Source organism: Apium graveolens, chromosome 9 (genome assembly GCF_009905375.1).
Source record: "Apium graveolens cultivar Ventura chromosome 9, ASM990537v1, whole genome shotgun sequence".
In the NCBI taxonomy this organism is placed as follows: Eukaryota; Viridiplantae; Streptophyta; class Magnoliopsida; order Apiales; family Apiaceae; genus Apium; species Apium graveolens.
This window is the reverse complement of record NC_133655.1, coordinates 240,206,570-240,278,658: the sequence shown is the minus strand read 5'-3', so window position 1 is coordinate 240,278,658 and position 72,089 is coordinate 240,206,570. Positions and strand designations below refer to the sequence as shown.

General features: G+C 36.3%; 2 protein-coding genes and 1 long non-coding RNA gene across 4 annotated transcripts; 2 read left to right on the top strand and 1 right to left on the bottom strand.

Annotated features, from left to right (window-relative positions):
- Window positions 1-12,268: 12,268 nt before the first annotated feature.
- On the top strand, window positions 12,269-26,301 carry LOC141684210 (putative inactive DNA (cytosine-5)-methyltransferase DRM3). Of its 2 annotated transcripts, none has more exons than XM_074489069.1 (11): window positions 12,269-12,426; window positions 12,914-12,998; window positions 13,699-13,795; window positions 14,064-14,110; window positions 14,709-14,804; window positions 15,053-15,163; window positions 16,754-16,853; window positions 22,104-22,216; window positions 23,351-23,453; window positions 24,233-24,291; window positions 24,671-26,300. In XM_074489069.1, exons 2-11 carry the CDS (start codon window positions 12,930-12,932, stop codon window positions 26,042-26,044), a joined length of 2,169 nt encoding a protein of 722 aa, XP_074345170.1. In that variant the 5' UTR covers window positions 12,269-12,426; window positions 12,914-12,929; the 3' UTR covers window positions 26,045-26,300. The 2 variants fall into 2 exon arrangements, with proteins under 2 accessions (XP_074345170.1, XP_074345172.1); XM_074489071.1 differs by having other exon boundaries at window positions 12,315-12,426; window positions 12,893-12,998; window positions 24,671-26,301.
- Window positions 26,302-41,307: 15,006 nt separating this feature from the next.
- LOC141683326 (uncharacterized) lies at window positions 41,308-42,467 on the top strand. The gene is made up of 3 exons (XR_012560234.1): window positions 41,308-41,571; window positions 41,674-41,830; window positions 42,293-42,467. It is a non-coding gene; the product is annotated as an uncharacterized LOC141683326 (long non-coding RNA).
- A 336-nt stretch (window positions 42,468-42,803) lies between these two features.
- On the bottom strand, window positions 42,804-43,952 carry LOC141686089 (F-box protein At2g26160-like). Its single transcript, XM_074491146.1, has one exon. The coding sequence runs from the start codon at window positions 43,950-43,952 to the stop codon at window positions 42,804-42,806; it is 1,149 nt and encodes a 382-aa protein (XP_074347247.1).
- Between the last annotated feature and the right edge of the window lie 28,137 nt (window positions 43,953-72,089).

Genomic DNA, 72,089 nt, shown 5'->3' with positions numbered 1-72,089 from the left:
TAGTCTGGGATCCGCTAACCTAACGCTCGCTAAATGGATGTCATTGCATAAGTATTTTGTGGACCTCACTCATTGCACGATCAAATAAGCATTTGTTTATTGTGTTGAATAAAAGCATGATTCCGTAATAAGTTCCAGTGATCTTGAAGTGTTATAAGTCATTTTGTGTCTAGAATATATTCTTCGTATAATCTTGTGATTGCCTTGAGGATAATTGAGTTATGATAATTGATCTAGTTTCGAAGCATATATGTTAAGCATTCGCACACACCACATTTCTAGTTGTATGTTAGCTTGCGTGATTTGATTGATCTTTAGTCGCCTAATTGCATTTGTTGAGATGTCATGTGTTGGTTGGTTTAGTCATTATGATGGGGATCGCTGCATTTTATGTAGTTTGCATTCATGCATGTTTTTATTTTATTTTTGAGTCTGTGACGCTTGAGGACAAACGTCAATTTAAGTTTGGGGGTGTGATAAGTGGAATTTTATACCACTTAGAACGTCTTATAATGGCTTGAATTGATGACTTGAAATCAAGTATTTTGTGTATTTGATGCGTTTTTCTAGTGTCTTTGCATTTCAGGGTATAACTTGTGTAATTAGGGAGATTTCATCATAATAAGCCTAGGGAAGTACTTGGAACCAGTTGCGGGGAGTTGTGCGAAGAAATCAGCAAAATCAGGAGCAAAAAGATGATTTTTCCAGAAATTGTGCAGGCGCCCACCTGGGATGTGCAGGCGACCACCTGGAGATGCAGGCGCCCGTGTGGGAACTGAGGTGGCCGCATGGGGTCGTAATTTTAGAATCTGGATTTTCTAATTTGAGTTCTACTGGGCTTCTAACGGTGTTGTTTCTTGTGGACTTCTATATAAGTAATCTTGGGAGACGTTTCACAATACAAGTATCAACAAGTAACAAGCAAGGAGCAAGGAGAGAAGATTAAGAAGGCCGTTTTAGCACACCACAACGAAGAAGAGGAAGCATATGTTATCTTTTGATTCTTTTATTCGTTGTAACAGTGGATGCTAGTTTTCTTTACTTTGAACCTTAATAATCTTGTGACGTACTCTGGTTTTATTAAGTATTTTTATTAGTTATATCGTTGTGTTATTATCATATTTTCATATGAACCCATGGTGACGATGAGTTCTATTATGGGCTAATCATGATCATGGGGTCGTAGCGAATTTACTATGGATTTCTTTAGTTAATTGTTTAATACTTTGGTATGTGATGATTGTATGATATCTAGCATAGGTTGTGCTTATTCATCTTATGTGCGTCGTGAACATATAAGATACCTTGTTAATCTCTTGTGAAGTGATAGTGAATCTTGAGATTTAGAACTTGCCATGCTAGCATAGGTTCATGTATTGTATGTATGATTAATGGGTAACTCTAACCGTTTTACTTGCCCTATGTAATCATAATGAATAACTTGCGCTTAAATCATTATGTTGTCAAATTCTGTAGACATATAGGGTCTCAACATAATTGATGCCTATTCAACTTCTATCTTAATCGTAGATGCTTGGTAGAATGATACTTGTGCAACGAAAGTTGGCTTTTATCAGTTTCGTGTTGTTCGATTAATATCATCACCGTTGCATGCTAAGGGTAATAACAATAACTATTGAATGAAGTAGTAATGAAGTTATGATCTCATGTGTGTTTAATATTGTTAATTCAAGTGTTAATTTAAGTGTTTAATTCTCGTAGTTAATAGTAGTTATTAATTAGTTAATCAACCTTAAGTGTTATTGTCTTGATATTGAGAAGTAATCATACATTGGTGAGTAAGTGTTAATTGAACATAATTAGTCAGAGTCTCTGTGGGAATGAACTAGAAATCATTCTATATTATTTGCGAACGCGTATACTTGCGTGAATTATTAGCGCATGCTTTGTGCCTAACAGAGGCAACCCAAGCTTGTTGTATATTAGTAGGTAGAAAAGAAGATAGAAGGAAGAAAACACAAAAAAATAATAAAAAAATCAGAAAATATGGGATTTTTCCAGGAGCACTGCGCGCCCGTGCTGGGAAGCGGGGCGGCCGCACTGAAATAACAAGAGATGTGCGCGCCCGCGCTGGAAAGCGGGGCGGCCGCGCTGAAACAATAGGAGATGCACGCTCCCACGCTGAGTAGCGGGGCGGCTGCGCTGAATTAGCAGAAACACGGCGCGCCCGCGCTCCTAGGCGGGGCGGCCGCGCTGAGGCCCTGGACTCGAAAAAAAGAAGAAGAAGAAAACAGAAAATCTAAAATACAAAAAGAGTTCGACAGAAGTTACCCTCCTTGTACCCGAATATATAACCCTCAAAATATCCCATTACCACCACTAAACCCATAATCATATCCCACTTCTATTCTAAACCTAATTCTAATTCTCTATATATACATACAATTACATACATCCATCTCCACCTTACTCTTATTCTCTCAAACCCTAAATCTCTCTACACACTTTTCTTATATCACTTTATCAATTCCAATGGCACCAAAGAGAGCCCGCACTCAAGTAAGCAGCAACACTAACCCTGCCACTACCAATTCTTCGAGTGTTGGGGGTACGCGGCCTCGATTTGTTACTCCGGAGGCTGAAGCAGAGTACGCAAGGTTGTTGACTAAGCATATAGCAAAGGATAGGGGTTTTCTACCTTCGAGTAAGGATGACAATCTTCTCGAGATGATCTTGGAGATGGGATGGGTTTCATTTTGTGAGGCACCCGCGGCTGTGCCTATGAGTATTGTTCACAAGTTCAATGCGAACGCAAAAACTGATAAGAATGGGTATTCAGTGGTGCGTAGTTTGATGGTGGACTACAGCACGGAGGCTATTCGCAGGATGATCAACCAGTCGGAGAGACAACCTACTGAGGAGGAGTGAGCTAATAAGATTAGGGAGGACTTTGATTTGGATTTGATTGTGGCTACGTTGTGTATCCCGAATACATATTGGAAGTTCAAGAGGGGATCGAACGAGTATCTCAATTTCCCTGCCTCATGCATGAACAGGTTTGCCCGTGCTTGGAATGCTTTTATTTATGCGAATATCATGCCTTCTTCTCATGTGCATGATGTGATTGTGGATCGTGCAAAGTTGTTATGGGGGATTTTGCAGGGAGATTATGTGGAACTTGGTTCTGTTATTTATCAGGGTATTTTACGATTTTTGCATGGAAGCACTACGGGATCTATCCCTTATGCCTCGATTGTGACCAAGGTTTGTGTTGCAGTGGGAGTTCATTGGCCCGCACACAAGCAGCTTCAGTTAACGAGTGCCCCCATCGATAGTTCTACGATCTTGAGCATACATGAGTGGTATGGTGGGAAGGCTGGCGAGAAAGGACTGGGTTACAACTTTGATCATTTTTCGGGTGGCTAGCCAGCCGATCAGACGTATGCTGGTGGTTCGACTCAGGCACACACAGCAGCGTGGAGACATCAGATGGGTGAAGGTAGTTCTTCGCAGCAGCAGGAGGCAGAGGACAGTGCTGGTTTAGGCGCGACGCAGTATAGGCGTTTAACGAGGTGGATGGATGCAATGTATGACATACAGAGCAGGTTTGTACAGGATCTTACTCAGGCATTGGGTACAGCTTTTAGAGCCACAGGGGTTGACATACAGTGACCAGTTTTTGGAGAGGATTCTGTGTACGCGCCTCTGGACACTCCACCCGTGAAAGGTGATGATCATTCTTCTTCTGAGTAGGTATGTCTTGATTCCTTGCTAATACCTTCACCGAGGACAGTGAAATTTTTAAGTTTAGGGGTGGTAGTTAAGGAATATTTGTGTGAGAGTCCATATAGATGCATATTCATGATAGTTTAGTTCATATGGTTTGCATATTTTCCATGTAGTTATTCAGTTTTGTCTTTGTTTTGCGTATTTATTATCATGTTAGTATGTTGCATGTAGTCGCATTGGCATTATATCATGATCCCTTAGGTTGCTTTTCCGATTAGTTTGTGATGTTGATGCGAGTGTAGTGATGTCGTATAGAGGAATGTTAAGTCCTAACGAATTGATTTGCATGCTGGATTTTTTTTACTAAGTCTTATAGGTTGCTTGAGTGCTAGATCATGATCATGACTTGTTTGTTTGTCGAGGTTTAATCATTTGTTTATGTCTAGAATTTATGATATTCTATTAGTGACGAAATAACATGAATTTTTAAAATTGGAGAAAAATATTGGATATCAATGCTAGTCGTCAAATGGCTAGTAGCCGGCTCATATTTATATGAGTAGTCTAGGGTTGAGCGAGATGGAGCGAAACGCACTTGTTCAGAAACTGTTGAAAAAAACAAGAAAAAAATAAAAAAAAAGAAGAAAATATGTGTTACGTATAATTGATCATGAGTGGGCTCTTTAATACTCGAGTTATTAAGTTCTAGGGGACTTTGTGCCTAGTGACCTAAGGATTTTATAGTCTGGGATCCGCTAACCTAACGCTCGCTACATGGGTATTATTGCATAAGTCTTTTGTGGACCTCACTCATTGCACAATCAAATAAGCATGTTTGTGTTTTTTATGTATTATCAATAAAAGTATGAATCCTTGTATAACTCTGATAAAAAATTGAAGTGTTGTCAATCATTTTGAGTTTATCGTTTATTTTGTTCATAACCTTGTGATTATCTTGATGAGTGGTGAGTTATTTTCATTGATCTAGTTTTGAGAGTATATCTGTTAAGCAATTGCACACACGCACGTCTCTAGCTTGCGAGTTGATTTGTGGGATTTGATTGAACTTTGTGTGAATAATTACATTCATTGAGATGTTTCTTATTAATTGGTTTAGTTATTCTGAGGGGATTATTGCATTCATGTTAGTTGCATTCATGCATTTTTGTTTTGTTCTTTGAGTCTGCTTATGCTTGGGGACAAGCATCGACTCAAGTTTGGGGGTGTGATAAGTGGCATTTATATCAACTTAGAACACTTTGTAAATGCTCGAATTGGTGTTTTGTATTCAATTTGTTTGTGTTTTTTGATGTGTTTTTGTAGTATTTTGCATTTCAGGGCATATTGGAAAGGAGGATTGGGTTTTACATGTTTTATGCGTAGAAGAGTGTTAGGATGGAGTCTCTGTCGAATGCGCGAAAGAAACCAACAATTGAAGCCAAGAAAAATAGAAATTCTGGTTTTTCCAGAAGGCTAGGGCGGCCACGCTACACTTGGGAGCGGCAGCGCTGGTTTGGCAGAACTTCAGGGCGGCCGCGCGGGATTTCAGAGCGGCCGCGCTAGGTCAATTTTTCAGCATCCTGATTCTAATAGAAGACTGTTTTGCTGGACTCCTGACCTGTTGGGCTGGTATTTAAAGACCTTTTAAAGACGTTTTTCATATAAGAGAGCAAGGAGAGAGCAGTAAAAAGACCTAATAGCATAACACAACGAAGGAGAAGAAGATCTAGTTTTTACTTGTGATTTTTTGCTTAAGTTGTAATTTTGGATGCTTGTTTTCTTTGTTGTTTGAATCTAATACTCTTGTTAACGTACTTTATTATATTTATTCAGTTATTTCAAACCTAGTTTATCTGAGTTTATTTACCAGGCTTTCATTTGAACCCATGGTGGCGATGAGTTCGGTTATGAACTAATCGTTATCGTGGGGTTCTAACGGATTTATTTATGGAATTCTATAGTTAATTGTTTCGATACCTTAGTGTGTGGTGATTGTATGATATCCTAGTATTGGTTGTGCTTATTCGTCTTATGTGCGTCGCGAACATATAATATACCGTGTTAATCTCTATTGAAGCGAAAATGTATATAAAGGTTTAGAACTTGCCATACTAGCATAGGTTCATGTATTTGTTATGCATGATTCGTATGTAATTTTAACCATCTTACTTGCCCTGTGTAATCATGATAGATAACTTGCGCATTAAACCTTTATTTTTTCAAATTCTATAGACATATAGGGTCTCTACATAATTGGTGTCTATTTAGCTTCTATCTCTTTTGTGGATGTCTGGTAGTAGGGTATTCGTACAACGAAAGTTGGCGTTTACTAGTTTCGTGTTATAAAATTAGTTGTCATCACCATTGCATGCTAAGGTTAAGAACAATGACTTTGAATGAAGTATTTAATGAAGTTAGAATCTCATGTTTGTCTCATATAGTTAAATCAATCACTTTAATCTCTTAGTTGATTGCTTGTTAGTTTAATCTTAGTTATAAATATCTCAACTTGTTATTGTCTTAGCATTGAACGATAAGTCGATAACCATACATTGTTGCATAAGTGCATAATCTGAACTTAACCTAAACCAGTCTATGTGGGAACGAATCTGATTTATATCTTATACTACTTGCGAACGCGTATACTTACATATAATTTTAGCGCGTGTTTTCGCCTTAACAACAACATCACAAAAACTATACTTTATTCATATAAATACATCACGAAAATCCCAGTCGCTACACTTTGAGCCCAAAATTGCTGATTTTGGATTCAGTATACTTCTTCTTGAGAGTCAATGTCATGTTAATACCAGATTTATCGGGACATTGTAAGTCTTATTTAGTCAATATCACTTATGTTAATTTTAGTTTTGAATGGTGAATACCGAAAATATATTGCACATCATTTATTTTTTCAAGTGATATGTTATGCACATTTGTTATTGTACTACGCTTGGAGAATGTACGAGAACTATATATATACATTTGATATACAAGACCTTAGACCCTAATAAATATAGTATTGAAGATGTTAAGAAATGCATGGAGATAGGTTTATTCAGCGCTCAATCTCTGGTTGTTGCTGTAACGCTCCCAAATCCGGGGTCAGAGGATTTGGTCGTCACTATGAAACCTCAATCTAAATTAACCTGTTAAATTAATAAATAAATGCCAGCGGAAGATATTTAGCATTTATGACCCCGAACTAATCCAAGATCTTTTAAGGTTATAGTTCTAGAAACAAGATATCCAAATTCCACAAATAAATTTTTCACTTTCTTTTCAAACTCTTTTCATTAATTTCCAAACTCAACTTAACCCACTAGTATAAATTCGAAAAGAAGTATACTAGACCAAAGATTCAATACACAACTATAATATAATATAATATAAACAACTTTACATAACAGAACTTACACTAGTTAGCAAACCCTGGACCAATCACCTTCCAAAAGCTTCTTCTTTGCTTCCTCGAATTACGCGGCTAAACATCGCAAGCTAATCCTCACTGGAGGTTAAATTTGAAAACAGGCAAGTATGAGCGAAAGAAATGCTCAACAAGATCATTGTAATATGTATATGGTTGTTTTGATATAAAATCGACATCTACGTTAGAGTAGAACATTTGAAATCATAATTGCTGAATCATAAAATTTAGATAAGGAATCGCAGAATTGATTCCTCCTCAGTATTCAAAATCCTTTTGATATTTTGGAGCGAAATGCTTCAGTAATACTTTGAATCTTGACGAGAATAAAACTCGTAAAATAGTGTTTACGGAAATATCGTAAATAACAATAACAAGAAGCAATGATTGTGGATTGAATCATTAACTTTATTCAAAACCAAACACTTGAAATTAATACTCGTTTTGTTGTCATATCAAATTAGATATCAATACGAACTTTGATACTCACAACATCCCATACTGAAGTCAACATCAATCATCTATACTAATACCACATTTGATATTTAACAACAAAGTAAGTATCAGCATAAATCAGAAACTGAATCAAAACTGCATTTCACCTTTAATCCAAAACAGAAATAGTTGATAAATCATTTATTCTATGATTATCAAAATAATTTAGAAAAACAACAGTTTAGATTGGAACCAATTATATTTCATGTTGTTCCTGATGATCAGTCACAAAACAGCACCGGTATCCCGCAGTCATACCGTAAATATAGGTACTACCCGTATCCCGTAGTCATACGGTACCTATAGGGCGCCAGAAAAGGCATATATTGGCCTTGAAAGATATTACAGCTGGACCGATATCTCGATCACCTACGCTGTAACCAGTAACCATTCCAATCTTAAAACCTTTTTATTGAAAAGGAGCTGACTCAATCGACATCCTAAATAATTTTATTCCCCCATTCACTTGGGCAGGAATACTCGCAACAAAATCATCTTTCTCAAAATCCAAAATATTTATAAATCCAATAATTTGATAAGTAAAACATTTAACTATTCTGAACATAGAATAGCAGAGGGTACTTGCCTGATAAGTATTTTAATTCAGCAATATGTAAAATATTTATCTATTTTGAACTGAGAATAGGGAAAGCAATATTTGCATAAAAAGATTTAAAATAAATATCACTTGAACAATAAGTGATGATAGGGATACTTGCCTTTGAGATTTAGCAGTTAGTCACACTCGTAATGACACATTTATTCTGATATTCTGTCTCAAAACATCACCGTCCTTCTATTCAACACTTTACTGATATGTTTCTCCAGCGATTGCTAGAATCCAGATATCCAATACCATTCCATCTCATTTTTCCCAATGTCTGGTCCTGATCAACTCGAGCGATCCGCATCCAAAATAAATTCTGATCACCCCGAAGAGAATATCTGATGTCCGGAAAATATCTCCAGAAAAATCCGAAATTAATAGCGATAGATATATACACGCTGAGATGTCATATGGAGTAATCAACACCGTCAAACTATTTTTCTATGCCCCGAAATAAATTAAAACGGAAAATATGCTCCACAAATTTTCTACTCAAAACCTTGAAATATAAATACCTATGCGTAGGTATCGAAGCGCTGATCGTTTACATATATAATAATTGAAATTTGGATGAACGGTTTATAAGATATGAATTTTTAAAAATTAAAAGTATATAAATATACGATAAAGAGGAGAGACAGAGAGAAGAGGGAGTAACCTGTTGAACAGATAAAAGGAAATGGGGGAGGGGTATCCTCGGGGTGCGTGACAGGGGCTGCCACATTTCATTTTTTTGTTTTATTATTTTTGTTTTTTTACTAAAATTTAATACAACATAATTAAAATTAGCCCAAAATTAATAAATAGCGGGGAATAATATTTAATCAAATAAATTTAAAATTTGTGCCAAAATTTTCCAAAAATTACGAATATTCCAAAAATATGAAAATATAATATATTTGAAAGTGCCACGATTTTATAAAAATGAAAATACAATTTTTGTGCGGTTTGACGTCCCGATTTGGACCCGGTCCGATAATTTTTATGAAACCAAAATATTTCGAAAATTCTCGAAATATTTAAAAACTAATAGAATAATTTTTTTATAATTTTTAAAACATTTATAAATCACGCGTCATATCCGCATTTTATGATTTAACGAACAAACGTGCGGATAAAGATAATCCAAACATTTCTAAAATAATTTTAAAATTCTCGATATATTCAAATACTAATAAATATAAGTTTCATGATTTTTGAAACATTCTGAAATTTAATACTGAATTTACACTTATATATCGAATCCAAAAATAAATTACTTAGCAGCTAAGTAACTATAAAAATGATACAATTTAATACCAGATTTAGATAATTATCAAAATCAAACTTCTTATAAAACACCCTATGAGAAAATAATGTAAAAAATATCACGTCTCTCGAGAATACGAGTTTTATTGATCTACCGAAATGATTATCGTATCGAAAATTTTGCACCGAGACGCGCACGGGTCAAACCGTAATCCGAATCGAAAAAGTCAAAACACGGAAAATGTCCAGAATTATCATATTAGGTTAGGAAGGAGTTTCCCGAATAATTTCGAGTTGTAAAAACGCAAAAACGGTTGAAGTTGGACGATTCCCGGATTTATAAAATAGTTTTATAATTACTCATAAAATAATTATTAAATCTATAAATCCTTATAAAATCATATAACACTCCAAAAATTACCAAAAAAAATAATAATTATCTATTCTTTATTATGGACATATTAAAAATAAAAAATACTTACATTTTATCACATATACACACCCAAATATAAACATCAATCATCAGATAATTCACCAACATTCCCATAATATCACATAATAATTATTTATTGATAAAAAATAATTACACGATATTTTCCGGATATTACAAGACAATTTCAATTTACCGATATCAATAAGATCGGTTTTCAAATAACTTTTAAAAATAATATATTTAAGTAAATATTTTCAGGAATTAACAAAGATCGATATAACACTTAACAATTAGCACCTTAACATTTAATAACACCAACTCGTCAAACAAGAATAAAATATCCACCATTTTATTTCTTCTAAATCATAAAAATACATATATATATATATATATTCAAATAATAACTATAATAATTCAAAAAATACGAGATATTACAGTTGCCATGTTCTTAATTACTAATCCGTCTTAGTTAATAATAGGTACATGTCTACTGAAACACATATCAGGATTCGGGATAAATCATATTTATCTCACAGCATATCAACTGCTACTACATTCACCGTACATTTACACGTTGTTGGATAACTTCAATTTATTGTTTTTACATTTTTAACTATATTGTGCGATGTACGGGTCTTCATTAATATTTTTATATTATTTAAAATTATAATAAATTTCTTTTTGGATCATTATTTTATTAGTATATTTATAAATAATAATATAAATATTTGTTGTTAAAGAGATTCGAACCTGAATCTTGGGTAGTGTATAAATAATAATAAAAATATTTGCAGTTGGTGGGGTTCGAAACTAGGAGTTTTAATATTGTATAAATAATAATATAAATATTTGTTGTTGGCGGGATTCGAACCTAAATCTTGGGTAGTGTATTAATAATAAATAATAATATAAATATTTGAAGTTGGTGGGGTTCGAACCTCGGAGTTTGAATATTGTACAAATAATAATATAAATATTTGTCGATGGCGGAGTTCGAAACTGAGAGTTTGAGTAGTGTATATTTTTTTAATATTTGTATCGAACAGTCCTTATCACTTGATTAAAAAGATCCGAAGATCATAAATGAGAATAACCAAACCAACAAAAAAAATTATACCGAATTATACCCCATTCCGGTTATTATAGTATTGTATAGACTACATGGACAATTTTGTGTTTGAATAAATTTTTTAACAAGCCTCTGATGTTAAGATGTTAAGGACTTAGGTTTGTTAACTAACTTATAACTTAAAATGAATTGGTGCCTAACTAGATTGATATTTATAAATCATTTATGTGTTTGAATAAGTTTACTTATAAATATTTTTTTTCTTAAATGAACTAAAATAAATAAATTTTAAATTAAATTATCTTAATTTATGAATTTGAAATTTAGATTAACATATTAAAATAATTATCTTAAAAGTGTAACTAATATAAAAGTAAAATATTAAAATAAGTTAAGAGAAAAATATGTTATTATTAACATATAACTTATCAACTTATAAGTTATAAATTCGACTGGCAGCAAATATTTATCAATAAGTTGTTGCGGATTTAAAAACGTTAAGTTATTTTCCTAATATTGTAAGAGACACAAATTTAGCTCTCTTATGTTCAATGTAATTTTTCTTTCTTGTATAGTATGTTCATAACGTTAACGATAAAACATTCTTTTATTTTTCTTTCTTGTTATAAAGTATGTTTGATAATTTAAATTATCTCATTATATTAAAAGTAAAATATACTTTTATTTTGTAGGATTTTTTTAATTATTATAATACATTTTAAAACTTAATTCAATTCTTGATAAAATATTATATTTTCCCTATCTAGTTTGACTTGTGAGTGGTCATCAAATTAACCCGTTATTAACCAAAGATTAAATTCATTCATTTTTAATTTAAAAAACCAAAAATTATATTTTAAAAAATTACATATAGTTTTCAGCGATGTAACTCTATAAAATATTTTCAGTTATATGACATATACAAATTTTGGTCAAACTTTGATTATTTTCACCATAAAAATTAAATACAGGACAAATAATTAGGGATGAAGGATTATTATGTTATGTAGTAGGAAATAATTAGTTCTAGAATTTTAAATTTAAGTATCTTCAAAATGAAATTTATGCAATACTTTATGTTTAATTAAATTTAATTTTAAGATAGCTGTCTTTTATGAAAAAATTGTAAAATTAAAAGCAGAAATAATTAAAATTCTTTTCGGATATTTGGTTAAAATAAAGAAGGAAAAGGCCTTCAAATTAAACAACAGCTGTCACACAGTCGATTAAAGTCAAACAATGACAAAGCAATAATCCAACGCGTCAATATATAACAAAAGATGACCGACACGTGTCAGTAACAGCCCTTAATAGAGTAAAATCACACATTACTTACCTTAGCTACTTCAATCTCTTTATTTTACTGCGACGAGAGCGTACGTGTGGTGGCAGTGAGGTCTACGCGCCGTCGGCTGCGACCGGAGATCGAGTCATCTCACCAGAGCTCCGATTAGGTACGCCACTACATATATATACACATGCATGTTGTATTTCACCTTTTCTAATTCAATTAACCATGAATTTAAATCTAGGTTTTGTTTTAATCCTGTTTAAATTAAAAAAAGTGATTTTTCAGTTTATAGTATTGTAATTGATATTCTGTAGCTAAATGTGCTGGTAATTTGTACTGTCTACTGTTTGATTGCGTTGTTGAACAATATAATGCGTAGTTAAACCTCGATGAGTAAATATCTCGGAACCGGTAAATATTATTCATTTATCGAGTTTAGAAATACAAGACATAAAACAAATAATTAATAGTACATTTGCTTAATTTGATTTATGTTGGCAGTTGCTGCGATATTTAAATGTGCATGTATATTGTGGTAATACATGTTATTTATGGAGTATTTGTTAGTGACTATTTAGCTTAGATTAGTTTTTTCGACTTTTGTATGTTGAGTTGTGTTTGTTTGACAGGGTGATATTTTGTTCTTTCAGATAGTGTGAAGCAAATATGTCAAATGTTAAGGTTGAGGATGATGAGGATTTGATATTGGGTGACATGTACCCATGGAAAACTGGGGTATGTATTGTTTGCTCTTCTTGTAGACGATTTACTTGGAGGGAGTTGATTATGTTGGTGTTGTCAGTGTTTACTTTAGCTTCATAAAAAGTTTTACTTCAATTTCATGTTGTCTATGTTAAATGAACGCTTTTGTCGATAATAGTGGGAGCGCAACTAATGATTCATTGAAACTTGTTACTTGGAAAAATTGATTTAATTTAATTATGTGGTGCTTAACGTAGCTTATCTTCTTTATCTAAAACAAAACAAGTGAAAAAAGAGGCATTTCATATGATTTCTTTCTGAATTCTTTCGTGAAGCATTCCAAACCATAATTTCTGTATAGTATAACAACTTAGAGTTGATAACTTTGTCTCCTATTGCCCTGTAATGAAATTATTCGTAGAGGTAGTGCATGATATGCTTGAGATGAAGTTAGGCAAATGGAATAATAACTTTTAATCGATATATTGTGAAATTATATGTACTATTGTTATTTCATTAATCAAGGTGTAGTTATCTATGACAAATTTCTAATTTTTACCTAAACTTTTCTCAAGAGCTAATTAACACACACACACACATATATATTTGGACTTTAATTATATGTTTCGATTGATGGTTTTTTTGTTTGACATATATCTTCCCTATTTAAAATAATAGGGTTCTCACTTTTAGCCACTTGACAGTTGACATTTACAAGGAATTCTTTTTGCAGGATAATGTTGCTAGCTCATCAAGCAGCCGTGTAAGATCATCTTTCATAGAAATGGGGTTCCCACCATCTCTTGTTGACAAAGCAATTGAGGAAAATGGTAATATGCATAAAATAACAGTAAAATAGTTTAGCGAAAACAAATAAGTATGTTGGTATGTTCATTAGCACACTTTTTGTACTCACTTCAACACCTTTCACAAAAAACTATAGACCCCTTATTCTGCAAGGGCCTAGCTTTTTTGCTTTCCTACTGTTTTACAAACACTTGTGCTTGTAAACTATAATACTTTTCACTTGTTCTTCTGAACTAGAACAATTATTGAATTTTCTGAATACTTGAAACGAAATGATTTTCCTTAATATAGGTGAAGACAATGAAGGAATGTTGCTGGAGACCCTATGCAAGTACTCGGTAAGTATGTGTCAGTTCTCGTCTATACATTCTTACATTTTATTTTAGACTGGTAGTATTGTTCTTTGCCCATGTTTAGTTTGGACAAGAGCAGTTTTTTAAGCAATTATTTAGTTGAGCTATATACTACTGTGTGGATTTATTCACATAGCCAGATATTTTTTTCAAGGGTTTTGGATAGGAGAGTCTTATTAGGTCCAAAGTTCATAACATTACCGTGTCCTAGTTTTTAACATTTACTCTTCTTTCTAAATTCTTTTCTAAAGTTTTAGCTGCATCATGGTCTAAGAGCAAGACCAAAAATTACAATCGGCCGTGTGTTCTATTTATTTTAATTTATGTCAAGAAACAAGCTTTGCTGTACAATTTTGAGACTTGCCTTCTTTATGAAATGAATGAGAATACAATTTTGGAAGGGCTTTGACTTTTAAATCTCAAAATCTTACAATTTACTTTTGTTGCGATATGATGCTTTAATATATGAGCTTCGACCCAGTTAAATATAGAAGAAACTTCCCTATAGAACCTACTGTATTCATTTCTTGTAGTTACAGTTATTATTTGTAACTGATACATATTATTTTTTTGAGTGACACAGGTTAAAATAGATACAAGGCCTGAATCTTCGAATTCCCATGGTGGCCTACTTAACGTCAATAATAAACTAGCTGGAGTTGTGCTACCAGAAAAGAAGGTGATGGCAACTTGTCTCTGTAGTACACTGTTTACTCTCAGTTTGGTTGACCGCTTTTAGCTATGTTTAATGAACTTCATTCAATTATGTGGTTCTTGACTTAATCCATAACTTTTACCTTTTTAATAATTTCTAATAAAAAATTGAACTCTGTCAAAAGTAGGATCAGCCTGCTCCTCGCTGTTATTCATCTCAATCGTGGCAAGTAGTTGACCCTTTCTTTCCTCTTTTTTTTTTTGATATAACAGGTTCCTCATACTTCTTCTGCTGAATCATCTGATTCTCTGGATAGCTTGTTTGGAGAGAAAAATGATGCAAGCAGTCATGTCAATATCTCAATGCATAATCATCCTAAAGAGGTAATGTGCTACTTATTGTTTTTGTAGTTATTATTGAACTCGGTTAGCAAATCAGTTAATTCTTACTTAAGGCATGTGAGGAGGTAAGAGATTCACAGTATCTGTAGTATATTGCATCTGGTTGCTTAACTCAATAAAGAAAGTTTATGGTCTGGCAAACCGCCTAAGAAGGCCTAGGTGAAGTATATTAGTACTTTGAAAACAAGGGATTTACAGGAGAAATAATCTCATTGAAGATGTTTTCTTTCTTTTTATCTTTAATTAACAAATTAACTCTTAAGAGAAAGGCCAATTTTAAATAATAAAAAAATTTGATGAATATTTATTAATCCCTCTAAATATTTAATTAGTGACATAAACGTCAACTTTGTCTAATCTAATTTTACAGTTCAATATATAATTCATAATTACATTTTAACTTCTTTAATTCAAAAACAGAGAGCAATATTATTATGAGTTTGTTTGGCCACTCTAGGCCTAATTTATAGTAAAAATAAAAGTATGTGTTGGTCCATATCATTTCTCCTTGCACATCTTCCACAAACTTCTTCTGTACACAATACATATGTTTGCTGCAGTTTGTATGGGGTTTGTGACTGTGTTGGTGTTTGTTCCCAAATCCCAAGTATACAAACCTAGTTTTTATTGGGTGCACAAAACTACAAATATGAAGCAGATAGAATCTAATAAAGAAGATACTATAGAACTTTGGGTAGGAAATTGACTCCTAAGCCCCCCATTCCCTCTGTCTCTGTCTTCTTGTATGACTGCCTATCCGAAATTCCATTCGTACAATATTTCTTTAGTGTTTTATGCCAAGATACACTGTTGTTCTTGGGCTTTTTTTTTACCATAGTGCTAACAGCAGCAGCAGCTCCTATGTTTAGACATGGGCTTATTTTACTGATTGATTGTACGTTAGTGTCCATATTTCCAACAATTGTCCGTTCCAAGACTGATTGGTGGCTATCAACCATAGTGTTGACAAGAGCACTTTTTGTTTCTTGACTATAATAATCAATAGTCTCTAGAGGCAAATGTCTGTTGCACTGATGTCTGATGCCGAACATAAAAGTTTGCTTTCGAAAGATAATAGTTGGCAACTTAGGTTAGATGTGAGAAGAGAAAAGGTGCAGATAGAGTCTGCTAGACACCATGAATATGGTGTATTACATGGTGAACTTGTTCCTATTGTTGGAGAATTTATTTTGTCGAAGTTCTCAGATTTCAGTGTCACATTTCTTTCTAATTGTTTAAGCAATCAGTTGGTGAAGGTTGTCCAAAGTTCATCAGAGCAGCACTATACCAAGTATCAGGTGTATGTGTTAAGTAGTTATTCTTCTGTCCCTTTATGTGAATCCCATGAGTCATGAAAAACCTAGGAGTATAATTAAAAAAGTGACTTAAATACACTTCATTCATGTTTATATATATGCAGGCTGTGCTCGATTACTTATTTACCCATGATTTAAAACAAATATTAGTGTTCTAGATTCGTGGTCGGCATTGAGATCAGTTTCATGAAATTACTATCCTAATGCCTTATGAAACCTAACTTGCATGTACGACTTGTTATTCAATCTTTGGCAGGAACCTGACATATTGAGTGGAGTTAAGGATGAGAAAAAGGCAGCTTTACTGATGATGAATTTCTCTGAGGATGAAGTTGATTATGCTATAAACAAACTTGGTATGTTGGATTTTTTTATGAGTGGATTGTAGTTGGGACTCCATATCTTTTGACATTCTGTCACTATAGTCTCATACTTGAAAAGAAATCATGACACATAGCAGCCCGTCAGCCCTCTTCAGTCTCATACTTGAAATAGTGGCACTTCGCAGACCTCACACCATTATTTTCACCCTCTAGACCTGTTTCCGTCTAAGAGATCATTATTGTTAAGAATTGAAGAGGCAAGTTACAAATAATTTATTTAAAAATCATCTTCTTCATATAAGCTATGAAGTTCTTTAATTAAAAATGGTACTCCCTCCGTCCCGCTGGATAGTTTATGTACACTGTTTGCATGTATTTCGAGGCTTCAATAAAGTATAGTTTCATAATGTTTTTTTAATTTTTTTTTTTGAATAAAAGTTTAAATATGAAACTTTTTTTCAGATTTTAAAAAAAAAATATATTATGGAAGTATACTTTAAACGAGCATTGAAAAGCGTGCTGAAAAGTAACGTAAACAATCCAGGGGGACGGAGGGAGTAGATGACAAGCTCAGTTCAACCTTCAGAGAAATATCTGTCATCGTTTTTAAGATTCTCAATCTACTCTTACCAGTTATTTTGAGGCTCATTCTATATCTTCAGTCCACAATATAATTTATCAATATTTCTCATTTTCTGCAATGGATGACGACTCCAATTCACCAGCAACTACAGCTTGAAACTCTTACACGCAAATAGATATAAGAACCTAGTTTATTAAACATTGCAGTAAGTAACTGAGAAGGAAAAGTATATGTGATTTAAATCCTTCCGGGGACAATTCATTCTACCTCCTAGAATCAAGGAACTAGAAGTTTTCAATATTTGAATGTTTTTGAGATATTAGGAGATAGAAGTGCAATTAATTAGCAATTAACAAGTAAGAAACAGAGAAATGAAGCTAGTTCAGATAGTAATTAGATAGAGGTTGAGAGAGATAGTGAGATGTTTAAGAGAGAGCCATGATTTTACAGAGGAAGTTTGTTATAGAGAGAGAAAGAGCAGATAATCTAGAGAGAGAAAGGCAGTTGGTGGAATTAGTATTCCTTTTCATAAAACGCAACATGACCGAACTAAAAATTACAACTAGTGTTTATATAGTACCCTTACTCCTTAAGTAATATGAAAATTCTTAACTACCCTTTACTGTTAATATACCAGCAATATCCAACACATCACTATTACGAATAGGAAAAGATACTATTGCAATCCTGACACATGCAGTCTTGATAAAAGGAACAAGATCACATGTGGAAAGATTTAGTAGATCTTTTATTCCAAGAGTTCTTGCACTTTTATCAAACAAAGTGGTTAGTTTAAAGGAAAAACATATATTTAAACAGATTATAGGGTTAATGAGTGTAGGGTAAAGCAAAGTGGGTGTTGTTTCTGACATTTGACTATTGATTTTCCCATGAAAAAGAATTTGTGGTACAGGTGAATATGTGACTGAAGTCCCCAAATAAATGAAGATGGGAATGAAAAAAGTCATCTAAATTATGTAGAAGTCTAATGTCGTAAATACCCACGAATTTTAATTATTGTTGACAGATATATAGCGGAAGGGGTTGAACGAGAAGCCTGAATGAAAACTGAGGGATGTAAAGTGTCACGAATTAGAGTACGGGTTAAAATTGACAATACATCGAAATATTAAGGATTCAATATGCAATTTACTCATCTTTTTAAATTTACATTTGAATTTTATGTGTAATGGTTTTTGAAGGATATGGCTAAAGGGGCACGAAAGGACTCATGATTGAAAAACTGCGGGATGTAATGTGTCACGATTTAGAGTATGGGTAACAATTGGCAATACATCCAGTTTAATTATTAGATGGTTAAATGTTAATGTCAAAAAATATATTTGAATATTAAGAGACTGGTTCTTGACGGATAACGCTAAAGGGGTGCAAGGAGACCCGTGAACAAAAAATTGGGGATGTAAAGTGTCATGATTTAGAGTACGGGTAACAATGTACAAAATATCAAATAAAAGGTGTGCAAACTGCAATTTGCTCGTCTTTTTACTAGTAGAAGATTAATGTTGAAAGTACATTTGAAGAAAGACTCGTGAATGAGAAGTTGTGAAGGTAAGGTATCAGAATCTAGAGTATAGATAAGTGTGGACAATATATCCAAGTATAAGGGTGCAGCCTGCAACTTGCTTATCTTTTTATTGTTACACAGTCATCAAGGGAGGAAATCTCCAATTGAATGAAAATGGAGATTAGTTATTTACTAACAGGTGACAATACATCTAGATATATAGTTATAGGGTGCTACCTGCAATTCGCTCATATTTATATTAGAAGGCTAATGTCAAAAATAAATTTGAATTTTAAGAATAACGTTTGTTGACAAATACGGCTAACGGGTCGCAAAGAGACTTGTGATTGTAAAGTGTCACGATTGAGATCGTGGTTAACAATGGACAACAAATCCAAAATTTGATCATCATTTTTAACATAAGGAATGCGACCTGCAATTTTCTCATCTTTTTTTTACCCCCCTCTCGGGCGCATTCCTCCAGTGTTGCCTTACAATTAGAAGCTTATATTTGTGTGTAGCGTGCAACTCAGTTTTGTTTTTAACTTGTGTATACTAAGTAATTGTTATTCGGATTTAAGCTTCCTTTCCAAGGTTTCCATGTTCATAGTGGAGATCTAACACATGTTTTCTGAACGGATGAGAGAAGTACATTTTCACCGAAGCTAAAGAAAATATATTAAATAGGATGTAATTTTATTAAATAATTACACTTGTACTAAATGATGTGCAGAACCATCCCCATGATCACACTTATAAATAGCCAGTTAAGACAATAGCAAGAATAGTTTTCACCTCAAAACGTTCTGGGTGTGTTTTTGTTTCAAACTAGAATTTTCACCTCATTTTCTAGAATTTTTTTATGCATCATGCAATTATAATGTTTTCAATTATTTTTTTATTTGTAAATGTTGTATAATGTCTAACGTATATCAAATATAAGTTGATTATTTATCAATGTGTATTACTTTCATAAAAGACAATATCAAATTATACAGCTTTTCAAATATAACTCATTAAGCAATATGTATATATATGTATATATATATATTCTTGTTTGTGTTGTATAATTTGTATTTAATGAATGAATATAAATAGGGTAGTCAGTGTACGTTTAAAAGGAAATGATTATACTTAATCTGTAGAATGTCGTTAGTATGTTTACAAATAAAAAGTTAAAGAATAACATATATGTTGAATACAGAGTTAACCAAAATTTTTGAATTTTATTTAAATAAACTATATGTACTGGTCTATATTATTACTGAGTTCACTACTAACTTACAATTAACTTACTCAATTTAAAAAGATAAAAAATGCATAATTGAAGTCATGATGACTTGCAATCATAATATACAATAATGTAAAATTTAAACTATTGTTAATATAAAAGTTAATTTTAATGAAAAATGTTAGTTTTTGAAATTCAACGTATGTATGCATAGAAAAATGTTAGTTTTTTATTTACACTACGGTTACCAAAGTAACATTAAGTTATATGTGTGTGTCAACATATAAATTGTCGTATGTTAAATTTCTGAGTAAATTACGATGGTTTCAATTATTTATATGCTAAATATCTTATTTATGTACATGTATAATCACTATTAACATCTAGTGAGATAAATGATTACTTAAATAACATGCATTTATAATTATTCAAAAATTAAAATTATGTAATAAATAAATTACAATAATTTATATAAGGTATTCATATTATCACTGACAAACAATCTATATCTAGTTTTTACGCAACTGAGTATCAATCATGTTTGTAACATAAAAATAAATTATATATTATAAAGACTTATTATTGATATTCATAATTTTTTTCAAGGATTCGAAGGAAAAAATTATAATTATATCGTTATTTAAACCGTTTTTAAGTTCCTTTTATTACCACTCTAATATTTTTCATATAATAATTTGATAATATTATATACTATTCTCCGAAATAAATATTTTTCAATTTGATAAAGTTTTATAAATATCAGTTGAACTGGTTAATTCATTCGGATTATTGAACAATATATATTTTTTAAATAGTATATAAAATGCATTGAATCAAATGTTACAATATAGCATAAATATAACTTTTATTTGAATAATTCAAAATATTTGTACAATATTATCTTGATCAATGAATATTATTTATCTAGAAGAATTCTTTTTAAAAAGCTAGTTTTTTAAAGTGAAAAATGAAAAATAAATCGATTTAATATATCATCGTAGTTTTAAAAAATCTCGTGAAATCTCATATCAAATTTCGAATATTTTTAAAATCGGGACAAGTCCCAAAAATAATAATGCGCTACCAGTGAAGTTAGTAATTTTAATATAAATAATCAATTGACTTGATCTTATAAACACCTCAAACACATTAATTTATATTAATATAAGATATTAAAAAAATTCACATTATTGTTAAGATATCCTCGCCGAACTTGTAATTTAAATTTACTAAAAGTAGAATGTGACGATGTTTTTCGGCCAGGTCATGTAGTCAAATTTCGAGTATTTTTTGAAGAATGGGTCAAGTTCTGATTTCAAATTTGAAATAAAATAAAATGCTTTGACTCCTTATAATTATATATAAGTGATTATATTTTCAATATTTTCTTTAAAAGTTATATATGTACATTTTAATTACTTTTTATAATAATAAAATATGTTAAAAATATATGAGATACATTTTCAAACTAAAAAAAGATTAATAAATAAAATAATAATTCATTTATGTACTATGTCTAATTTTGTATCCGGAATTTAATTCTTTAAAATTAAGAGTACAAATATTCAAGTAACTATTATTTTTTTGCAAGATTCAAGTAACTATCTTTAAAGTTAAATAAAATTTCATTTAGCACACTTACATATTATATGTATGATAAAAAACAAATGTGACATTATGTTGTAGTGGTATGAGGTTGTATAGGTGAATGAAATATCTTGAGTTCGATTCCCACAAAGCACATCTTTTATATAAAAATTAAAAACAGGGGTAGTTTAGTTTTTCAATGAGACTTTTTAATCTCACTAATTATCCCCTTGTTCTCTTATTATATATAGAAGAGATATGGTTTTATCATAGTTTCGGTAAATGACAATGTTTCTGATACCTTTAAACTTTGAAGTTCAAGCTACATGTATTTATTATTCTCATATTGTATTGCAGGAGAAGATGCTCTCATAAGTGACATAATAGATTTTATCTCTGCTGCCCAAATTGCTGAAAGCTCTGAAAAGAATGCTGAGATTGCTAATAGCCGTGACGATGAAAAGAATGTGGTAATGCTTATACAAGTAAATCTTGTTTTGTTTATGTTTGTAAATTTAATCAATAGCTAGTTTCGTATGTTTCCTAAAACAGAAATTTAATGCATCAACCTGATGTTATACAAGACCGGGCAATGAAATAAATGAAACTAAAGTTATAGATTATTCTATTTCTTGAGAAGGAAAAATATATGACAATGGAAGTTTGCTTTGAAGCATCAATTATCAATATATATAATATTGATTCAATGCATGTACCATTTCTCTCTACACGACCACCTTTTCAGTGATATCATTTTGCTTGTTTGTATGTTCTCAGATCTGCCAAAAACATATTTATACATGTGTAACTTGTATCTCTTGAAGTTAGTAGACAAAGAACCCAAAAATATACTTGAATTGTTAGTAATTAAGCCAACACATGTGGCATGTTTTTACCTTTTATAAGGATGCTTATAGATTACAATTTAAGAATCCTTTCGATACAATAGTAGATATTACTCCCTCTGTCCCATTGAATTCTATATATTACTTTTCGGCACGCTTTTCAATGCTCCTTTAAAACATAACTCCATAATATTTTTTTAATATTTTTTTTCTGATTAAAAGTTTTAGGTTTAAATTTTTATTCAAAAAAAAAATTAAAAAAACATTGTGAAACTATACTTTATAGAAGCCTCGAAATACGCGCAAATAGTAAATGTAGAGAACCCGGTGGGACAGAGGTAGTATCCTTTTAACATGCTTATTGTTCTAAATAAATTAGTGGGGCTAAATTTATTGGCCAGCATTTTAGTGTTAAATTATGCTAATGCCTTTTTGAGGTAGAGAGCAAGATATATTTTGCATTGGGATTCCACAATCTAGATAACTATGCTGTGTAACATGTTCACAAGAGCCTCTGATAACTTGAAGTCAGAAGACACCAAAGCCAGGGACAGTAATATATGATTGTTGCACTTTACCTCAACACAGTAATTTATCGTGTCCTTCAAAAAGTAGAGCTGTACCAACTATCATTATTATTAGATTTAGTGATTTAGTGATTGTGAAGTTGAAAACTTTATTTTAACACATCTTTAGGTAAGTTTAATGCTTTAAGATCATGTTTTTGGGCCTAAAATTACACATGCATTAAATGTTTAGGATGCCAGCACTGAAACTTTGTTTGGGACTTTAAACAATACGCTTCGGTTGCTTGAAATGGGTTTTTCGGAGAAAGATATTTCTGCTGCTATCGACATGTGTGGTGAGTAGTACTCTAAATGGAATCATTATTTCTTTGTCTAAATAAAGTCATAGGCGTCCCTATGTATCGTTGGTAATGGCTATTGTAATTTACTGACTATGTCTGCAAGATTTTATTCATTAAACTCAGTTTCATTGTACAATATTTCAGATTAGTGTGAAATTTGGTTTCATTTGAGAAATCAGTCCCAGCATGCTATACATTGATGAACATTTTTTAAAATATTGCCGAGCCTGACACTTAAACATGTATTGTGTATTCATGTTGGACATTTCAGCGAAGTCTGGGTAATATAGCCTTCAATAGGATCCTTTTGTAGGAGTGTGCCCTGCAACGAGCGAAGACTAATAACCAAAGACCCATTTATGTTTATTATGTATAGTATATAATTTTCATTTGATCACTCACTCACAGTTATAATATGATTGTTGCACGGAAAACGCATGGGCGAGGTTCTGATACATCCATTTCTTCAAATTACCCATAAAAAACATAGCATAGGTCGACCACTTCAACATTGTGTGGTGGTGACATGTTTGTGATCTCTTGCTTTCACTATCTTCTAGTATTTCTACATAGTTGATATAGCGTGACTCGGTGCCGCTGGATCTGAAATGATCTTTTTTAAACTGAAGAACCAATATTATGTACTTATATATAGGAGTAGTCTTCTTTACGCTTCTTTTTCTTGTAGCTTAAGATATAATCCCAGGTACATGTGTCTAAGATTCTAAATGATGCGCCAGTGTTTCAATCATTTAATATATTCAATCTCCCAGGTTCAAAAGCTACTGTTGCTGAACTTGCAGACTCGATTGTTACTGGTCAAATCGGCAAGGTTCTCTTTTTCATCTTAATATTAAGCAGTATTTTCTTTTAGTTATGATAGCAGTTTTCACATAGTTTTCATCTCTTACTATTCGTTAGTAGGAAATGCTCCATTGGCTCTAACTTGAAATCAGAATGTGCAGATTTTATTGATGGTGCAGTCATATATATGTTTTTCCTTAGCAGAATTTAATACTATTTCTGAAACTGCCAAGCAAGTTATTAGTTTCAAAACATATAGTGATAGGTTTGCAACACGATAGAAATATGCCTTGAAGCTGAAATATAGAAATTTTTAAGCAGCTAGAGTTTGAGTGCACTTAAACACAAAGATATTTTTAGCAATACAACTATTTCCTTCTCTTATATTTTCTTTTCTTTATATGCAGTATGCCCTAAATTCAAGTTTGAAAAAGTATGTTGACACAAGTAAATCATTTTCTGGGTTGAATGGACAAGGCTCCATTCGTTATGATGACTTGACAGTAAAAACCGAGGATAATTCTCCAGTGACTGTTACTGTTTCGAAGGTCAGGGAATATGGGATAATGGAAAACTTTACGGGGAAAAGACCGAACGAAGGATATATTGATGAGTCTACGAGTTCGAAAAGGCCAAAAGAAGAGTATGACGAGGAATTAAGTTCTGTTGTGCCACCATGGCTTGAAACAAGAAGAGGAATTTCCTCAACTAGCTCACGGTTGGCCCCGAAACCGCGTAAAGCACGGTTAACTAATGAGTCTCCTATGTTGCCAAAGCCTATTTCATGCAAAAGTCTTGATCGGATGGCTGCTGGACCACCATACTTCTTCTATGGTAATGTTCTCAATCTTTCTCAGGATTCTTGGATCAAAATTTCTCAGTTCTTGTATGCTGTTGAGCCTGAATTTGTGAACACACAATTCTTTTCGGCCTTGAGTAGGAAGGAAGGGTATGTACACAATCTTCCGAATGAAAATAGGTTTCGCATCAATTTTAAATCTCCAATGACAATTGAAGATGTGATACCAAGTACAAGAAAATGGTGTCCGGCATGGGATACTAGAAAGCAAATTAGCTGCATAAATACTGATCTTACAGGGATCTCTCAGCAGTGCAATCGGCTTGAAAAGTTATTGAATGATTATGGGGGATTGCTTTCTGTAGACCAACAAACGGATCTGCTTCATCGTTGTAAAAATTTCAATCTTGTATGGTCTGGACATAACAAACTGAAGCCTTTAGATCCTGAACAAATTGAGCGCATTCTAGGCTACCCGGTGGGACACACTCAAGCTGCTGGTTTTAGCTTGCAGGATCGACTTCAGGTCCTGAAACACTGTTTCCAGATTGATACATTGGCATATCATCTGTCGGTTTTAAAATCCTTGTTTCCTGAAGGATTAACATTGTTGTCAATATATAGTGGAGTTGGAGGAGCTGAAATAGCTTTGGACCGGCTTGGCATTCGCTTAAAAGGTGTTGTTGCTGTGGAGACATGTGAAATAAAACGCAAGATTCTAAAGCAGTGGTGGAGCAATTCTGGGCAAAGCGGAGAGTTGGTGCAAATTGAAGGCATTCAGAAATTATCAAGTTCTAAGCTGGAACTTCTTAAGCAAAGGCTTGGAGTTTTTGATTTGGTCATTTGTCAAACTCCGAGCACTTATAATCCAAAATATCCTACTGTTGAAGATATTGACAGTATTTCTGGTCTAGACTTCTCCCTCTTTTATGAATTTGTGCGAATTTTGCAACGTGTGAAGTCCATGGCTAACAGTAGGTGAAGTTTGTTACTTTTTTGCATCTAGTCATGCTTTCCTGCACATTCAAATCATTAGGAGGATAATTAGACTTTTAGAGTATGTAGCATGTCATTGTATCCTGTGGTACCATGATGAATTTGTGTTGACTTGTGTATTTGATTACAATGTATTGTCGTACTTATTCTGACTAACTAGCCATTATGTTCTCAGGTCTCATTGCATTATGTTGTCTGTGCTAACTTTTGTGTTATAATGTAATTAGCAGAGTTGCACTGCCTACATCCATGACCAAGATTGTATGCATGAAAATACAAATTTGAGTTTTTTTAACTTGCTTATACCTACAGGCCACGTTAAGTTTTCTAAGATAAATTATCCTTGTTTGTTGGGGAAGCAGTGTAGTTGTAATCATTTGATCAATGGCAGAAGTGTCTTGTACACATTCCATCAGGGTAACTGCAAAAAATGGATAATAAGCAGACGTATCCGGTACTTCTATTTATGATTTTTAACATAGTATTTTGATCAATTAATTACATAAAATGTAATTATTTCCACTTTTCTGGACTTCACTATTTGAATTGCTATACTTTAGTAATGATCTACATATTTTTAAAATTTGTTTTCTGGATTTTAACTTTAGTGTAGAGTTGAGGAAGAATATTGTAGAGTTCACAGATAGGTTTTTTAATTTTTTATTTATTTATACTCGTGAGAGATTTTAAAATTATAAAAATACTATCATATCTATTAAAATCTGTTAGTATTTGTTTTTCTTTTAAAATACGTAAAAAGCAACTGCTCATTGAGAATGTTGCTGAATTTTAACGAGCTTTCAGTATTATCACACCAAGTAATTTGTTGAAAAATTAAAAAAAGAAATCATCAAAGTGAAGTGGAGAACCATTGAACTTGAGACTCAAAGCTACATAAAATTTGGAGGCAGCTGATACGTGATCTTAAATTTATCATACAATATTAAGACCGACATACTTTATATTCATATTTAACTAAGTCTACTTTAAATAAGGATAATTTAGTCGTAATCGGGTGTGAAACTATAAATCCGGGCATGCGGTTTATAGTGCATGAAAAATTTGCATTTTTGTAAAATCTAGATGCATGTTGGTGAAAATATGCAATTCCAATACTTTAATGTGTATTATTATTTCATATTAGCAAAACTTAAGCAAAAATAATTAGCATATTTTGAATCAACGATTACGTATTTATACAAAGAATGTGTTTTTTTAGTAGAACAATTTCTATTTTAATAATATATGGATGAAACTCAGTATAATTTTAATTATATTTGAACAAGATTTTAAGATTTTTCACCTAGAAACATAAATTTATGGGATCATTAGAGCATCTCCAAAGCTATTAGCTATATTCATTAGCTAAAATAGTACAAAATAACTATTATCTAAAATTTGTTGAACCCGTAAGCACTTTAGTGGTATTAGCTAAAATGATTAGCTATATTTGAAAAGGGTTTTATTGTTATTTTTAAATTTCAACAATTATATTAATAATTGTTTTTAACATATATAGTTGTGAAGAAATTAGTAATAATAAATTAATTATTTTTTTAGTAAATAAAAGTGAAACTAAAATATTAAATTAATTAAAAATTATTTAAAAATATTATTCTTATTATATAAACATCAGAATAATTAGTTAAAAATATTATGTTTATTTATTATAAAATATTTAACTAATTTTATCATTATATTAGTTATTTAATAATTTTAAAACTATAAAATATATATTAAAATTATTATATAAGTATTTAATGAAATTTGGTTAACAATGAAAAAATTTATAGTTTTTTATAAAAAAATTCACACTTCACATTACATAAATTAAAATAATATATATATGTGTAATGAATAAGTATATATTATGTTAAAGCGGGAGAATTCTTCATTTCAGAGGAAAATAAAGCGGGGATAGAGTTTTTTGAGAGGGAAATGACGTTGAGTGAATTTAGATGATGGTGTTTCAATCAACAAATCTGACCGTAATTGTTTATCGGCATCTAAAAATATACTCTCTCTGTTCCAATTTATCTGTCTTATTTGACTTTTGATGGTCAAATTGACTCAATTTTAACCATAAATATAAATTCATCATTGCATTATTTTGAAAAACTGAAAAATACATATCGAAGTAGATTGAACATACTTTTTAATGATATAATTTTTATAATTATTTTCGATAATATATTATGTGCAATTTTCAGTCAAAGTTGGGTCAATTTGAGCACAAAAAGTCAAACATAACAGATAAATTGAGACTGAGTACCTAGCAGGTGTCTCCATTGGACTTGTGTTTTTTTTATATATCATCTATATTTTTGAAATTATAGGTGCGACGTAGGTTTTATTGCTAACAGGTGCATTCCATTGGAGATGTTCTTACAACATTTCTTTATTAAACACCAGCTGCTCCCTCAACAACCACCATTTCTTTAATATACTAGTTCTTGGCGCACCTTTTTTAGCCAAATAATCAGCGCCAGAATTATAAGCCCTTTCTATGTGTCTAAAATGGAAATGTCTCACCATTACAAATTTAATTACTGAAGCAATTAGGATGGGGTGAAGCACCTGTAATGTCGACTGAGCAAACCCATGAATGTAAAATCCTCGTCTCAAATCGTTGTAACATTTAATTGCTTAGTTAAAGCCAATGGCAGGCATGTACCAAATAAAATCATAGCACTTATCCAGATCAGTAACTCCTCTACATAATTGGAGTTTTTATTCCAGTTATTGTAAATGCAGTTCTGTACTAATTTGACCACAGTGTGGCATCTCAACCTGCAGCAGAGTGAATTCAACTTGCAAAAGCCACCTTCATTTCATTACGATTTATTTTTGCTAGGATTTATGGTAAGGATGAATCCTTCTAATCTTCTCTCACAGTTCAGTTGTTTTGTATTATCAACACTGTATTTGAGTGACTTGTTTTAATGTTGCAGGTCATATTCCGTGGTCTTACATGTATTCTTCCTTCAAATGGTGTCATTCTACAATCTCCTACGCATACCAAGAGTTTGGCTACATTTAAGCGTCATCTTTCTATCTACTACAGACAAAAACTTCTCCTAGTGGCGATCAACTAATGTTAAAATCTTTATACCGAAGCTGAATTTCATTGTTGTCTTCACTGGATAAGAAAACATCCACCTCCATATACCTACATTATCATACACAATTTACTTTAAAGATTATCACATTTATTGATAACTCCGGTGAGCGGGCGGCTCCGTCCGATACCGTTCTTGACCTTCTGGTTAATAATGAGGTGTAGCTGTTGGTTGGGTATCTGCAAAACAACACTGGAAGGGGGTTTGGTCCAGGTCATGGGCTGGATCCTGGTAGGCAGGTGATCCTGGTCCCGGGCAGGATCCTGGTAGGCAGGTGATCCAGGTCCCGGGTTAGAGCCGGGTTGGCAGATGACCCGTGTCATGGGTTGGTCCGGGCCTTGTCTCTCCACTTGGTTGCTCTGGGAGAGGGGGGTCTTGGTCCATCGGTTGAGCATGATATTCTTTAGATCCAGGTTGGATCCTAGCCGGGTCGCTTATACCCTATCATTTGCCCCCCACTCCCTTATGCAGATTATCTGGATAAGGGAGTAGAGTATAGTCGCATAGCTGTTGTTTTAGGAGAAGAATTTCTGCTCCTGGTTGCCCCCAATCCGGATATGGTGTAGTAGATACCAATTCGGATTAAGGTGGAAGAGTTGATGCTTTAGAAAAATTTCTGCTCCTAGTTACCCCCCAATCCGGATCTGGTGTAGTAGATGCCAATCCAGATTAAGGTAGAAGGGTTATTTTTTTTTTGGGAAATTTTCTGACCCTGATTGCCTCCCAATCCGGATCTGGTATAGTAGATGCCAATCCGGATTAAGGTAGAAGGATTTTTTTTTTGTTTGGGAAATTTTCTGACCCTGGCTGCCTCCCAATCCGGATCTGGTATAGTTGATGCCGATCCAGATTAATGTATTTTAAAGTTGCTGCCTTAGAGAAAATTCTGTTCCCCGTAGATCACTGATCCGGGTTCGCTAGGATCTGGGTAATGGTCATTGATCCGGGTTGAGGGCTCTGCATTCTGAAAGAATTGGGAATTTGTAACGTTTTTCGGCTTTTCCCCCCCAATAATTTTGAATTTGGGCAGTTGTCCCCTAGAAAATCGCCCCGTCATGATGATGGGGTTTAATGTGCTTTAAATTGTGCACATATATAGATATATGTATATATACATATATGTATTTTTCTTTAACTTCCCTTTTGACAAATCCCAGGGCGCCACGTGGCATGGGAAGTTGTACCTCTCCCCCTATAAAAACCCCTGGCCCTCTTTGCTTTTCTTTTTTATTCACAGCAAAATACCAACAGTCTCTGTTCTTTCTTCTTCTCGCTGATTTTTCTCGAAGCCATCTCTAAAGTTCGAAGGTTTGGGTCTCGTTCATCGCTTGCGGTGCTCTTCGTTCTTCTATTGTGCTGCCAAATCTGTAAGCCTTTTTCCTCTGGTTTTTCTTTCCGATTTCTCGAATTTTTATTCAAGTTTTTTGCATGCTTCGATTTGATAGTAGAGATCCCCTTTTTTGGCTTGTTTTTGCCGTAGATGCGTTCGATTCTGTTTATCCGTGCTTAGATCTGTGATTTTTTTACCGTTTTTGGATTGATTTTGGTTGAGTTTGATGTCGATTTTCTGGGTTTTTCTGGGCTGTTCTTGGTGGGGATATATGTATGTATATGAAAAAGTTCTTGTCTTGCTTTTCGATCCTTGAGCTATTTGTTTGTGGGTGGGGTTTTGATTTTGATCCGGGTAAGGGGTATAAGACCCGGATCCGTGGTAAGTATTTGGGTAGAATTATATGACTTGGGTTTTTCAAGTTGTTTTTGGTTGCTATGGATCCGGATATGGGTGCTTGCCACTTGGATCCGGGTCCATGATTGCTAATTTTTTTGGCTTATAGTTAACATGATCCGGATCATTGATGTTTTTCCGGGTTGGACTTGCATTGGTGGTCCGGATCATTAGGTTATGGCAAAACTAACATAACGTACTTGATCCAGACCGCTTAGCAAAACAAATAAAATCTGTAGGGTCCAGACTAACTGACCTTCATTTTAATAGGTATATGGTCCGGACCAAGAAACGGGCTAGGAGAGTCTTTAACTACTATCCAAACTTTTCTAGAGACGAGAGTGAGCCGGATTCTTCCGGAAGGGAGCAGACCCGGGGCGAGATGGTGAAGAAAGGGTCCGGATCCATGGAAACAATTTCTAGTTTCCGGTTTAAGCGGCTTCCGGAAAACTCGGTTATCTTTACACCTGAAGGCCGCTGGTCCAATATTAAATACCACTTTGTCAGGAAACCTACCGAGTTCGATAATAGCATTTACTATGCCCAGGTTAGATATGAGAGGCATGAGGATGACCATCCGGGAGTGTATGATCAGGGTGCTCTAGAGGATGCTTTTGCTGCGTTCGCAATTAGCCGAGACCACTACCAATTGAAGGACTTTTATGCGGAAGCCGACCCGGTCGACATGGACAAAGCAATCCGGGCCGCATTTCAGCTAACTCCTGATATTGAGTGGAGGTGGCCGGAACCTCACGAGAGGATTTTCCACCGCCCCTCGGATGGCTTCGTCCCGGTATGGCTGGAGCACTTAAGATCCGGGTGGAGCCCTCGTTGCCACATGTTTGTTAAACATTTGTGTAAGTATGTTTTCAGGATTTCCCCGATGCAAATCACCCCAAATGGCATTAAGTCTATGACCTGGTTCACAGCCTGCTGTAACAAGGCCGGGCTCCTGCCCACTTTCAAATTATTCCATCAGATTTTCTATCTCTCTAGATCAAGCCAATAACCCTTCTATGAGCTTAGGTTCCGGGCAACCGAGTGTGGCTTCGGTCCGGGTAGGGCTAAGCCGGTCATGCACCAGACCTCGTTGAAACACTGGAACAGGGAGATTTTAATGTTGAAGGGCTTCGACCTGGAATTCCTCCCCTATTTTACCACTGGGGAAGTTCAAACAAAGTTCAACCCGGAAATCTTGGAGGGGGAGGCTGTTGATCAAATAAGGAAATTTTGTGGTAGTCTCGGGTTCCAGCCCACCCGGGACACTTTTATGAATCACAAATTGCTGTTCCAACTTGGATGTAAGTTCCTCGCCGATCCGGGTTTTTCCTTTCCTGTCGACCCGGATTTTGGTCTTATTTGATTTGATTTAATTCGTTTAGATAAAATGATTGCCTTTGACCCAGATCTCTTGCTTTGCTTGTTGATCCGGATCACGGCCTTATTTTCTGTCCCTTGATCCGGGTTTACTGCTTTGCGTGTTGATCCGGATCTTGTCCTTATATGCCTTATTATCCATTTTAGAAAAAGTGGTTTCCTTCGATCCAGATCTCTTGCTTTGCTTGTTGATCCGGGTCCGGGCCCCGTTTTCTCATAGTTTATATAAATAAATGCTGTTACTTGGTCAGGGTCCCTGTCGTATTTGCTTTCCGGTTTTGGTTGCTTAGTCCAGCAGATTTAATGTCTCTGTCCTGATAGTTCTTTTTTCCTCTATTGTAGGTTTGCCGCATTACAATCCTTCATTCAGGTCGATAATGTCTTCTTCAGCTTATGCAGCAGCTTTCAACTCTTTGGGTCTGGCTTACAAGACAACAAAGGGGGCTCCTGGGACCGGATCCGGATCCGCAGATGCTGAGGGGGGAGCTAAGTCTGCCGCCCCCAGAACGTGGCCGATCCGGCCAATGTGCCATTGACTGATGAACCGGATGTCCAAGAGATTTTCGGGGATGAGGCCCCCGCTTCTAAAAAGAGAAAGTCGGTTCCGGGTAAGCCCCCCCGGGGAAAAGCTGTTGTCTCCAACCGGGTTGTCTGCGACTCGGAAGGAAAAAGACCGGACGGGGGCGCTGTGAAGATAGGGACCAAGATTTTGGTCGATCTAGCCGGGTTCATGTCTAGCATCCCCTCTGAGGAAGATTGGGAGGAAGTTGAAGGATACAACATGGCCGCTTCTTTGAAGAGGGTAACTGGGCAGTGGGGGCAGGTAATTAAATTTCCATGGTTCTAGTTCCGGGTTATGCCTTCCAATTTGTTCTGTACTTAGTTTCTTTTTGTCTTTTCTCAGCTCAGGAGCGCCATATCCATATGTTCGGACGTTGTTTTCACAGAGATCCGGGAGGCCAACAACCGGACTAGGGCTGAGAAGTTACGGGCTGATAACTTGAAGGATGAGTTTGACGAGGCCCGGGAGAGCTTCCGGACGGTGGAATCCGGATTGAACGAGAAGCTGAAGAAAGAACAGGACCAGGATGATGGTCTTGCTAAGGAGGTGGAGAAGCTGAAGGCCGAGCTTGCTGCGAAGGAGGATTTGAACAAGGAAGCCATAATTGCTGAGTTCAAGGCCAGTGATGTGTATGACTTTGAGGTTGCCCAAGCTGGGGTGCCAGAGGTTCGCAGATCCTGGGTTGTTGCTGAACGGCACATCAAAACCGACCCCTTTGCTTCCTGGGACAGCTTTATCCAAGAATTCCTGGTGGCCAAGGCAGCTGTTGAGCAGGGTAAGGGGGAACCGGAACCATATAATGGGCCCAGCCCCAGTTTACTCTAGATCCGGACCAGCTTTGTTAAGCTTCTCGGGCCCAGCCCCTGTAATTTCTTTTTCTAGGATTTCCAATTATCGTACTTTGATTTGAACTATTTGTAATATTTGGATTTGTTCCGGATGGATGGCTATCCGGATCTTGCTTTAAGTTTTACTTCTGTTGTACTTTTCTTCCATTGTAGAAAATATTTGCTTATCTTCCGGTCTGGGTAGGACACTTCATCCGGTAATTTTTGCTTTTATGAGCAATCCGGATCCTGGATTTATTGCACAAATGATCCTGATCTGGGATGTGGCTATTGCCCCCAACCCGGATTGGGTTGATATCCGGCTTGTTCCGGGTATGAAGCCTTATCCGAGTTGACTTTGCTTTTCGTATGGTATATCAATCCGGATTCGAATGCTTATCATTGTTGATTTTTGCTTTTGAATTTGCTTTCAATCCGGGTATGATACCAACCCGGATTGATGTTTGCTTATTTTATGTACTTAGAAAATAATCTTAGTACGTAATGGTTGTTTTCTACCCGGATTCGAATGCTTATCCGGGTTGATTTTTGCTTTTAAATTGGCTTTCAATCCCGGTATGATGCTAACCCGGATTGATGTTTGCTTATTTGCTTTATGTACTTAGAAAATAATCTGAGTACATAATGGTTTTTTTCAACCCAGATTCGAATGTTTGTCCGTGTTGATTTTTTGCTTTTGAATTTGCTTTCAATCCGGGTTTGATACCAACCCGGATTGATGTTTGCTTGTTTTATGTACTTAGAAAATAATCTTAATACGTAATGGCTGTTTTCAAACCGGATTTGAAGGCTTATCCGAGTTGATTTTTGCTTTTAAATTGGCTCTCAATCCTGGTATGATACTAACCCGGATTGATGTTTGGTTATTTGCTTTATGTACTTAGAAAATAATCTTGGTACGTAATGGTTGTTTTCAACCCGGATTCGAATGCTTGTCCGGGTTGATTTTTTGCTTTTGAATTTGCTTTCAATCTGGGTGTGATACCATATCCGGATTGATGATTGCTTTATTTACTTAGAAATTTTCTAAGCAAATAGTGGTTGCTTTTGTTTTTTGCTTCCCACCCGGTTATAAGACTATATCCGGATTGTTTTTTGCTTTCTTTACTAGTAATTTAAAAGTAATAATTTTCTAAGAAAGGAAAATTCTTTTCATTGACTTGAAATTTTCTTCATACAAAATATAGGATCATAGATTGGTTGCTTGCCATAGGTTACAAGTTTTGGTTGCTTTTGGTTGCTTCTTCTACTGGTAAAATTTTCTGAGCTTGAGTCCATGCCATGTGTTTGGGACCTCGGATTCATCCATATTCATGAGCTTGTATATGCCTCTCCTTAGAACTTCCTTGACTTTGTATGGGCCTTCCCACCTTGGTATTAGCTTCCCAGTGTTGGTAGGGTCTGATGCTTCCGTGTCTCGAAGAACCAGGTCTCCAACTTGGAAGTTTTTGACCCGGGACTTCTTGCTGAAGTGCTCTTTAGTTTTTTCCTTGTACTTCTCCATCCTTGCCACCGCCTGGTCTCGGACTGGACTTCATCAATTAGCTCAATATTTGTTCCGAGCCCCTCCTCATTTGCTATTTCATCAAAATTTATTGCTCGATGGGAGGGGGATCCTACTTCGATTGGTAGCATAACTTCAGTTTCATAAGCCAGTTTGAAGGGGGTTTTTCCTGTGCTTGTTCGGGGGCTTGTTCTGTATGCCCAGAGTACATTAAGCAACTCTTCTGGCCATTTGGTTTTGCTTTCCCTGAGCCTCTTCTCGATCCCCCGGAGAAGTATTCGATTAGTTACTTCAACTTGGCCATTCCCTTGAGGGTAGGCTACAGATGATTTCTTGTGCCGGATACCCCGTTCTTGAAGGTAGGATTCAAATTTTGAACCAACGAACTGTGACCCATTATCTGAGACCAGTACTCTCGGGATCCTGAACCTCATCAGGATGTTGTCTATGAATTTGATGCAATCTTGCTGATTTATTATTCTCATGGCCTTTGCTTCTACCCATTTTGTCATATAATCAATTGAGACTAGCAAGTACCTGAGGTCTCCTTTGGCCCTGGGGAAGGGTCCCATGATATCAATGCCCCATACAATAAATGGGATTGGTGACAAGACTGAAGTGGGTAGGACTGGGCTCATCCGGGTCACATTGCTGAAAAGCTGGCATTCCTTGCATTTTTTCACGAATTCTAATGCATCCTGGTGGATAATAGGCCAGTAGTACCCTTGTCTTATGATTTTGTGAGCTAGGGCCTTTGCGGACATATGATCCCCGCATATTCCTTCATGAACTTCCATAAGACAATATTGTGCCTCCCCTGGGCCTATACACTTCAGGATTGGGGAGGAGAAGGTCCGGCGATAGAGTATACCCTCTTCGATGAAGAATTTTGCAGCTTTGGCTTTTAACCTTTGAGCCTTCCCTTTATCTTCCGGGAGCTCTCCCTTCTCCAAGTAGTTGATAAATGGAGTCATCCAATTCGGGCTGTTGTCTATTCCCATGACCTCTTCAGACACTATGCTTGGTCTCTGCAATTCTTCGAAGTAGACAGATCAATCCAGGTCTGATGAATTTTGAACAAGTTTAGATAGTGTATCAGCCTCTGAATTCTCCTCTCTTCAGATTTGAATGACTTGAGTTTTTGGTATCAAGGCGAGGTAGCTTTGGACCAGAGCCTGGTACTTGGCTAGAACTGGATCCTTGGCTATGTACTCGCCGTTTGTTTGCTTTACTACGATCTGTGAGTCGCTGTAGATTTTTAGATCCTGGATCCTGAGGGTTTTGGCTAGCTTCAATCCTGCTATCAGGGCCTCATATTCCGCTTGGTTGTTTGTTGCTGAAAAGCCAAAGGAGATTGCTGTTTGGATTGTGAATCCTTCAGGGCTCTTTAGGATGAGCCCGGCTCCTGATCTTTCATTTGTTGAGGAACCATCAACATTGAGAGCCCATACTCCTATGTCTTGATCGATGTTTTTCTCAGGGCCAATGCTCATGTGCACAGGCTCTTCTTCCGGGAAATTGCATTTTATGATGAAATCAGCTAGAGCCTGGGCTTTTATTGTTGTTCTTGGAATGAAACTCAAATTGAATTGACTCAGCTCCACTGCCCAATTTACCAATCTTCCTGAGATATTTGGCTTGTGTATTATCTTCCTTAAGGGTTGGTTAGTTACCACCCGTATCTCCCTTCCCTGGAAATAGTGCCTGAGCTTCCTGGATGCTGTAATCAAGGCAAAAGCGAACTTTTCTAGCCTTGGGTATCGGGTCTCCGCATCTTTTAGCACTTGGCTCACATAATAAACTGGTTGCTGATTGCCATTCTCTTCCCTGATCAGGGCTGCTCCGACTGCCAGGGCCCCTGCTGATATGTAAAGGGATAGGGGCTCCCCGGGTTGGGCTTTGGTTAACACAGGGGGTTGAGAAAGGTACCTTTTAATTTCTTCAAATGCGCTTTGGCATTCCGGACTCCAATTTACTTCTCTCTTGTTGGTTGCTCCTTTTAACAGGTCAAAGAAGGGTATGCATCTCTCAGCTAGCTTTGAGATGAATCTTCTGAGTGCTGTCAGTGACCCTACTAGCTTCTGCACATCTTTTTGTGTTCAGGGATGTTTCATTTCTTGGATTTCCTCTATCTTTTCTAGGTTGGCTTTAATTCCCCGGTTGCTTATCATGAATCCGAGAAATTTTCTTGCCCCTACTCCGAATGTGCACTTTTCTGGATTGAGCCTGAGTGAGTATTTTCTCAAGTTGTCGAAGCATTCTCTTAGGTCTCCTATGTGACCGGGGATGCTTGTGGACTTTGCAATCATGTCGTCGACATAGGATTCCAGGTTCCTTCCAATATGGTCTTTGAAGATTTTATTCATTGCCCTCTGGTAGGTTGTTCCTGCGTTAGTCAGCCCAAAAGGCAGCATCACATAGGCATAGACCGCCCTGTGGGTGATGAAGGCTGTCTTTAGGATATCCTTGAGATTCATCTTTATCTGGTTGTACCCCGAGTAGGCATCCATGAAACTCAGCATTACGTGCCCGGATGTTGCGTCGATCAATTGATCAATATTTGGCAAGGGGTAGGGGTCTTTGGGGCATGCACTGTTTAAGTTCGTGTAGTCAATACACATTCTTCATCTCCCGTTTGCCTTTTTTACCATTACAACGTTTGCCAACCATTCCAGGTACTTGACTTCGCATATGATCCCAGCTTTGAGTAGTTTCTCAATTTCTTCATCTATTGCTTTCTGCCTTTCTGGGGCAAAATTTCTTCTCTTTTGCTTAACTGGCTTCCTCTCGGGGTTGACGTCCAAGCTATGCATTGCTATGGATTCATCCAACCCGGGCATGTCTCTTGGGGTCCAAGAAAATATATCAGAGTACCCTTGGAGTAGTGATACTAGGTCTGATCTGAAATTAGCCTCGAGTCCAAATCCTATATTTACCTTCTTAGAAGGATCGCTTGCATTGATCAGGATTGTTTTCGTTTCTACAGCGGCCTCTATCTTGGAGTGATCCATATTTGATACCAACTGCTGGATTCGGGTGTCTGCATTCTTCTTCATATAGATCTGACCCTGGGCTGTCATCTCTTTTTGGTTGTTTTCCCCTACTTCACTTGTTTCAGGGTTGGTTGCTTGCACAGTAGGATTGGCCTGGCCAAGGCCTAGGCTTAATTCAATCTCTGTTGTGACTTGATTGCTTTTTTGCTCTTTTGAGCTTGGTTTGGTTGCTTTTGGATCTGGGACGGATTCTATGATCTGGAATTCTTTTCTCGCATCATCCCTTGAGTGGGGGCGATGTTTCTTAATACTTTGCTTTTTTTGAAGTGCTGCGGCCTTCCTCTTGTTGTAAGGCCTGCTCTCCGGGGGAGTCTGCATGGGCTTTGGAGGATAATATAATGGCTTTCCCTTTATCTCCTTCAGTATTTCTTCCCGGGTCCTGTTCAGTGGTGTCCAGTCTGGCTCTTGCCTAGGCTCTCTAGCTTGCCTAGGTGGACCGGGATAGCTTTTAGATTCCGTTTTAGGACCCAGTCTTTGAAATATTGAAGTGTTTTGCACAATATTGGTCTGCTGGGTTTGGTTGCTTTGTTTGAACTTCTTCTCCTGATGGTAACCCCCTTTCGGTCGATCATTAGAAGTTTTGTTCCTGGTCCCTCCATTCCGAGTCATTCTCATCACCTGAAGGACATCTGTCTCCTTTATGAACCTAGCTGCCATAGAATAGGCAGCAGCTAGGCTTTGTGGCTCTTTGTTTATCAGCTCTACAATATACATCTCATTGTGTTCCGGATCCAGGTTCCTTCGAAATATGCTTAGAGCCTCCCTCTCATCAAGATTCGAGACTTTGTTGATGGCTTCCTGGAATCTCCGCATATAAGTTGCGAGCGTTTCATTATCATATTGGCGGATTATTTCCAGGTGACACATGTGCATTTCATGTGTCTTATTGGCTCTGAATCTTCTAAGGAAGACTCTCCTGAACTCTTTCCAGGAGTGAATGCTTCTTGATGGGATCCTGCTGAACCATCTTTGAGCCCCCCCTTTGAGGGTCGAGGCGAAGAATCTGGACTTGGTTAGGTCGTTGTAGTAATATATCTAGGCTATTTGTTCAAAGTAATTGAGGTGCTCTTCCGGATCCCCCAATCCATCAAAAGAGTCAAAGTTGTAATGTTTGAGATTTTTCTATCGGGGGATGGCTTCTAGGGAGTGACTGAAGGGTGTGAGGGTCTCCCCAATTTCTAATCCAGAATCTTTTTCCATTTTTCTCTGGAGCTCATAAATCATGTCTTTCAGGTCCTTCTGCCCCTCCTCTTCGTCGTCAGAAATGACCTCGGGGGTAGGGTCCCTCCGGGTCCTTTTGCCTTTTGTCTTAGCTAAGAGCCTCTCCTCTTCTAGCTGCATCATTTTCTGAATTTTTAGCTCAAGCTTTGCCTCTTCTTCTATTCTTATCTGTTCCCTCATTTCTTCCAACTTTTTCTTTCTGGTTGCTTCTGTCTTTTTCTTACTAGGCTCTTTTTGATTCTTTTTTGCCTTAGTTCTGATTCGGTCGAAGACAGATCTTCTGGATTGCTGAGAATCTCCGGACTCTTCTTGCTCATCATCTTGCTCATATTTTATCTGAGCCCGGGCTTGTTCATCTCCGTAGAGCCTGATTGCTTCAGCTAGTTCATGGATTGTTAAGTTGGCCATATGCTCCTCTGCCACCGGAACATTTGTATACTCATACTTATTGAGCTCTATGATATTTCTGGCATCCCGGGGTGTTACTAGCCTTTCCAAGACCGGGGTATGCTGCGTTAATGGTTGCTCCTGGAGGGTCTCTCGGTCTCCCCCAGGTTCATGAGCCTGAGAGTGGTCCTGATCCTGGACCTGGGTACTGTCGGAGGGCCTACCAACCGTACTTTTTCTTGCTCTTTCCATTACCACAATCGTACAAACAACTGACCAAGATTTGAGGCTAAAAATGTGGATCTAAGTTTGCTTTTTTGAAGATTTCAAAAAATTTCCAGAATAATACCAAACAAACTTTCTGGGTTTTGGTAACAATACTATTGAACAAGAACAGCATACTCTAAGACACAAAGACAATATGCAAACTAAAGCAGATCTGGGTTTTAAAACTATCAAAATTATCAAACCCCAGGCTTCAAGACTATCAAGATTATCAAACCCTAAACAATCAAAACTAACAAACGAGAGCGGGCTCACACAAACGTGGCCTAAAGTAAGTAGCTCACACAAACGTGGCTTAAATGAACATTCATATTCAAGAGAGGGTATGGTTGCTTGTGTTCTTACAGGTTTAGATGTGGACTCTCTTAAGAGTTTGCTGATGAAGGTGAATCCAGGGGCACCGAGACCCAAGGATGGAGACCCCTCCTTCTAGCGCCAAATGATAACTCCGGTGAGCGGGCGGCTCCGTCCGATGCCGTTCCTGGACCTTCTGGGTATGAATGAGGTGTAGCTGTTGGTTGGGTATCTGCAAAATAACACCGGAAGGGGGGTTTGGCTCCCACGACGCCTCCGGTGTAAGAATAAGAATAGGGTTTTGGAGAAGATGAAGTTTATGTATATAATAGGAAGGTTGCTGTGTGTATATGAGTGTGAGAGAGTGATTGTGTAAAAGTGTGAATGTGTTTCTCTAACCCCTAAACCCTTCATCCTTGGGGGTATATATAGCCCGAAGGTAGGGTTTAGGGGTTGTTACCTCTAAATCAGGGCCGTTGGATCTTGGGAGCAGAGGACGCCTGGCTTGGGTGGATTGCTCACACGTGTCCAGGTGAGGACCACCTTCAGGGTGTCCTAACGGCCTTCTGACACGCACCGTGCTTGCCTGGTATGTTGGTTGTTGATAGCTGTCATCGTCACGTGCCCACGTACCCTTCCTTGGCGGGTTGTGGAATGTGCATGTGCTTGAAGGGACCTAGATCCGGATCTAGGTAGGCAGATGATCCAGGTCATGGGCTGGATCCTGGTAGGCAGGTGATCCTGGTCCCGAGTAGGATCCTGGTAGGCAGGTGATCCAGGTCCCGGGTTAGAACCAGGTTGGCAGATGACCCGGGTGATGGGTTGGCCCAGGCCTGGTCTCTCCACTTGGTTGCTCTGGGAGAGGGGGTCTTGGTCCATCGGTTGAGCCTGATATTCTTCAGATTCAGGTTGGATCCTAGGCGGGTCGCTTATACCCTATCATTTATATTCACAGAGCTCAACATATTCATTGCTTCTTTGTCCTCTTATGTGCTTTGCAGCCATGCCTCTTCTGAAAAAGATCGCAACATCAGTACTCTGGGGATAATTTGCATACATGGCTGTTGAAAGCTTACCAGGAAACCAGGTTTGGGAGCGGATCCTACTGCTATTCACAACTCCAAGTAGAAGATACAAGTAGTTACTTTCAAATCTAATCAGAATTACAAATTAAGTTATGTTGTACACTTTTAAATGATTTTCTGCAACTAACCAAATGCATCTGTTTATGTTTTACAGAATACTGGAGGATAACCACACAACTTTTGTGGAAACTGTACCTTTCAAGACAATCGCATTTTTCACAATTTTCCAGGCTGCTTACTTATTAATCACTTTTGGAATTACCTGGATTCCTCTTGCCGGGGTTTTGTTCCCTTTGATATTCATGCTTCTGGTTCGTATTAGACAATACATTTTGCCTAAGTTTTGCATCTTCTTTACCATATAACCTTGCAATGATAAGCTTTTTGGTCTTTCAAGGATATAAACTTCTAAAATTTCTCTTTCAGTTTTTCTGTCACGAAGTATGTGTATTTGTATATTAGCGTAAGAGTTAAGACGGATCTTTTTTCCATGAAAAACAAGATGCCTTCCTGCAGTTTTGGAAATTTTTAAGTCTTTGGTTCATTATTATATATAATGATATAGTGAAATTACAATGATATTTCTGGAAATTGCTTATTTTTGGTACTAGTTTCATTGTAAAATCTAATAAGCTCTCAAGAGCGAGAACCACAAAATATCATGAAGTTTATGTATCTGCATTAAGTTTGTAGTTGGTGGTTGTCTCATTCTTTAAGTGTATTCTTCAAACAAACTTCCTCATATTAGCTTATATTCTTGTTTTGTTATGAAGGTTGGAGTGCTTCATTTGCAGATGACACAAAGTGGCTTGCTTTTTATTCTCGAATTTTTAGTATGACAGGGCTATGGAGCTGCTCGTAAATGAAATCTTATGTTACTAATTAGTTGTACATCAAAATTCTTCAACTTTCTTGTCACTGGGTTAATTGTATTCGTCTTTTGACTGGATGCCGGCTTCTATCTTGAGTTCTGATAGATGTCATTAGCAGTCATAACAGGTTTATAATGTTGAGGTACTGAGATAAAAAACACATGATAAACAAAATGATGTCCTTAACATTGATCCACACAATTTTAATAACATAAACATGAAAACATTGATCCACACAATTTTAGTAACATAAACATGAATAGATAAATCTGTAGTACATAACTATTTATCAACGAGACTATATTACTAAGAAATTACTGAAGCAACCAAGATCATGTGAAGCCCCTATAATGCAATGTTGACTGAGCAAACCCATGAATCATCGTCTCAAAACCTTCTAACTTATAATTGCTTAGTTAAAGCCAACAGCAGGCATGTACCAAATAAAATCATAACAATTATCCAGGTCAGTAATAGGACCAAGATAATGAGACTCCTTGGTCTGATTCATTAAATTGTAACGAGATAGCATTCCGGATTTTGTAGAACTGTAGGTTGCATCATAGATGCAACTTGGTCTCCATCTGTGCTCCGTCTCATTATCATACTCCGTCTCATCATCAGGTATCAAACAAGACATCGAGTAACTGTTCCCAACAAATAGTGAGTGCCTACCAAGGTCTCTAACATATTTCCAATTTCCATTATCAAGATTGAGCTTGTAGACCTGAAAACGATAGGTTACCATTAACAAGTCTCCTGCTGATTCAACCAAATAAAGTTGATCAGTAGCCCCAAGGCCCTGAACTGCTCGAACTATAACTGGTTTTGGATACACCAAACGAACTACTTTAGCTTCGTCATAAAACACAAGAGTCCCATTAGCGCGTAGTGCAACAATATTATCTTTATACCAGACCAAGTCTACAAAATTACTTTGGCGGACGCCTTCCGCGTCTGCAAAAAACTTCCAATAATTATATTTACCATCAATCGATGCTATCCCAATCAATCTATGAGAAATTGCCATTATTCCTATTGTGGGGTTACGAGAATCAGAATCAGGATTATGATATACCACACCCTTTCTTATGAGATGATTAAGGCGGGGAAGATCAATGACAACTTTTGTCAGCGGATTAATTAGTTTCAACCTATAATCATTATTATTTTGGCCAAGGATCCAACCAGTAAAAGATCCCCAAAAACGCCAATGCAACTCTGTCTCGAACAGTGAACTCAAACTAATATTATCACTTGGCAGTAAACTGCATAAACCTTTTAGAACTACTACCGGGGACTTGAATCTCTTGGCCAAAAGCCACGGAGTAAATTGTCGGTAGTCTGGTGGAATAGCAGAAAGCCAATCTTTGCAGACGGATCTGAACCTAATGAAATCCTTGGGATTTACTATCCTGTCAACAATCAAACAGAGAAGATCTTCAGGAAGTTTGGACCAGCAATTACGTGTGGTCTCAGAAACACTGGACATGCTGCTTCTCTGGACACGCACATTGAACATGTTGATTCTTCTAGTGTTTCGGTATCGACGACTTCTCATGGTGAAATTGTTCTGGCATAAATATTAGTTTGGACTTATTATTGGTTTATAAAGACAATTACAATCCTATTCAAGGAATCAAAAAACTACTTACCATAATACAGTAGAAAAAGTAATCATATTCTACACAACATAGAATTGAATGAAGTAGGGTGGTGGCCCTAAATGTCACAGCGGAGTTAAAAATAGCCCTAAAATGTCACTTCAAAACGGTACATCGTGTACCATTTATGTAAAACACCTAAAACGGAACTTCGTGTAACGTTTTGGTATTTTAATTTTTTTATGCGCAAAACGGTAGATGAAGTTCCGTTTTGGTACAAAACGCTATATGATGTACCGTTTTGAGCCAAAACGCTACTTCAACCACCGTTTTGCATATTATAAAAAAATTAAAAAAAAAAATTAAAGTACCAAACGGAACACTATGTACCGTTTTGTACTAAAAATACAAAACGGAAGACGAAATACCGTTTTGAAGTGACATTTTGGGCCATTATTTTCAAAAGTGACATTTTGGACCATTTAGCACTCAAAAGTGACATTTTGGTCCATTGTTCAATGAAGTAATACCATAAAATTAATCTTTTGCCGGATCCTAAATCCTAACATCTATTTGCATGCTGAATTTACCCAATTAACCTTCCTTAATTATTTTTATGGTTAATTGCATAGTCCACCCCTTTAATTTGGGTCATTGTCACTTTGGTACCAATAATTTCAATAATTGCAGTTCGCACCCCAGACAAGTTTGTGCGCTGCATTTTGCACCCTTTCCGTCAATTTCCGCCGTTACCGTTAAATAGGTCAGGGGTAAAAAAGTAATTTGACAATTTTTAATTGCATTTTTGACTATTAAAATTTAACAGATTTTTCATATCAACCCCCGAACATTTTTTTTTTTTACAATTTCGACATTCAACTATAAAAATATACATTTTAACCATTTTATTAAAAAAATTATTTTCTGAAAATTAGTTTGATAATATTTTTTTCGAAAAATTTATTTTTTCGAAAATATATATTATTTTTCGAAAAATACAGATTTTTATTTTTCATTTTTTTCGAAAAATACAGATTTTTATCATCGAAAAATATGAAAAAAATATAGTTTAACTATTATCGTAAAACATTAAAAAAATTAAACACAAAACTCATTTTTATAATTTTTCATTGAATGTGTCGTTATAATTCCATTTTTAATGAGGCTCATCGTTTCATAAACGATAATTTTATTATCTAGCACTTTGGTTTTTTATAAATTTTCTGAAAATATCATTTAAGGGGGTTATTATCTTTGAAAACAAAAATTGCAAATTTTAAAAAAATAAAAAAAATATTATCAAATTACTTTTTTTCGAAAGTAATTTTTGAATTTTTTTTAATTTTCAAAAAAAAAAAATTTCGGAAAAAATATTATCAAATTAATTTTCAGAAAATAATTTTTTTAAAAAAATGGTTAAAATGTATATTTTTTATAGTTGAATGTCGAAATTGTAAAAAAAAATGTTTGGGGGTTGATATGAAAAATCTGTTAAACTTCAATGGTCAAAATGCAATAAAATATTGTCAAATTACTTTTTTACCCCTGACCTATGTTAGATATATTTGATAATGTCATGGCTAATATGTTTTATGTTTAGATTTCAGATCTTATTTGAACAGGACAAATCAGTACTTAACTGGAGATCAGTACTTATACTGGACGTCAGGACTTAAGGGATATCAGTACTTATGTTATCAGGAGATAAGCATCAGGAGATAGATATCAGAACTTAAGTGCTGAAGGACGATCAGATAAGGACAGTAGCTGATTAAAGTTAAGAAGATCAAGATAAACATAAGAAGAGATATGCATGAAGAAGGAATTCCGTAAAGAATGGAATACTTGGAAGAAAAGATATCTGATTGATATATATTAGGAAGCAGAATTATATTCCATATCAATTAGCGATTATCTTGTAACTGTGTAATATATAAACACAGACATAGGGTTTACACTATAAGTGTTATCATTATCGAGAATATTATTTACTGTAACCCTAGCAGCTCTCGTGATATTTTGTTCATCACTGAGAGATAACAGTTCCAGATTGTAACAGAGTTTATTGTTTCAATAAAGTTTGTTTTCTGTTACATAAGTTCTTGAAGTTTGATTTGATTGTAATAAACACTATATTCACCCCCTCTACAGTGAAAGTGTGACCTAACAAGTGGTATCAGAGCCTTCTGTTAACACACATACAGTTAAAGATCCAAACACAATCATGTCTGACACAGAAACTCCAACTAAGCCTACCAAAACTGAGGAATCATCAAAGACATCAATTCAGAGTCGATATGAGACTATCAGAGTTCCCATATTGAGACCATCTGAATATCCCATATGGAAGGTAAGGATGACCATGTTTCTGGAAGCAACAAATCCAGAATACCTTGATAGAATCAAGGAAGGGCCTCACAAACCTACCAAGCTCGCTGTTGTAGTTGCAGGTGAAGCAGCAAAGACTGTACCAAAGGAAAAGAGTGATTACACTGCTGAAGATATATCATCTATTGCTAAGGATGCCAAGGTACGACACTTACTGCATAGTGCCATTGATAATGTAATGTCAAACAGGGTAATCAACTGCAAGACTGCCAAGGAGATATGGGATGCACTGGAGACAAGGTGTCAAGGAACTGAAACAGTTAAGAAGAACAGGAAGACAATACTCACTCAAGAGTATGAACATTTTGACTCAAAATCTAATGAGTCATTGAATGATTTATATGATAGATTTGTCAAACTTTTGAATGATTTGTCATTGGTTGATAAAGAGTATGATCTTGAAGATACCAACCTAAAATTCCTGTTAGCTCTTCCTGAATGCTGGGATTTGAAGGCAACAACAATAAGAGACAACTACAATCTTGATGAAACAACTCTTGATGAAATCTATGGAATGCTCAAGACTCATGAACTTGAGATGGAACAAAGAAGCAAGAGGAAAGGAGGAAAGTCAAGGACAGTTGCTCTCAAGGCTGAAGAGGAATCCCCCAAAGCACCTTCCTCAAAGAAAGACAAGGGTAAAGCTCTTTTCATAAAGTCTGATACTGAGTCATCAAGTTCTGAGAGTGATGATGACTCAGATTCTGAAAGCTTGCCTGAAACTGATGCTGATGAGGAGATGATGAAGCTGTGTGCTCTTATGGTGAAAGGAATCACAAAGATTGCATACAGGAAGTTCAGGAAGGGAAAGAAGTTTTCCAGGAAAGACATAAGTTCTGATAAGAAGAATTTCAGAAGATCTGAAGGAAGAGGAGGAAAGTCTGACAGAGGAGATTACGCCAATGTTAAATGTTATAATTGTGGTGAGAAAGGCCACATATCTCCTGATTGCAAGAAGACCAAGAGTGACAAAGGCAAAGCTCTTGTCACAAAGCAGAAAAGCTGGACAGACACCTCAGACTCTGAAAGTGAGGAGAACTATGCATTGATGGCAAATGCTGATAAATCAAGTTCTGAGAGCAGTTCTGAAGCTGCTGAAACAAAGGTACCTCAGACTACTTATGCTTTTCATACTGATGATATTAATGAGTTGAGAAGATATCTTAAAACCATGTTTGTTAGTTATAGAGATCAAACTTTAACATGTGAAAGATTAACTTCTAAAAATCTTGCTTTTAGGAAAAGAAATGATTTCTTAGAAAAAGAGTTAGTCATGTTCCATCAAACTCAGAAGGATAGAGATGATGCTTTTTATGTTAGGGATGAAGTGCTAAAAATGAATGAATCTCTAAAAACTGAGTTAGAAAAGGAGAGAGAGATTATTAGGACTTAGACTAACTCTGGCAAAACAACTCAAAATTTGCTAAGCAGTGGAAACTGAAAAGAGGGCTTAGGTTATGGAGAAAATAAAAATGAAAAAGGAACTGTAGAAATTAAGCCTGTTGATAAGCAAAAGCCGAAGTTAAAACCTGTTAAGTTTGTAACTGAAAAATCTGAAAATGAGAAATCAGAAGTTAAAAAGGAATTAGCTTCTGACAAACTAAAACAGGAAAAGACAGCTGAAGTTAACATAGGCTTAATGACAAAGAAGCAGCTTAAGCATAAGCTGAAAGATGTTAAGAATGCAAACAAGGTAAAATCACCTAGGAAAAACAGGAATGGAAAGGAAGGTGTGAATAAAAGCAATAACTATAAATTTGTTCCTGATGCTCCTAGGAAAGCATGTCATAACTGTGGAAGTTCTAACCATCTGGCTTCTTTTTGCAGGAAGAATAAGAATATTAACTCCTTATCTTCAAAATCAGGAGTTAAGAGTCAGTCTGTTAGATACAAACCACAAAATCCTTGTTTTCATTGTGGTAGTTTATGGCATTCCATTTATGCTTGTAAGGAATATCATAGTTTGTACTATGATTATTATCAAATAAAACCTTCTTTAAAGAAAGTTTCTGTTGTTCCTTCTAGTGTAAGTTCTGATTCAAAGTCTGGTAGTATAAGTTCTGATAAGAAAACTGTTAACATAAAATCTGATGCTAAATCCGCTGCAAATGTTAACAAACCTAAAAAGGCCAAAGGATCCAAGCAAGTCTGGGTCCTTAAAACTAATAATTAGTGGTCTTTTTGATTGCAGGGCAACAGGAAAAATATTTTAGTTCTGGACAGTGGATGTTCAGGACATATGACTGGAAATAAGGCCCTGCTATCAGACTTTGTGGAGAAAGCTGGCCCAAGTGTTTCTTATGGAGATGGCAACATTGGAAAAACTTTGGGATATGGCAATATCAATCTTGGGAATGTCATCATTAAAGATGTAGCTCTGGTCTCAGGACTTAAACACAACTTACTGAGTATAAGTCAAATATGTGACAGAGGTTATCATGTTGATTTCTTTGCAAAACATTGTGAAATAGTTAGTAAATCTAAAGGAAAAGTTGTTCTGAAGGGATTCAGGCGTGGTAACATTTATGAAGCTAAGCTTTTAACAAGTTCTGATGGTTCTGCAATCTGTTTAGTGAGTAGAGCCTCAATTGAAGAAAGCTGGAATTGGCACAAGAAACTCTCTCATTTAAACTTCAACAAGATAAATGAACTGATCAAGAAAGATCTTGTGAGAGGACTGCCAAAATCAGTGTTTGCTCCTGATGGTCTTTGTGACTCATGTCAGAAGGCCAAACAAAGAAAATCTTCATTCAAGAGCAAGACTGAATCATCAATTCTTGAGCCTTATTATCTACTTCATGTTGATCTATTTGGTCCAGTGAATGTCATGTCTATTGCAAAGAAGAAATATACGTTGGTCATAGTAGATGAGTTCACCAGATACACATGGGTGTATTTCTTGCACATAAAAAGTGAAACTGCATCTATCCTGATTGATCATGTCAAACATCTGGATAAATTGATCAAAGATTCTGTGAAAATTTTGAGGAGTGATAATGGCACTGAATTCAAGAATCTGATAATGGAAGAGTTCTGCAAAAATCATGGAATAAAGCAGGAATTTTCTATTCCTGGAACTCCACAGCAAAATGGAGTTGTTGAAAGGAAGAATAGAACTCTCATTGAAGCTGCACGAACAATGCTTGAAGAAGCAAAGCTTCCAACCTATTTCTGGGCTGAAGCTGTGCAGACTGCTTGTTTTACTCAAAATGCAACACTCATTAACAAGCATCGAAAAACACCATATGAGATGGTGAAGAACAAGAAGCCAAATCTGAAATACTTTCATGTATTTGGATGTAAGTGTTTTGTTCTCAAGACTCATCCTGAACAGCTATCCAAGTTTGATCTAAAAGCTGATGAGGGAATCTTTGTTGGATATCCACTTTCCACAAAAGCCTTCAGAGTCTATAATTTGAGAACAAAAGTGGTCATGGAATCTATCAATGTCTCTTTTGATGACAAGAAGATCACTGGACTTGAAGATTGCATTGATCATGATCAGTTGAGATTTGAAAATGAAGATTCATATTCTGATACCTTAAGTCCTGACAGTCTAAGTCCTGATACTGTAAACTCTGATGGATTAAACTCTGATGTTATTGAAACTGTGGTGACTACGTCAAAGGAAGATGCACCAATGCAGGGGGAGCATACTCAAGATATTATCACATCTCAAGAAGCATCAGAACATACATCTGGCTCTTCAAGTTCTGATTCGTCAAGTTCTGATAAGCCAAGTACTGACAGTGCTGAAAATCTAAATGCTGAAGGATCCAACTCAGAGAGCATAGTTTCAGGGGGAGCATCAGAAAATGAAAACGAAGACAGCATGAATCATGGGGGAGCATCCAGTTCTAGAGAAAACCTTCCATCTTCAAGGAAGTGGACAAAATCACATACACCTGATTTGATAATTGGAAATCCTGATGCAGGTGTCAGAACTAGAACAGGTACTTCGAATGAATGTCTTTACAATTCTTTTCTCTCTCAGTCTGAGCCAAAGAAAGTGGAAGAAGCTCTTCAAGATGCTGATTGGGTGCAAGCAATGCAGGAAGAGTTGAATGAATTTGAAAGAAACAAAGTCTGGACCTTAGTGCCAAGACCTAAGAATAGATCTGTTGTTGGTACAAAATGGGTATTCAGAAACAAAACTGACAGTGATGGCATAATTGTAAGGAACAAGGCAAGGCTGGTTGCAAAAGGATATTCTCAACAGGAGGGAATTGACTATGATGAAACATTTGCGCCAGTTGCTAGGTTAGAAGCCATAAGGATATTCATGGCTTATGCTGCTCACAAAAAGTTTACTGTCTTTCAAATGGATGTGAAAAGTGCTTTTCTCAATGGAGAATTGGAGGAGGACGTATATGTTGAACAACCTCCAGGCTTTATAGATTCCAAACATCCAGATTATGTCTACAGGCTTGATAAAGCACTTTATGGACTTAAGCAAGCTCCTAGAGCATGGTATGAGACTTTAGCTCAGTTTCTTCTGGAAAGTGGATTCAACAGAGGAACTATTGACAAAACACTGTTCTATCTCAACCATGGCAAGGACTTACTTTTGGTCCAGATTTATGTTGATGATATCATTTTTGGGTCTCCAAATGACAAACTTTGCAAAAAGTTTGCCAAACTAATGCAGTCAAGATATCAGATGAGTATGATGGGAGAACTTAGTTAATTTCTGGGCCTTCAAGTCAAGCAGAGTGAAGAAGGCACTTTTATTTGTCAATCTAAGTACACCAGAAACTTGCTGAAGAAATTTGGAATGCAAGACTGTTCAAGTGCATCCACTCCCATGGCCACTGCAACAAAACTGGATAAGGATACTGGTAATTCAGTAGATATTACTGATTACAGAGGTATGATTGGCTCACTTCTCTATCTAACTGCTAGTAGACCAGATATCATGTTTGCTACCTGTCTTTGTGCAAGATTTCAAGCAGATCCAAGAGAACCTCACTTAACAGCTGTAAAAAGAATCTTTAAGTATCTTAAAGGAACAGCTGATCTAGGATTATGGTATCCTAGAGAATCAGATTTTAAATTAATAGGTTACTCAGATGCAGATTTTGCAGGTTGCAAAATTGACAGGAAAAGCACAAGTGGAAGCTGCCAATTTCTTGGAGGCAGATTGGTTTCTTGGTATAGCAAGAAACAAAAGTCAATTTCCACATCAACTGCAGAAGCAGAGTATATTGCTGCAGGAAGCTGCTGTGCACAGATTCTTTGGATGAAGAATCAGTTACTGGATTATGGGTTAACATATTTCAAAATCCCTATTTACTGTGATAATCAAAGTGCTATTGCTATGACAGGTAATCCAGTTCAACACTCTATGACAAAGCACATCAGCATCAGGTACCATTTCATCAGGGAACATGTGGATGAAGGTACAGTGGAATTGCATTTTATTCCCACAGATCAACAAGTAGCAGATATCTTCACAAAACCACTGTGTGAAGCTACCTTTACAAGATTGGTAAATGAACTTGGAATGATTTCAGGTTCTTTCTCTAAATCTGCTTAAACTTGTTCTATGTTATCAGACTTTATGATCAGTATTTACAGAATTAATCTCTTTGTGTATTCTGTGCTTAATTGATAAATGTTTTTAAGTACTGACTGTTGTCTGATATATATCTCTTAACTCTAATAAGTGATATATCTGTTTAAGTAATCATTCAATCCTATGAGGATAATTGTGCTAGATACTGACCTACTAGTCTTCAATAAACAAATGATCCCATGAAAGAAGTAATTATTTCTGTGGAAATCTTATGACACAAGCAAATTCTGATAATTGAGCTTAGTTTAGTTTACTTTATTCATCTTATTACTAAGTCCCAAATTAGAATAATGCTACTCATCTGTTTAAGTTCTGATTCTAGTAAAACTGCTGAATGTACTAAGTGCTGATAAACCTCACTTATCAAAAGAAGAAGAAAAAGAATCAAAGAATAATATCAGGTACTCCTTTGAGATCTAGAGTAAAAATGTGAATGGGACGACCCAAGTGCATAGCTGGTATTAAGTAAATATGCATTAGAAAAGCAAAATATTTTCTTGGTGACTTTTCACACTCTATGATTACTGGAGAAATACTCTGATAATAGCATAAATTCTGATAAGCAGTCGTAACTCACTTACACTGAGAAGCCACTGTAAAATAGAATTTAAAAAGATGCATAAAATTAGCACAAAAACAGTTGAGGTGGACTCATGCATGAACTCATTTATCAGTAGGTTTCAGGATAATGACAGCTCTTTAGCAAAATTTTAATTATGACTTATTTCTAAGATGTACTGAAGTAAATCAGACTTTACTCTTTATTAGTTATTTAGCTTAATGCACACACAAATCACTCCATATGAATGATGAAATTTTTGTGGTGGTCTATGTTCTTTTAGACAAACAGTCACTGTGTCACCTTGCACAAATTCTGAGGACACGTTCTAGTTATATGTTCTGATGATTAAGTTCTGAAGACTATAACTCAGAACTTGTATGAAAACTTACTAAGATAGATATTCCTTGTTCGAGTTAAGACATTATGTTCTGATGACTGTTAAGTTCTGGTATAGGTCTAAGTTCTGATTTTTCAGTCTAACCCTTTACTTGACTTATCTGTGAGTAAAATTTGGTAACAGTCTCAGATTAATTTAGAATATGTTGAAGTGGAAGATTAATAGTCTATGGTTAGGACTAATGGCACTCGTCCTTGAACAGTTCACTCTTGTTACATGTGCACATTCCTTTTCAAATGACTGTTATTCTTTTTCAAGTCTAGGGAGACGAGGTAGACTTAACTCTATCTGTCAGCATTAAATATCTTCGCGTCTCCTGGCATTCTCTTGCCTATGTAAATAGCCACTTCACATTAGCCTTTCCATCAATTTTTCTCACAATCTTAACTTCATATTCTTTTTCAAAAACATCATGGTCCGATTCAACATGTTTTTGAATTACCAAAATTTTCATATGGAGCTAAGCTGCGCCGACTGGCAGCAGGAGTGGCATGTAACTGCCATTCCTGAAGAGATATGGGGCTCTGTCCCACAGGCGGTGCTGAACCGACTTCTGTTCTTCGAGATGGACTACCATCTTCATCTTGATCGATTGGAGGAGGAAAGGCGGGAAGCTATCCGTCAGCAAGAGCGAATCATTCGACTCGCTATCTTGTTTGTCGAAGATAGGAAGAGGAAGATGACTTAATCTCGTCTTCTTCCTGTTCTTCTTCATCCTCAGCTTTGTCAGGCTCCTTAGCTAGGACTAAGGCTGTTGATGTTAGATTTAGAAGCTTAGGACAAGATTGTAAAAGTTCTGATGTAATTTCAATTTCATCAATGTATTATTTTGATATATTAATGGAATTTGTTTTTGTCTTATGATCTTGTCTCTGAGAAATTTTGATACGCATTGATAAATCCTGATAAATATTCTGATGATCGTATAAATTGTGTCTGACTTTAAGTTCTGATAATGTTTTATCAGTACTTACTTAACTGATTGATTTTACTCATTCTCACACACAGTTTTTTTTTCAGAATATTGATATTGCAGAGTAAAATATTTGAATTAGTGGGAACAGTTTCAATTTTAAATTAAAACTGATTCACCTTGATTAATGGAATCTAGGTAAGTGGAACGGTTTTTCCTTGAAAAACTGCAAGTGGGTGGTAATTATTCCTTATTTACCGTGCCCATTACTTTTTGCCTTCTCTATGTATAACTAGGTGTCAAGGTATTTACCACTACTTTTAAATGCATGTCTGCCATGTGTCCTCAACAGGTTACTTTTTGTGTATAAGTAAAAGAGAGCAAAGATTGTCAAATCTTTTATTTACCTTTATATTTTATCTCTCTCTTTACTTTTCAACTCTCTCATCTACTGACGATTTTCTTTTAAGAGGCATTTTCTCAAACACATTACAGGTTACCGATTTCTTTCCAAACATAATGGCACCCAAGGACATTCTCTTTGATGGAGCAAAGTTTGTTCCTAATAACTTCTCTGCGATACTAAACACTACAGAGGCACCCTCTGAACTTCATTTCATTCAGGACTTTCTCACTAGTTCTGATATTGGGTTTGCTCTAACTGAGCCTACATCCATTTCTGGAGTTCAAGTACTGGAGTTTTGGAGGAGTGGAGTATATGACAATGGTGGTGCTCAAGGGTCCCCAAGTATAATATTTTCATCAGGGGAAGATGAGTATGTTGTGACTTTGTCTACAGTTAGACAGGCATTACAGCTACCTGAGGACTGTGTTTATTCTACTGTTGATGACTCAGTTCTTCAAAACATGATGGTTAGTCTGGGATATGAAGGAACATTGACCAAGCTTGGACAGTTGAAGAGATCTTTCATAAGGAGGGAATGGAGTTTCTTCTTTGATTGCATTACCAAAGCTTTCGCCAACAAATGTTCAAATTTTGATGCAATTCCCATATTCAGCCAACAAATCGGGTATGCACTTCTAAATCACACTGATTTTGATTATGCACGAGCAGTCTTAGGTTTTATTGGGGATAGGATGACAGAAGATCGCAATACTGTATATTTTGCAAGATTTTGTCAGCTTATTTATAGTTTTTGTTGTAATCCGCCCCAAAATTTTGGTGATCTAATTCCATCTTTCAGAATAGCTAAGAGAGCTTTTACTGATTTATTATCTTCTGATACTAAAAAGGCTGTGTTAAGACCCCTCTTAATACCTTTATCTGTCAAACAAGCCTTAATCACCTATGATCCTGTTAAGTACACTGCACTTTATCCTGATGTTCAAACATCAGAACCTGGTTCATCAGCACCTACCACCTCTACTCAGCCACCTCAAACCTCTCTACCATCTCTCAGAACATATCTCAAGTCCTATGTGAAGCCTACATCTTCTAAGTCAAAGAGAACAAAGACTGTTTCTCAAACACCTCAGAAGAAGAGGAGGATTACTTTGAGAGATGAATCAGATTCTGAGGAACAGATTCTTTCTTCAGAACCTGTGGTAACTGCAGCTGAGAAAAAGATTTCTCAGAAGGATTCTGAACTTGGAGGATCTAAGCTTCTCAAGAGGCTTAGAAAAATGACAATTCCTGAAACTTCCAAGGACTCTAAATTACCAAGGAAATACAAGAAACAGAGGGCAAAAAGGCCAGTTTCAGATGATGAGGAGGAAGCAGCTAAGGAAGGGGATCAGGAATCTCTGATCTCACAAGAAAAAGAATTTGATCCAGTTACTTCTTCTCCATCTACTCCATCTCAGGAAACTGTATCTGACAAGGCTAATTTCCCATCTGTATCTCCTGGTAATCAAGGCACAAGTGCTGATAATGCTGATCAACACTTAGTTGTGCCCGGAGTAATTTTCTTAGAAGCTCCAATAGCAACAAATCTTTTGCCAACAACTGTTACTGATGCTATTCAAACTCCGGAATTATCTAAGTCACCTTCTCTGCATCTAGACACTGATGATCAGACTTTAGGTGAGCATCAGGACATGGTTGTTGATCAGAACTTAGCATCAGATCAGCAATTATAGGATGCTGACGCCTCCATTGCTACTCACACTGCTATTATATCAGATGATACTGATTCTATAAGTTCTGATGCTGCACATGCTGGCGATACTGGTGCTGCTGCTCCAACTGCAAATACTGATGCAGCAGGTCCTTCAGGACACATTCCTCTTTCTAAGTCTGAACTAGTAAAGAAGTTTGTTACAGAGGAACCACCAGTGCCTTGGAGTGAAACTCCTGCAGGACAGGAGTGGACTAAGGAATGGAACTCAGTCTCATGTATTCCATCTGCGTTACATCTTACTGAGCACTTGACTAAAGCTGATGAAATGTTAAATTCTGATGATTTCAAAACTCAGCTTCGTGTCACTGCATTGAGTACTAAACATCTACAAGGTCTTCATTCAACTACTCATGCAGAAATACACAAGATTCAGGAGAACTTTATCAAACAAGAACAAGTTTGGAAACTTGATAAGAAAAAGTTCTTTCAACCATCTATGGACAGGATTGCTTATATTGAGAAGACTCAAGATCGTCAACAAGCACAGATTGATAAAATTCTGCAAAATCAAGCTTCTCAGCAATCACAACTGACTGAAATCCAATCTTCAGTGGAATTGCTTATCTCTCTTCTACTTCCTGCTGATGCCAAAAAGGGGGAGAAAGTGATTAAGTCCAAATGCAAGGATGACAAGACACTGCAAGGAAAGGATGATGAAAAAGATGACCAAGGAAACTCTGGAATGGGTGGAGGTCATAGTCAAGGTAAAAGATTCTCATCAAGAAATGCTGAAATTGCAAGTCACAGGATAAGTTCTGATACTGGGAAGAGAATAAGTTCTGATACTGGTAAAAGAATAAATTCTGATGAACTTCTAGATCTTGATGAAGAAATGTCAAGACAGTTATTTCTTCAAGAAAATCCAGGAATGGACTTGGAAAGTTTAAAGGAAGAAGAAGCTAGACTTAAATCAAAGAAAGCCACATCTAAATCTGAAGCTTCTGGTAAAAAGTCACTTCCAAAACTGAAAGGTATTGTGATTAAAGAAAAGGCACAAACTGAAGCAACATTTGCTAAATCACAACCAAAGATAGATCCAAGATCCAAGGGTAAAGAAAAGGTTGGTGAACCTGTTAAAGTTTATGTACCTCCTGTTGATGAAGAAATTACTGATAAAGAAGATAATCTTGCTCTGACTTCAAGAAAAGTTCTTAAAACAACCTCTGACATGGCTCAAGTTGTTCAGAGTCAAGAAATTAAAAGTTCTGATATTCAAAAGAAGCAAGTAACCTCTGACACAGCTCAAGTTAACTTGATATCAGAAGGAAGATCAAAAACACTCCTACCAGGATTCACTAAAGCAAAACAAACTCAACCTTTGAAGACTACTGCAAGTCGTTTTGAAGCTAGAGTAGTTACTGGAAAGGAAGCAAGAGATAAAACTGGATTGGGGAGTGCTGATGAAAGAAGAGTACACAACACTACCAATGATCCAACTTCCTTGAGTGAACCAGGAATTGGAGCAACTCCTGAAAGATTGAATCAATTGGAATCTGTACAAATGGTTTACCATACCTACTTGAAGGAACACATCTTGTTGTATTTCATGACAGATGGTAGGGTTTATCATATAAGACAAAATGCCATTCCATTGAAGTATTTTAAAGAATTGGAGCATGTATTATTCTTACTTCAAGTGGATGACAGATTGACAGGGACTGCTGCAAACTATTTGAAAGAACAGATTCAGAGACAGAAAAGACTTTATTCTGTTAAGTTGGACAGCATATATGTTCCAAAGTACAGAAATCACAATGGTGATATTGTTGATATGAAGCCTAATACTGCACAGATCAGAACATATCTTGGTATTAAGGGGCTTGAATTCAATCTAGAGTCTGACAAAGCTTATGTCATAAGACTAGATCAGGAGTTGAGAAAAGCAAAGATTAATGATCTCAGAGCTGCAATATTTCAAACTGGTGAAGATACTGCAGAGCTTAAAGATGTCAAACGGAGAATGATTGATGAACTCAGATATGCTGAGAAATGTTTGTTGAAGAATTATCTCAGAATAACTCCTGACATCAGAAAGATCAGAAAATGATGAAGCCAAGTCGAAGATCTACAACTGCTTAAATTCTGATGTGTATACAGACTAAAGTTGTTATCAGAAGTTGAATTGGTAAAAGCTTTAAGGACTGTAAGTTGTAGTTATCTTGTCTAATTCTCATGCATTTGTACTTAATGTTTTTGACATCATCAAATATCTGTTAAACTTGTATATTTTGCTAATTTACAAGTTGGGGGAGATTGTTAGATATATTTGATAATGTCATGGCTAATATGTTTTATGTTTAGATTTCAGATCTTATTTGAACAGGACAAATCAGTACTTAACTGGAGATCAGTACTTATACTGGACGTCAGGACTTAAGGGATATCAGTACTTATGTTATCAGGAGATAAGCATCAGGAGATAGATATCAGAACTTAAGTGCTGAAGGACGATCAGATAAGGACAGTAGCTGATTAAAGTTAAGAAGATCAAGATAAACATAAGAAGAGATATGCATGAAGAAGGAATTCCGTAAAGAATGGAATACTTGGAAGAAAAGATATCTGATTGATATATATTAGGAAGCAGAATTATATTCCATATCAATTAGCGATTATCTTGTAACTGTGTAATATATAAACACAGACATAGGGTTTACACTATAAGTGTTATCATTATCGAGAATATTATTTACTGTAACCCTAGCAGCTCTCGTGATATTTTGTTCATCACTGAGAGATAACAGTTCCAGATTGTAACAGAGTTTATTGTTTCAATAAAGTTTGTTTTCTGTTACATAAGTTCTTGAAGTTTGATTTGATTGTAATAAACACTGTATTCACCCCCTCTACAGTGAAAGTGTGACCTAACAACCTATTTAACGGTAACGGCGGAAATTGACGGAAAGGGTGCAAAGTGCATCGCACAAACTTGTCTAGGGTGCGAAGTGCAATTATTGAAACTATTGGTACCAAAGTGACAATGGTCCAAACCAAAGTGATGCACTATGCAATTAACCCTTATTTTTATTATATCATAAGAAAAATTGTCAGAAAACACCGGCTGCCTTCCTATGTTCTGCGTCTGCCCCTCACGAACTGTATCCACTCCCGACTAGTATCTTGAAGACGTGTTTCCAGCTGCCTCTAATGTCTCTCACATTCATGCTTATGTAGAATAAACTAGTGCCGTACTTATATTTCTGTTTTGGAGAGATGCTCCAAAGCCCAAAGAAAACTAGTCCCGTACTTATGTACATATTTATGTACAACTTTGCAAAAGATAGACCAGAAAGCTCTTTCTAGCTTGGACTGGATGATATTCTACTCTTGCTTGCATTAATATATTGCACATTTGTGCTTCCACATCTATTTTCTTGTTAAATGAAGTTTCAGCTTAGAAAATTGTTCAAGTATCTTATGTTTATAATGATACATGAAATGTTGGTTTGGCAGGGTATGTGTTTGGACTGCAATTTTGTTATTCCTTCTGGCTATTCTAGGAGCCTGTTCAATCATTAATAGGTTCACTCATCTTGCGGGAGAATTGTTTGGACTGCTTGTTGCAATGCTTTTTATTCAAGAATCCATAAAAGTAAGTGGCCATCTTGTTAATTTTGTATAGGTTTCATTAGTTGTGTTAGAATATTCAAATTCTCCAGAAGAATAATAATTACGGTTGGTTTTGTAGTTTTCTAGTAAACACTGAGTTAAAATACACAACCATGCAATCCCAGGAAAAATGATGTGCTATGTTAAATTTGTCAAAATAGTCCAGAGAGTAGTGTACGTATAGTAATAAGATAAATATGGACGTAGCACTCTAATATTTACATGCAGGCAACTAGCTATCTGTTAACCATACAACAATCTTGTTTGAATCCTATAAATAAGGCAGGCTGCATAAAATAACAAAGTAAGCTGGTCATGTGTAATATAAACAAAGCCTAAATAAAAGGTGGATTAGTTCAGTAGGTAGCAACTTTGTACTCCATATAAATACTACCTGCATGCATGTTGTAGAAGTATGTAAGTTGTATCTTGAGTTGTAAAGCAAAAGAGCCGAATATCTAAATTGTGAGGAAAAGAAAAAGAGAAAGTAAAAGAAGGCCGTAGCCTGTGCGTGTGTAAACAACAATATATATTTATATTTGTACATGTATTAATCACCAAAATAAACAGTTGTTGTGTTGGTATAATATATATTATTATCAAAATCTTTAAAGCCCATTTCGTTTTCAACAAGTGATATCAGAGCCAAGATTCCGTTCGTGAAAAATGGCGAATCTGCTGCAACCCTAAATTCTAAAGTTGGTGGTTACAAATTATGGAAACTAGAGTATTTAAATGAAGGTATTACTCGGTTCCTACGATAATTGGGATATTGTCGAAAGCGGGTATGATGAGCCCACGAATGCAGCCGGTGAAGCAGCCCTTTCAAATGCCGAGAAGACGGTGTTAAACGAGTCCCGGAAAAAAGATAAAAAGATGTTATACACAATTTTTCAAGGTGTCGATGAATCCACCTTTGAAAAAAAATTTCAAATGCAAAAACGGCGAAAGATGCATCAGAGATTTTGCAAAAATCTTTGCAATGAGTCGAAAAAATTAAAAAGGCACGGCTCCAAGTGCTATGCGGGGAATTCAAAAATTTGAAGATGAAAAGTTCAGAAAATATTGGTGAATTTGTTATGCGTTTGAAAACGGTGACAAATGAGATAGAAAGAAACGGGAAAAGTCTCGATGATGTTCTGGTCATGGGAAAATTGCTCCGTTCGTTGACAAGAAAATTTGATAATGTAGTTACTTCCATCGAGAAGTCAAAAGATCTGTCCACAATTTCAATTGACGAGCTTGTAGGTTCTCTTCAAGCCCACGAGCAGCAAATGAATTAATACGATGATGCAAGCCATTTGAAGAAGGCGTTGCAAAGTAAAGTATCCATTGGCGAGAGTTCTGGCAGTAGAAGTTCTGTACATGGTAGAGGTGGCTACCGAGGTGGATAAGAACGTGGAAGGCAGTTTTTCAACAGAGGCCAGAATTCTGAAGGTTATCAATCATCTGGTCGTGGTCAGAATTTTAGAGGCCGGGGAAGATGTGGATTTCAACGAGGTGATAAATCTCAATTTCAATGTTATAATTATAATAAATTTGGTCACTTCAGTTATGAGTGTAGAATACCAAAAGTGGGACAAAGATGTTGGTTATGCTATGTTTCTCACTTACAAAGGAGACGAGGAAGGCAAGAAGAATTTTTGGTATCTTGATTCCGGTGCGAGCAATCACATGTCTGGCCACAAGGATTTATTAACGGAGATAGATGATACAATCACATGAGAAGTTACTTTTGGCGATTCTTCAAAGATTCCGGTCAAAGGGAAAGGTACAATTACGATTATGACAAAGAATGGTGAGAAAAAGTATATAAATGATTTATAATTATAGACCTTCTTTGAAAAGTAATATCATCAGTCTTGGTCAGCTTGTGGAGAAAGGATATAATATACAAATGCTGAATAATTCTCTTCCCATCAGAAATCAGGTTCGAGAATTGATCGCTAATGTGGAGATGTCACATAATCGCCTGTTCACACTCGATATACAGACGAAGGTGCAGAAGTGCTTAAAGTAGGTCATTAAAAATGACTCGTGGCTGTGGCACTTGAGATATGGTCATCTTGGATTTTCAGGCTTAAAATTATTGTCAAAGACAAAGATGGTGGACGGTTTGCCAGAAATCAACGAACCAGAAAATTTGTGTGAAGCTTGTGTGAAGGGGAAGCAACACAGAAAAAGTTGTCCCGTTGGAAAATCGTGGAGAGCTAGGAGGCCATTGGAGATTGTTATTCCCAAACAATCTAACAATAGAATTACAGAAGGGGGGTTGAATGTAATTCTGGGTTACTTTTTGAAATTAAAGAAACTACTTTATTAAATTATATCAGTGTTTGAATATGCAAGTGTGCGGAATGAAATATGAATGTATTCAAAATACAAAGTTACTAAACACAAAGATTTAAAAACTTTCTGATGGATTGAACTTTCCACTAGAGATATATATTGATTGAGAACTCTGTGATGCAAGAATGCACACAACTGCTTACAAGTAAATTTACAAAGTAAGAACTAAGATATTCTTAACAGATTATACCTTATCTATTTCTTAGTTCTTTCCAATCGATGTTTTTCTACTTGCTACTCTTGGTTTATATATATCACCAAGTTACATGTTAAAAAGACAAACTGATAAAACAAAAAATATCTAAGTCTTATCACATGTTTCTTCATTTCTCCATCCAGCATCTTTATATTTCTTCAAGTAAGCATGAAAATGGAAATACTTCTTTGTTCTCAAAATCCTAAAATAGGCTTCCACATTCCTTTTATATACAATCAACCCATGTGACTGTCAAGTCACTATCAACTCCTATTTGAATTTGTTATCCGTCGAGACTCTGTTGGATCATCCGTCGAGACTCTATTGGATCATCCGTTAAATGAGATTTGGGTCATCCGTCGAAGCCTTGTAGAAACATCCGTTGAAAGTATTTCCATAGCAGTTGACTTAATTTCATTTATGCAAAATTACAAGGAATCTAATATTTACAATTAGCCAACCTATTTTGCGTATCATTCTAGTAGCCAACATGACTTAGAATATCGTACAACTTCCAATTCTCTAAGACATTATAGTATACAAGAATGTTCTACAAAAACTTATTTAAACATAAGCTATTCTTTCAACGGATGACAGAGTAAGATTATCCGTTGAAAGCTACAATTACACTTAATTAACTCTACTAAGGTGTTTTGATGAAATATCATCAAGCCTACAACATATTCCCAACAATCTCCCCCAATTTCTGTCTACTAGAATTGTAGGCATAAATTTAGGAGGACTTGATGATAACAAAACACCTTATACAAAAAGATCATTCAATAGCAAATAAAATGATAAGTGCTGCAAGTTTATTGAAAGATGATAAAAGAAAGTTCACACAAGTCTTACAAGCTTTGTTCAAGGTGCTCCTGTAGTCTGAGTAAATTAATCTTTTCTCTTTGAGTGTCTAGTCTTCTTTCCCAGTTTTTCATTGTTCTCTTCTATCCGGTGTTAGAGTTGTCTGTAGAACTCAGATTCATCTTCATTAGATTGATCCAGCATCTCCTGCATTTCCTTGAGAGTTTGATTTCTTGAAATCTTTAGCTGGTCTTCTTATCTGAAGAATCTTCTGGTATTCTTTTCATCCTTGAACTCCATCAACCAATATGGCCTCAAGTGCACTCTACTTCCAGTATAAGGAATAGTTAAGATTCTTGGTAGTGCACTTGGGTCTCTCCAGCTTTGTCTAATTTGTTCAATTTTGTTGAGTATCTCCTTTTTGTCCGCCATGGTGAATCCAAAATTTTTCTTGATTACAAAGAATAATTTTACTAAGACAGAGTAGCCTTCATTGAGAATCATTTAAAGAGGCCAAGTGAATTCCTTTGCACCCTTGTATCCGAACACTAGTATTTCTGGCATCCCGTTGTGGGCATCAATTGCTCTCACTTTATCCAGCTCATTCAAGTAAAGATTAATGTCTGAAAACTCCTTTATGTCACAAATAAAGAGTTGATCTCCTTTGTTGACTGTTGGCTTGGGTTTAGATAGGGTTTTGGATTGAAATGGGATGGACTTGACTGGCTTTCTTGGAATATTCTTTATTCTCTTTGAGGGGGTTGGAATATGGAGATTCAGCTCAGGAATTGGTAAGTTTTCCCAGTCTATTGGTTCATCCTTGGGAATGATTGGTTCACCATGAAAATTCACACCGGGATGGACCTTGAATTTACCTTGCTCCAATATGGGAATAGATGTTTGACTTGTGGCTGTAGACTGAGTTGGTTGTTGTTCTTCTTTTTCTTCTTCTTCAAAAATTAGTTTCCTTTTGGCTCTCTCCATCCTATATTCTTTCCCTGATTTATTTGGATCTTGCTTTGGTTCTTCACTCTTTTTAGTTTCAGTTAAGATAGCAGGCTTTTCACTTTCTGACTTGGTGGCAGGCTTCTCAGATTGTTTCTTTGCTTTTAAGGAAGCCTGCCTTTTCTGAGACTTGAGCCTCAATTTTTCTTCTCTCTTGGATTCTCCAAATTGAGGATGTCCATCCATCACATTAATTAGTTTTCCATGCCTGTATATATTTGCTATTCTTTTCTTCAAGACTAAGTCTCTTGGATCTTTAGGATTTGCAATAGAGTGACCAAACAACTTCTTTTCATCAGGTTTAGGAGTTGCATAGACTAGGTCCAAAGGATTTTTGCTTGAATTTTTTGATGAATGATTCTTGGGCTTCAAAACCACAGTGGCCTTTTGATGTCTTCTAGCTGAGGTTTGACCCCTTTCATATTCCCCAACCTCATTTTACTTTTTGTAATTTGTCTCAATTGTGTGAAATGCTTCACAGTTTTTTCTTGATTTTCAATTGGACCAAATACCTTTTCAATTTTTTCATCAATCTTCTTTATTTGTTCTTTCAGCTTGAGTTCAGCTGCTGCTATGTTGATCAAGTCAATACTGTCTAACACTGATGGCTTTGAGAAATTAATGGCTGGAATAATTACTTTACTGACTTGAATGTACACATCCTTCACCCCCTTACTAACTTGGACAATTGCATTCTTCTCCCACTTTTTGTTATCATCAAGTGAGGAAGGGTTGGAAGTTTGAGCAGCCACTAGTTGTTGTAGCAGTTGAGTTTGAGTTTGTTGATTAGAAAGAATTTGAGCAACTGAGTACTCAATTTTTGACAGCCTTGCACCCAATTCCTCAACTTTCCAACTCAAGTCATGTTCCTTCCTGAGATTTTGGTTTAAGCTTGTCATTGTAGAGTCAGGAAGTTTGGCATCTAATCACTTAGAGATATTTTCCCTGACTTGCTCAATCTCCTGCTTCAGTTCTTCTATAGTTTGATTATGTTGGAGAGCTTGAATTTTGTGCAACTGTAGAGACTCTAGATGGGCTTATAGAATACTTTTGGTGCTGGTATTGCTGGTGGCTTGAATGACAGCTTGAGTTTGATGAATCAGTTTGAACAAGGTGGATTGGAGGTGATGATAGTTGCAATCCTTTAAAAATATCCAAGCTGGAGTTTCAGTTTCTCCCCCTATAATCCTGCCTACCTCTTCAGCATCCTCTCCAAGAGAGTCATCACCAAAAGAATCACCAGAGGCACCAGAAGGATATTCAAGATCATCACCAGCTGTAGAAGGTAGTGAATTGATTGCATCCTTTGCCCTTAACATAGAAGCTGTAGTGTGCACTAAGTTTAAAGTCCTCTCAGCAGCCTCATTGCCCTGTCCAGCTAGAATTTGATATGCTGGAACATGATGAGTAAATGTCTCAGCATTAAAAGAAACATAATCTAAAATATCTTGATATTCTTGATGAAATAGCTGTTTCTTTTCTGCATCACTGACATCCTTTAACTCACTAGTAGTGGGCTCTTTTCATTCTTCTGTACCTGCTTTTCTCTCAGTATCTCTCTTTTGTTGCATCAAGGGCTCCCCTTGGCTCACCACCCTCACACCCTCACCCTCACCATCTAAGGTGGCACTCCTCTCACTCACTTTTGCCATGCTGGAAGAAATAGCATGCAATTTTTCACTATTTTCCTCTCCTTTTGCCTAAGAGCAACTCAACCTCTCACTCAAGTCACTCCCTTCCCTCAGTCCTAAGAGTGATTGAACAACCACTAAGTTATCTACACTAGTAACATGTTTGGAAATTTCAAGCTATGTAGAGACTTCCAATGGATGAGAGACATCCGTTGAAATAATAGTTGTGAATGTCGACAGATAATTGCTGTTAAGCTTATCCGTCGAGAGACAATCACTTGTCGACGGATGAGGAATATTCGTCGAGAGAGTAGAAATGATAGAGTTAGGAGTTAAAACTACTGTAGAATCTGTGGTGATTGATTTGAGATTGTGCACAGATTTCTCAGTAGCTTCAGAAAGAAATGGCAAGTGAGCCAACAAATCATCAATAAGATGATGCTCACTTGCTTTAGATTTGGGCTGCTCCATGAGTTTCAAAGATGGAGAATTAGGAATTGATGTGTGTATCATGTCCACATCCAGTGAGTTTGTGGGAGAATTGTGTGTGTGAGGTGTTTCAATTATGATAGATTTTGGCTGTGACTCCACATTTATTGGAGCCACATCAACCTGAATTTGTGATGGTATAGTAACCGAGTCTTTGACTGCAGTTGGCACTGTGTGTGCACCTTGTGACTCCCCTAAAGGTTTAGATTTTTTATTTCTGATATAAGTTTGAGGTTGGTTAGTGTCCCTTCCCCTTTTGGCCTGTGCTCTTGGTTGAGAGCTTGTTTCAATAGTTACATCCTTTTGGGAGGATGCGACTAGCAATGAACTTATTTCCTTATTAAGCACTACAGCCTGTTGATGGACTGCAATGTGGCTAGTTTGGGTCACACTAACCTCACTCTCCTTATTCTTAGGGTTTATTTGATTTTCATCATGTCCCTCACATTCCTTACCACCCTTCACACTCCCATCTTGTGCTTTGGTAGTTTTTAAAACTAGTTTCTTTTGAGAAGAACTAAAGTGGGGTTTCTTTGACTTGGTTTTTGAAATTTTAGATTTTGTGGCTTGGGTAGGCATCTGTTTGGTCACTGTCACAGATGCCATAACCACAGTAGTTTGTAAAGAAACTTGAGGTTGGGAGATAGTAGAGACAAGATAGTTACCTCACTGTTATTCCCAGTGAACTAACAATGAGATTTACAGAAGGGGGGTTGAATGTAAATCTCAAAACTTTTTCAAGTTTTGAGCAGTTTCTAGTCTATGTGTTTTGATGAGCAAGTGTGTGTGAATTGCTTTAAGCTAATGTAGACAGATATATATTCAAACACAAATGTAAAGAACACAACAGACTTAAAAACTTTTCTGGTGGATTTGTTGTTCCACCAGAGATGTGTTATTTCAGAAAATCTGTGATTCAAAGAATTAAATCACAGCTGCTTCCTAGTACAAACTAGATGATTTTCTCTCTGGATTTTTCTAAACAGCTCTGGAAAATTCACATTTAATTACTAGCTGCTACTTGGTTTATATATCACCAAGTTTACAAGTGAAGACAAAACTGTAAAATACAATTAAAAGGTTCTTCACATGTTTATTCTTCATTTCTCTATCCAATGCAATTTAAGTTTGGCTGTGAATCTTTGAATACTTCCTTGTTTGTACCAGAATGGAAATGCTGCATTTTCTTGAATCCTCCTAGAGGCTGCCACATTCCAGTTTGTCTCTGTCAACCCATGTGCCTCTGTCAGCTTATGAATTGTCACTATCAACTGCTATTTGAACTAAGCATCCGTTGAAGCTTTCATCCGTTGATGCTTTATCCGTTGAAGCTTTATCCGTTGATGCATTAGTAGTTGAAGCTTTATCCGTTGACGCACTTATCCGTTGATGGATCTTATCTGTTGAAGCTTTAGAGACATCCGTTGAAGCTTTGTTTCTCATCCGTTGAAGGTCTTTAATATCAGTTGATACTTTTTCACTTATACAAAATTACAAGGCATGAAATATTTACAATTAGCCCTCCTATTTGCATATCCACTAGTAGTCAACATGACTGATAATTTCCCACTACATCTAAGAAGTACAACTTAAATACAGAGACTGAAATGTGCTACAATACTAAACTTATTTCTAAGTGAAGCTACTCCTTCAACGGATAGCCAAGATGGTCTTATCCGTTGAGGCTACAAACACTAGATTTCTACTTAAGTGTTTTGTTTAACTTATCATCAAACTAATACACATATTCCTAACAATCTCCCCTATTTATGTATACTAGAATTGTAGGCATAAATTTGGGTTTAACTTGATGATAACAAAATACTTAATAAACATATGAACTGTAATGAAGCAGAAATTCAAAAGTGCTGCAAAAATTTGTATGCTGAGATGGAATTGAAGAATTACATTATTTCCAAGGGTGCTCCTTTAACCTGAGCAGATTAATTTCTTTTCCTTTGACCCCTTGTTTTCTTTCCTAGCCTCCTGTCATTCTCCTCCATTTGGAGTTGGAGTTGTCTATACAACTCAGCTTCATCTTCTTCATTGATGTCCAACTTAGATTGCATATCCTTGAGAGTTTCATTACTGGCAATCTTGAGCTGATCTTCAAGTCTGAAAAATCTTCTGACTCCTTTATTTTCTCTGAACTCCATCAACCAATGAGGTGATTTATGAATTGTAATTCCTCTTTCTTGGATGAGTAATGTTCTAGGCAAGGCATTGGGCTCCCACCAAGTCTTCCTTATGCTAGCAATCTTGTTGAGAATCTCAGTCTTGGCAGTCCTGGTAAAGCCAGAATCCCTTTTTATGGCTGAGTAGACTCTAACCAAGGTAGAGTAGCCTTCATTCAGAATCCTGTAGAGAGGCAAAGTTCTTTCCCCACTTCCTTTGTATTTGAACACTAGTCTCTCTGGAAGCTGTCTGTGGGCATCTATTCCCCTTACTTCCTCCAGCTCATCCAGATAGAGTTCAATGTCTGAAAATTCCTTTATGTCACAAATGTGAACATAATCATCCTTAGAGGCTTGTCGCTTAGGCTTAGCCTTCTGAGTGAATTTGATTGAGGCTAGAGGAGGTGTTGATTTGATTTTCCTTTTCTGTTTCTTTGAAGGTGGAGAAGTGGTTAAGAAAGTGGGCAATTTGATGGTATCCCAATCAATTGGTTCCTCCTTAGGAGTGATTGTTTCACCATGGATGTTTATGAAGGGGTCAGGCACAATGGGTTCAGGAATAAAAGGTAGTGGTTTGGATTTTGATTGGGTTTCTTCAGTCTCATCTACCATCATCTTTCTTTTTGCATTGGCCTTCTTTCTGTTCCCTTTCTGCCATTCCTTTCTTTCCTTACTTCTTTCTTCCACATCATCACTAATCATGTCCTCCATACCTACATCTTCACTCTTGTCTTCAATTTCTTTCTTTTCTTCAGCTTGACTTGACTTTAACTGTTTTCAAGCTTTGCTTGTGCTCTTTTGTCAGCCTTTAGCTTTTTAGCTTCTTCCTTCAACCTTCTGGCTTCTTCCCTCTTGGCTATTGAGAATTTGGGATGTCCTTGTATCACATAGATACTCTTTCCCTCTCTAAAGATAATAGCCATGTTCCTCCTTTCAACCTCATCCTTGGTCTCCTTGTGCTTCATGATATTACCACCCAAAACCTTGTCTTAATCAGGCTTTGGAAAAGGAAAGTTCACTTCTTTCAGCTGATCAAGGCTTAGAGGGTTCTTTGTAGAGTCCTTATTGGATCTGTTGTTGGGCTTGAGAACCATAGGTTTCAGATTCTTGGAAGAAGTCTCTCCAACCTTATTCCTCCTAACTGGCTTGAGCTCCATAATGATTGGCTCCACCTTTGTGCTATGCTTCACAGATTGTGATTTAGAAGTTGTAGAACCAAAGATTTGTTGCATCCTTTCATCAATTTTCTTCCTTTGCTCTTTGACTTTCATCTCAGCTGCTGCTATCTGGATTAGGTCAATTCCATCAAGCTTTCCTTTGATTTGAAAAGTTGGAGAAGTGGTGATGGCAGGAACTAGTACTTTAGATATTTGAACTATTGTTGATGGCTCTCCTTCCCTTTCCCTTTTATTCTCCCCCTTTTTGTTATCATCAAGGATAGGGGTCAAGCCTTGTACTTTTGCCAGCTGCATTAGTAGATTTGTCTGAGATTGTTGATTCTGAAGAATGGTGACCATAGAGTCTTCAATGATTTGAACTCTGTTTTCCAACCTGGCCAGCCTCTTGTCAGCATCAGATTCTCTCCTCAATCTCACCAACAAATCTTGCATAGTACCATAATGCATAACTGAATCCAACTTCTCAGTATTGTAGGATTTCAGATTAGCAATATCCTGCTTGAGTTCATCCACACTTAAATTCTGTCTGATATGCTGCAAATGCAAGAGATGCAGAGAGTCTAGATGAGCTTGAAGAATAGCCTTTGTACCAGCATCTGTAGTCTCCTGAAGGGCCTTTTGAATAGTCATTACTTGCTTGACCAAAGCTACACCGAACTGTCCTGTGTAGATTCCTTTGCCCATGCCCATTCAGGTAGATTTGGAACAGAACTTGGGCCTGCATCTCCCCCTAAGTTCATGCTCCCATCCAAAGAATTAGAGTCATCATCATTAGAATTTTCTCCAAATTCTTTAGATGGCTCACCATCTTGAGAAGGCAGGCTATTAACAGCAGCTTTGTCTCTTAGAAGAGATTCTGAAGTGTGTATAATGTTCAAAGTCTGCTCTGCCTCCACATTGCCCTGAGCAGCCAACAGTTGATAGGCTGAAACAGGATGAGTAAAAGTGTCAGCATCCAAGGAAATGTTATCAATTTCAGCTTTGTAATGTTGCTAAAATTGTCTTCCCTTGTCAGCATCATCCACAATCATTGACTCACTAGCAATGGATGGATCCACCCTTATAGCTTCTGTACCTGCCTTTCTCTCATTTTCTCTATATTCTTGCATCAGGGGCTCCCCCTGGCTCACACACACCCTCACACCCTCACCCGCACCTACTAAGGTGGCACTCCCCTCACTTACTTTTGCCATGTTGGAAGAAATAACATGCATGTTTTGACTCTCAACCTCTCCTTTTTCCTGGGAGCAACCCAGCCTCTCACTCAAATTATCACTCCCTTCCCTCAATCCTAGAAGTGATTGCACAGTAACTATGTCTTCTACACTTGGAATTGAATCAGTTATGTGTGTAGAGACCATCAACGGATAGGGAGTATCAGTTGAAGTGGAAACTGATGATATCAACGCATAACTACTGTTAAGCTTATCCGTCAAAGAATAACCACTTGTCAATGGATGAGAGATATCCGTTGAAGAAGGAAAATATGTAGATATTGAAAGTGACATAATTGTTGAATCTGTGTGAATTGATTTTAAGTGAGGTGACACAGATTCTTCAACTAAGTCTGAAAGAATTGGCTGATGATCCAACAAGTCATCTAACAGATGATGATCACAAGGATTTGAGTGGGGCTCCTCCCTGAGTTTTAAAGAGGGAGAATCAGGAATTGATGTGAATATCATATCCACATCCAGAGAGGGTGATGGAGAATTTGGTGATTGATGTGTGTTTATTATGAGAGAATGGGGCTGTGACTCCATATTTGCTGGAGCCACATCAAGCTGAATTTGAGAAGGCAAAGATACAGGTGGATGTATCTGTGCAGTGTGTGCCCCCTGTGTGGAAACTAGGGTTTTAGCCTTCTTTCTTCTTGAAAAAGCTTTGACAGGTGAATGTGTGGCTTCAGTATCCCTCCCTCTTTTGTTCTGTGTCCCTGGTTGGGGACTATTTTCAATAGCTGCATCCTTTTGGGAGGATGCAACTAGGGATGTGTTTGACTCCTTTTGAACCACCACAACCTTTTGAGAGACTATGGCTTGGCTGGTTAGGGTACCACTCACCTCTCCCACCTTATCCTGGGGGGTTTCTTGATGTTCACCCCTCCCCTCACCACTCACACCCTGTTCACTCCCTTCAGGGTTTTTGGTAGTTGTTACAACTGTTGTCTTTTGAGAAACAACAGAGGTGGTTTTCTTTGACTTGTGTTTTGGAATTTTAGTTTTGGTGGCTTTGGTAGGAATCTGTTGGGACAAAGACACAGATTCCATGGCCAGACTAGAAGGCAAAGAAACAATGGGGTTGGAAAAAGTAGGAGTTGCAGAAGTATTTACCTCACTTACCTGAGGTGCATTCATTATTGGTAAATATACCAATGGCACCTGGCTGTTGAGGTTGATTCTCAAAAGGTCTGCAAGGACCCTTTTCTCTTGTGCCCAACATTTTAGTTTATTGTTCTCATTAGTTATGACCAAACCTTCAGCAACATGGTTAGCCAATAACATAAAGAATCTAGCATAGTAGATGTTATGAGGTCTATTAGCTTTGTTACCTTACCTGGAACCTAATTCTAGCATGACATAGTTGCTAAAATTAAAGTACCTATCAGAAACTAGCATGTAGAGCATATTAACAAGAGATGAAGTTATGGCATCAAAATTGCTAATCTTCCCAGAGAAAACCTTGA

Coding starts and splice junctions, on each gene's coding strand:
- LOC141684210 (XM_074489071.1), top strand. CDS start 12,930: ATGTCAAATGTTAAGGTTGAGGATGATGAGGATTTGATATTGGGTGAC. Junction 13,796..14,063: donor CAAAGCAATTGAGGAAAATG/GTAATATGCATA, acceptor TCCTTAATATAG/GTGAAGACAATGAAGGAATG. Junction 23,454..24,232: donor TGCTGCTATCGACATGTGTG/GTGAGTAGTACT, acceptor TCAATCTCCCAG/GTTCAAAAGCTACTGTTGCT.
- LOC141686089 (XM_074491146.1), bottom strand. CDS start 43,952: ATGAGAAGTCGTCGATACCGAAACACTAGAAGAATCAACATGTTCAAT.